This window comes from Mastacembelus armatus, chromosome 13 (genome assembly GCF_900324485.2).
Source record: "Mastacembelus armatus chromosome 13, fMasArm1.2, whole genome shotgun sequence".
NCBI classification, from domain to species: Eukaryota; Metazoa; Chordata; class Actinopteri; order Synbranchiformes; family Mastacembelidae; genus Mastacembelus; species Mastacembelus armatus.
Window position 1 is genome coordinate 25,356,665 of NC_046645.1, and position 72,089 is coordinate 25,428,753.

Below are 72,089 nucleotides of genomic sequence, written 5' to 3' on the forward strand. Positions count from 1 at the left end.
ATTTAACGTGATGTTATTAGAAAAAACAGAATATATATTCATGAAGATGTTGTCATTAGTGTGTAATTATAGGAAAATACCAGCCGTTGCAATATTTTAATCTTAGAATGAGTCTTTTACATCTAATGTTTTACATGTTTCTACGGTAGCCCAGAATGGACACACCAAACACTGGCTCTGGACAGGAAATCACGTTTGGTTATAAAAATGATGGTCACCGTACCCTTCCTCACACCTGGAAATGGGGCGTTGGGGTTCGAGGGGAGCTCAGAAAGTTTTAATCTGCAGTATCACCACTAGGTGCTGCAAAATCTTTCACATTTTACACTTTGCACCTTTAACCCACCTGTTGTCTTCGGGTTTGACCCATTTTCAATTAATATGTGATAACTTTGGTTTTCTTCCATATAATGAACTAAAAATGACATGGATGGTTCCCTACTATAAGTGTAAAATATATGTTAATATGTTGGAAACAAGTTCACTAAAAAAGTGAAACAAAAAAATTAATGATCATTTTATACCTCATGCTTTATAAACAGTCAAAACAGAATGGGTCAATCTGACCCGGCAGGACAAAAGGTGTGTCGTATTGTCTTCATATTTACTACACACCTTTTGTCCTCCCGGGTCAAACTGACCCATTCTGTTTTGACTGCTTATAAAGACAGTCAATGTGAGTTTCAACGTTAGATTTATTGCAGGAAACTCACATTGAGTTTTAATGTGAGTTTTAATGTTAATGTTTTAATGTGGCGTTCACATGCATCAGAACAGCAGGTGAACTGATGATCAGAATTGAATCATTTATGTACTAAGCCTAATTGCTGGGTTACTGCAGCACTAGTTCACAAAGCATTTGACCTCTGGCAGCACTTTGCAGAGACCTTGAACTTGACAAGTGGACAAAACCCTAAAAAACAGTTTGTAGCAGTGGAACCTGCAGCAGTTTGTTGTGTCGTGCTGCTCTGCAAGCGATAAGCGCTGGACTATTGGTCTGTGCCTGCTTATTGTTTGTTATTGTTTGGTGTGTTGGCTTAGATTGAGTTAAGATTTAAATCCCAGACACTGAGCCACAGGTTGCAGCGTCACTGCCTCCACTGTTCGCTGCCCTCATCCTAGGTTCAGACCGACAGTCCCGCACTAAACAGGCTGTAATGGACGTTAGTTTGGAACCAATCCCCGTCCACGATGTAACACAGGTCACAAATATCCAGAATGGAGTTTTCAGAGAAGCAGGTGAAGGTGTGATGACTTCCTTGTGTTTCTGTTTGAGTGTGTAACTCTGGTACCACCACAACGTAGAACAACACATAGAAACTAAACTTCTCATGGAAAATCCAAAGTTTGGTATTTTAAAACCTATCATGAGTTACGTTCTGTCTTTCTGCTGAATGTTGACTTTTCTCAACTCTACTTTATTTGAATATCACTCAATGAGACTAGGTCAACCAAAGATTAGACAAGGCAAATTGAACAGAAGTGTCAACCGTAACCAGACAAGGCCTTTTTAAAAAATCCGTTTTAATTTTTGATTTAAAAAGTGTAGGATCTGAAACATACTAATACTAATGAAGCTGATAATCAGCTCTTACTCTGTGGGATGAACATCAGAAACATGAACTCTGTACAACTGAAGGTGCAGTCGGACCAAAATCCACTTCCTGTTGATTCACATTCACTTCCTGATGTCTCAGTTGTGCCTGGTGTAAAATCAAGAACTGGATGGGAAATAACGTCCAGTTGAACAATACCAAATCAGAAACAATTATAATTTACAGCTTCTGACTCCACTAGCAGCATTTTTAGATCTCATCTGGTCTGCATGGCTTTTCTAATAGTGCTGTAAAAACAGGCTGAAACCTGTTATTGTCCTTCAGTCAGGGAACTAAAGCTGTGAGTCCTAAACTAGATCAGGTCCTTCCTTTCCTCCGCAGATCTAGAAGAGATGCTCCATGTTCGTTTTCCAGACTGGACATTCCCTTATGTTTATGACATGAGTGAATTTTATCAGGTGAATTTTGATCTGACTGCACACGTTCATGAGAATCCCACACCAGACGCAGCTGAACAACATGCAGCTGAAAACCTGCTGAATAAACTCCTCACCTGGTGATGGAGTAACACGCTCACTCGTGTCTTTAGCCTCAGTCTTTGTGTCTCTGCAGGACAACAGCATCACAGCTGAAAACCGCCTGGAGACGGGGTCAGAGAGAAGGCCGTGTAGTGGGCGGGACTTCCTCTAAAGAGGAAAAATGCTGCTGTCTTCCTGCTCCGCCCCCAGTAGCTACACCTGGCTCTGGTACATAAAAAATAAAACACACCTTTATGTTTGTCATCACCATTGTATCGTCAAAGTCCTCAGGTCCTAAACCAGTGGTAAAAAATACTCAGTACAGTACAATAATCTGAAGTACTTGCACTTTACTTGAGTATTTTCTTTCAAGCAACTTTCCACTGCTCCTCTATTTAACTGCAGCTGTAGTTCCTTTGTAAAATCAAATATTTGAATACAAAACATGAAGAATTTCTAGTAAATATAACAGTAATTAGCAGAACTGAAACAGCTGACTCTTAGATATTTTACTGAAACATATTTGAATCATATTCGTTTGTAATTTTTAATGTAAAAACCCTCTATGGTTTCAGAAGGACAGGGCAAAGTCTCCACTCTGTTTTCTCTTAATTGTTTCCTATTTAGTTGTTTTAGTATGAACATGTGATTAGTGATGAGTCTGTTGGTCCAGGTCATAAAATAACATCACCCACCTGTCTGTTTCCTCACTAGGTGCCTCCTGATGATCCCAGTAGCTCTCGGGGTGAGTGTGTATTCTCACATTTAAAGGAACAAACCATTCATTTTGCATCTTTATACCAGATAACTACAAGCATCTAGTGCCTATCACTTCCCAGCAGCTGCTGCTTCCTTATATCAACCCATCTCTGAAATTATTAAGGTGTATTCACACCAGAAAAGTCCATTGGTTTGGTCCGGACCAAACGTGGACTTTATTTTTTTGTTTTGGTTTAGTTCACTTTCATATTGCACTTTTTGCAAGTGAACCATACTTTGTAAACAAAACCACACGTGTTGTTGCAAGCATTGGACAGAGAAGATATGGGCGGGGCAAAGCAAAAATGCAGATGTAAATGAAAACAAACAGAGGTTTTGCTCTTCTTGTCGGCATATTTATGTTCTAACAGCTGAAAATGTGGGACCACCTCTTGGCATGGGTCTCAGTCCGCTTGTTTGGTCCAGACTAGAGTTCACATGTTTGTATTTACACCTGCACAAAAGGTCCGGACCGAGGGGGTAAATGAACTGTGGTCCACTTTAACTGGACCACAGAGAGCAGGTGTGGTAGTCTCATTGGCACAAATATGGTATTCACCCAGTCCAACATCCACAATAAATGATCAACAATGCTCCAGTATCCCAGTACAAGGCAAAGCTGCACCTGATGCAGCAACAACAGTCAGTGTGGACTAAAGATGATAACAAAACTGGTTCGTCAGCAGTGCAGACACAGGTAGGCCATCACATTTGGTAGTTCTTCAGGAGGTGCATCTTCACAAAAATGAACCTTAATATACTATATGATAATATACTATATTACATTATTTATACTGATAAATCTAATAGATAGAATATTGTTTCGATGCTGACATTTGCACACAGATGGCAAAATGTACATCACACAGATCTAAGAAGCATAAATTAGCCTTAAAATGTGGAAACATGGATGGAGGACACATGGAAGTCAACTGTTCCACGACAAGCAGATGATGCTGATCTTTGGTCGAGGTCGTCAGGTTCAATTTGAGATTAGCACTGTCATCGTCCAATCAGCTGCTCCACCTGTTCAGCCAATCAGTGGCAGCATATATGGAGGGGTAGTGGAATGAGGCTAAATGGATGATAGCGAGAGCTGGTTTGTGTATGCAGTTGGAGTGAAGGTGGAACGAGGATGGAGGATGAATGGATGAAGGACAGAGAGAGGATGGGTGGATGATGGATGGGTGGAGGATGAGTGGATGAAGGAAAGATAATAATAATCCATTTTGTTTGAAGCGCCTTTCAAAAAACTCATGGTCGCTTTACAAAGACAATAAGAAACAATGATAAAACACGATAAAACAATAAAAGAACAGTAAACATGGAGCAGTGCAGTTACAGGGAATATGATATTTTGAACAGGTGAGTTCTGAGTCTGGATTTGAACAATGGAAAAGAGTCGATGTCGCGGATTTCCAAAGGTAGTGAGTTCCAGAGTTTGGGAGCAGAGCCATGGTGCTGAGGTGAGCAGAGGGCACGGTGAGGTGGATGGAGGAGGAGAATCTAAGGGAGCGGGAGGACGTGGTGATATGGAGGAGGTCAGACAGATAAGGGGGGGCGAGGTTATGATGGCCTTGAATGTATGGAGGAGGAAATTGAACTGAACTGAATTTGACCGGTAGCCAGTGCAGATCTTGTAGGACGGGGGTGATATAGTGAAAAGAGGGGGTTTTGGTGACGATACGAGTGGCTGAGTTCTGGACAAGTTGAAGCTTATGGAGGGATTTGTGAGGGAGACCATAGAGGAGAGAATTACAATAATTTATACGGGACATAACAAGGCTGTGCACAAGGATAGAGGTGGAATGGACGGTGAGGGAGGGGAGGAGATGATTAATGTTTCTAAGGTGGAAGTATGCAGACCGAGTTATATTATTGATATGTGACTGAAATGATAATGAGCTGTCAAGGATGACACCCAGACTCTTAACGTGAGAGGAGCGGGAAACTGAGGAGCTGTTGATATTGATGGAAAAGCTGTCAACTTTAGAAAGTGTAGATTTAGTGCCAACAAGAAGAATTTCTGTCTTATCAGTGATTAATTTTAGGAGGTTTGAAGTGAACCAGGAATTTATTTCGGATAGGCAGTTGGTGAGAGAGGAGGGTGGAAGTGTGGAACTGTGTCTGCTGGATAGGTAGAGCTGGGTGTCATCCACAAAGCAGTGGAAATGGATGTTGAATTTGCAGAGAATTACCAAGAGAATTACCAAGTGGTAAGAGGTAGATGATGAAGAGAAGGGGCCCCAGGACTGAACCCTGGGGAACACCTGTGGTGACGGGGGAGGGCTGGGATCGGAAAGTTTTGAGTTGGATGAACTGAGTAAGACCTGAAAGATGTGAGTGAAACCAGTCGAGGGGGTTGTGAGTGATGCCGATGGAAGATAATTTGATGAGAAGAATGGAGTGAGAAATATTGTCGAAGGCTGCACTCAGATCAAGGAAAATGAGGATAGTGACTAAACCGGAAACCGGACTGGAATTGTTCATAGAGGTTGTTTTGAGTTAAATGGGAGTGGAGTTGAGTGGCGACTATTTTTTCTAGTATTTTGGAAATGAAAGGTAGATTAGAGATGGGGCAGAGGTTATTGTAATTGTTGGGATCCAAACCATTTTTTTTTTCAGAATTGGGGTGACAACTGTAGATTTGAAATGTGAGGGAACAATTCCAGCGGTGAGAGAGGCATGAGATGGCAGATATGAGTGGGAGCAGAGAGCAGATGCAGGATTTGACCAAGGCCGTGGGGAGGGGATCGAGGTGACGTGGAGGGCTTGGATTGATGAATGAGGTCTGCAATCGCTGAGGCATCAGGAAGTTGAAAACTGGAAAACGGCTGACAGTGCACAGGTTGTTCAGAGTGGGGGAGAGGCGGGGAAACAGGTCTTAGATATTGTGAATTTTCTCAATGAAAAACTGCATTAGGGAATTACAAGTGTACTGTATTGTGTACTTGTGTTGTGATTTGGCGCTATACAAATAAAATTGAATTGAATTGAATTAAACTGTAGCAATGAGCGTGGGAGTGGGCCCAGGCACACACTAAACATTCAAATTAACCGTAGGCAGGCACGGACAATGGCAGGACTTTCCACTTCTCGTGGTAAATTATCACGAGACCTCTTCCACGGGGTTGACAATCCCAGGAGGTGTAGAGTCATTGAGTTGTGAAAAGTCACAGGGCTGTTGCCACTTTTCATTTAAACACAGAAAGTCAAACTTACGATCCGTGAGTAGATCCTGGATAAGATGACCCTTGCTCATAAGTGAGTGAATGTTGAGGAGACAAAGTTTGACCGAGGTGTCATGTTTGTCAGTAGTATTAGCCGACCTAGCTAGGCTGGCTAACACGCTGTGATCAACGGCCCATCCAGTGCTTCTGGGGGTGCGAGGAGTAGTGGACCAAAACGGACTGATTGCTTTGGAGTTGTCATGGTGGAAGGTACGACGAGACCCATGATGGATGTATTTCCGGTGAGGCAGGAGAGCAATGTCCAGGTGGAGGTGGAGCGCTGCTAGTGGAGGCACAGACAGTTGACCACGGAGTCGAAGGAGCTCAGCAGCCGTGTATTGTATACCTGTCATGGGTTGATGGACGAGTGACAGGAGAGACCAGGCTAGTGCAGACAGATATGGAAGTTGCTGGTCCACATTGTGAGCTGTGGCGGCCGAGAAGGTGTCGTGAAGTCAGGTAGTGTCACAGGCCAGTAGGCTAATGGTGTCTGTTATGGATTGGTTTAAGCTTGAATATACACCGAGGCACAAGGTGGCAGCTAAAACAACGATATACCGATGGAAGATGAAAGATTAAAATCCCACTTGAACACGGTCCCACAACTGCACAGTCCGTATGGTCGTAGATCATTAAAAAACGTTAAAAGTTGTGAGTAGCGGCAGCCAATTGCGCCAGCGTCCACCCACATCCGGGATGGAAGGATAGATGATGGATGGATGGAGGATATATGGAGGATGACTGGATGGATGACTGAATGGATGGATGAATGGATGGATGGATGAATGGGTGGGTGGATGAATGGATGGATGCATGTCAGACAGATGGTGGATGGGTGGATGAATGGATGGATGGATAGATGACGGATAGATGAATGGGTGGATGGATGGATAGATGGAGGACGATGGATGGATGGAGGTGGTGACAACAGACAGCCATGATGGAGGAAAATCGAGGGCGGATGGTGTGAGCGCAGACTGAGAACAAAGTCGTGACAGCAGATAGAGTACATTCCTGCTGCTGATAGCCACGCCTGACTGAAAACCTCGTTTACACAACGCCGAAGGAATGTGGCTGCTAGACAAACATTGCTGCATGCTGGGAAACTCACTGTCTGGGGCCCACAGAAAAAACACACTCAGTATATGAACAGGGACACTCGGTGTGGGATTTATAACAGGGGACAGGTGCTTTTTAATGAGTCATATTAATGTGGATTTATTACTTTATTATTTGAAGCACACTGACCTAAAAGCTGTTGAATCGTAATAATAGCTGATCATTTCAAGCACCAATTAGATACTTCACTGCTATTTGGACAAATCCATTCACCCAAGGGATGGATCGATTTACAACACTGTTGGATGAGCAATAAAGGGAGTGCAGACAGACTGTCTTTTTCAGATTATATTTCTTACAAGAAAAGGAGCAAGCCAGAATAGAACACAATCGATCAGAGTCTTCTTCAGTTGTTCCCCAGTTGCTCAGCTCCTATTAGGCTGAGGCCGCTACTTATACAGACATGCAAAGTAAATGCAAATAATCGTTCACATAATCAGATAAATAAGTCTGTACTTCCCTATTGTTCTACAAAGCGATTCCCTAATAAAGCTATATTCTAAAACTCTATATTCTCATTCGACAGTCAACCATCCATCCTGGGTGTGCTCTCTTATACTTGTCCCTTCCTCACACCTGGTGTCCTAAGGAACCTTTCTCCCAGATACTTCTCACCAACATCCTTGAGAACACTGTGTCCCTTAGTGTCAGACTATACTAGGTCAGGAAGAACATGAACATCAGATATGATTATGAAAAACACATGAGCCTTGGTGAACTCTGTGAATCAACCTGTAAATGAAAACCTGTGAAACCTGCAAAAACCAAGAATACAGTAAGAAACAATATAAATCATAATCAGTAATAATCAATCATTGAAACTCATTTTTCCATTACAAACACAATTTGTTTTCTGCTGAGCATAATAACGTGGATGGATTTTCTCAGATCCAATCCAATTGCTTTTCTTTTTTTCAACAAACGTTTTCATTCATTTTCACTTCAACAAATAACAGGTGCAAAACAGAACATTCACAGTAAGGCTCATCCTAAATATGTTACATCTGACAGCGAATACATTAATAATATTTGCTGACAGTTTACAGTCAGGGTGAGCATACCTCCAATTGCTTTTCTGTTGATGAATTGATTAGTCAGTTATCTGCAGAGTTAGCTGTGTAAGTAATTTATTAATGTGGCTGTAGGATAGCTAACCTAATCAGTGATCAATCAAATTATTTTCCTGCTAATCACTAACATCTAGTCTATAGAGAAGTAATTACTGACTGTAAACACATATTAACAAATATGTTTTGTTATATAGCTAACACTAACATACTACTACTACTACTATACAGTGCAGAGCAACAAACACGTACTTACCCATGTGGTAAATGAGCTTATACTCGTAGAGCACTCAAAGCGTTTTTTACCAACACTTGCCCATTTCTCTGACACCATACTACAGTAGAACAACTGGTGTTTCAGTGTCTTGCCCAGTGACACTTCAACATATGGACCAGTGAGGAGGATCAAACCACCAACCCTCTGGTTCATGGTCGACCTGCTCTACCACCTGAGGCACAGCCACTCAATTGGTGGTGTTTATGTTTTTGTTAGTTGTGTTAATGTTCTGGTGGACCCATCACATTATTGTTTTTTTGGATCAACACAGCAATAACAGTTTATGTAAACAGTAAACAGATGTTTACTTTACGTTACTTCCGTATGTGAACGTATGGAACGCGATGCAGGTGTACTGTGTCTTCCTGTCCATCCACATATTGTTTCTATTTGCTACAACCTAAAATGAAGATCATGGCAAGTGGACTTCTAGTTTTTAGGTAGAAATGTTTCACTAATGTAAATAGACCCTGAGTTGGACTGTTGGTCTAACGACTCTCACCCCATTTGCATAATGAGCCTATTTGGGCTACGGATGGAATGAAACCAACCTGAAGGACACACTTGAGTTTCCATACCAGCTTTCTCTGAGACGGATGAAGCTACTTGGATGAGTTTCGACCTAAAAAATAGCCCTGACTCAACCTCTGGACTGAGAATCTTCACAGACAAACTACGTCAATAAAGAATTTTAGGAATATTCAGACAGTGTAAATTTTAGGAATTTTAGGAATATATTTCGCTTGTACACACACACACACACATAAACAAAGACACACTACAGATAGAAGACTCAAACATACAGCACATTGTACATAGGCACAGCACCACATACTTCAGGCTGTACAGCTCTGGGTTGAGCGGAAGAGGCATCCGCCTCCTGAATCCTCCTTATGATGGCTGCAAAAGCTGGGGTTCTTGGGAGATGCTGGAGTCCTTATCTTGCTGCTGTAGCTTGTCCACATTGTCCACCCCCATTTTGTGGCATTATAATCCATTATAGTTTGTTACTTATGAGTACCATATTTTTGCCTTTCTTTGGCATATAGAACAGTAGTCAATAGCTGAGGTGCGAGCTCTGTTCTGAGGTTGCTGATGGTCAGTCTCCTCCTTCTCTTTAAACTCAGACTCTGAAATTATAGTAATGTGACCTTTATATTCTGAGAACTCTTCCTCTTCATCATATTCCAAAGCTTCTTTCTCTTTTTGAGAAGATCATTTATAAGGCTGTCTGACCAGAGAATCATTTTTGACTTCTGGACCAAATGTGACAAGGAGCCACTCAGGCAAAGCATACACACCCTGACAAAAGTCTTGTCGCCTATCCAAGTTGTAGGAACAACAAATAATAACTTGACTTCTAGTTGATCATTTGGAATCAGAAGTGGCTTATATGGAAGGCAAAGGCCTCTAGATTACGCTTATTTTACCAAAATAAAATCTTATCATGCCTTGATTTTTAATTATTTAATTAAGACAGAAAGGTCAGACTTTGCTTAGACAAAAGTCTTGTCACATCTTTAAAGGATTCAACCAATCACAGATTAGAGCGTCACCTGTGACAAACACTGTCATTAACACATTCCCAGGTGTGTAGAAGAAGAACCCCAGCACACCCAACCTTCATTTGAAATGCATCCTGACCTGACAGCATGCCAAAGATTCAACCACACACCAAAGTGCTGATCATCAAGAGCCTGAATACCAAGTCTCCTGCTGAGGTGGCAGACATCTTTAATGTATCTAAACATCAAGTGGAGAGGATAAGAAAAAGATTTGAAGAAACTGGTGATGTTCATGACAGGCCCAGGTCAGGCAGACCCCGTAAGACAACTGTTTGACAGGACCGTTTGTTGGTTCGACAGTCCAGGGCCAGCTCTTCTTCAACTGCAGCAGAGCTACATAACAACAGGTCACCAGAAACCTCTGTATCTACAAGAACAGTTTGTCGAATTCTCTCACACAGTGGTCTACATGGCCGAATTAGTGCTCAGAAACCAGCATTAAACAGAAGACAACTAAAAAATTGTGTTGCATTTGCCAAGGCCCACAGCTTGCAGGAAGGATGGACTGTGGAAAAGTGGCAGAAGGTTGATTTTTCCAATGAATCATCTATTGAACTGCATCCCAGTCATCGCAAATACTGCAGAAGACCTATTGGAACCCGCATGGACCCAAGATTCACACAGGTGGAGGAAAAATCATGGTTTGGGGTTACATTCAGTATGGGGGCGTGCGAGAGATCTTCAGAGTGGATGGCAACATCAACAGCCTGAGGTATCAAGACATTCTTGCTGCCCATTACATTCCAAATCACAGGAGAGGGCAAATTCTTCAGCAGGATGGCGCTCCTTTTCATACTTCAGCCTCTACATCAAAGTTCCTGAAAGCAAAGAAGGTCAAGGTGCTCCAGGATTGGCCAGCTCAGTCACCAGACATGAACATTATTGAGCATGTCTGGGGTAAGATGAAGGAGGAGGCATTGAAGATGAAACCAAAGAATCTTGATGAACTCTGGGAGTCCTGCAAGAATGCTGTCTTTGCCATTCCAGATTACTTTATTAATAAGCTATTTGAGTCATTGCCGAGACGTATAGATGCAGTCCTCAGTCATACACAATATTAATTCTTTTTCCACTGCACCATGACTTTATGTTCTGTACTGTACATTATTTCTGTTAATTGACAAGACTTTGGTCAAAGCAAAGTCTGACCTTTCTGTCTTAATTAAATAATTAAAAATCAAGGCATGATAAGATTTTATTTTGGTAAAATAAGTGTAATCTAGAGGCCTTTGCCTTCCATATAAGCCACTTCTGATTCCAAATGATCAACTAGAAGTCAAGTTATTATTTGTTGTTCCTACAACTTGGATAGGCGACAAGACCTTTGTCAGGGTGTGTATGTTGTGTCCCAGCCCCAATGGGACAGAATGGGTCCTATAAAACAAGAGGGTAAAATGTGCAGAGGTGCCAGAAATGTACCAATGTTGCAACTTTATGTGGGAATAGCAGGCACAGAAACACAAATTCACACACTCATGCACACACACGCACACGTAACACACACACACACACACCAAGAAGACCCAGGTAAGAGGAGGACAGAGTGAAGGTACAGAGCACCCACGTTTTCAACCCAGTGTACCCAAATTAAAGGAGCCAAGACCAGAGTCTGGGGTTGAAAAAATAATTAACAGTGTAATTTTTCTTTCAGCAAACTTTGAAAACAGGTCCCCCAGACCCAAACACTACACAGGGGTTCTAGTTTGTTAAGTGACATGTTAACAAATGTGTTTTTTTATTTGTAAGTAACAGTAACAATCATGCAGCAGTGGAAGAAGTACTTAGGTCCTTTACTGCAGTAACAATATAAAAGACCACAGTTTAAAAGTCCTGCATTCAAATGCTACTGCAGTAAAAGCCCAAAAGTACCATCATCCAAATATACTTGAAGTATCCAAAGTAAAAGTAGTCATTGTGCAGAATGGCCCATTTCACATGAATGTATCTGATATTATTGGATTCTAATTATTGATGGATTATTGTGTTGATCACTTTAATGTTGGAGCTGGTAAAGATGGAGCTGATGTTAACTACCTTATATACTTCTAATTTGAAGTACTTTATATACTGCTGGGTAGCTGACGTTAACTACCTTATATACTTCTAATTTGAAGTACTTTATATACCGCTGGGTAGCTGACGTTAACTACCTTATATACTTCTAATTTGAAGTACTTTATATACTGCTGGGAAGCTGATGTTAACTACCTTATATACTTCTAATTTGAAGTACTTTATATACTGCTGGGTAGCTGATGTTAACTACCTTATCATACTTCTAATTTGAAGTACTTTATATACTGCTGGGTAGCTGATGTTAACTACCTTAAATACTTCTAATTTGAAGTACTTTATATACTGCTTTGTAGCTGACGTTAACTACCTTATATACTTCTAATTTGAAGTACTTTATGTATTGCTGGGAAGCTGATGTTAATTACCTTATATACTTCTAATTTGAAGTACTTTATGTATTGCTGGGAAGCTGATGTTAATTACCTTATATACTTCTAATTTGAAGTACTTTATATACCGCTGGGTAGCTGATGTTAACTACCTTATCATACTTCTAATTTGAAGTACTTTATATACTGCTGGGTAGCTGACGTTAACTACCTTATATACTTCTAATTTGAAGTACTTTATATACCGCTGGGTAGATGATGTTAACTACCTTATATACTTCTAATTTGAAGTACTTTATATACTGCTGGGAAGCTGATGTTAACTACCTTATATACTTCTAATTTGAAGTACTTTATATACTGCTGGGTAGCTGATGTTAACTACCTTATCATACTTCTAATTTGAAGTACTTTATATACTGCTGGGTAGCTGATGTTAACTACCTTAAATACTTCTAATTTGAAGTACTTTATATACTGCTTTGTAGCTGACGTTAACTACCTTATATACTTCTAATTTGAAGTACTTTATATACTGCTGGGAAGCTGATGTTAACTACCTTATATACTTCTAATTTGAAGTACTTTATATACTGCTGGGAAGCTGATGTTAACTACCTTATATACTTCTAATTTGAAGTACTTTATATACTGCTGGGAAGCTGATGTTAACTACCTTATCATACTTCTAATTTGAAGTACTTTATATACTGCTGGGTAGCTGATGTTAACTACCTTAAATACTTCTAATTTGAAGTACTTTATATACTGCTTTGTAGCTGACGTTAACTACCTTATATACTTCTAATTTGAAGTACTTTATATACCGCTGGGTAGCTGACGTTAACTACCTTATATACTTCTAATTTGAAGTACTTTATATACCGCTGGGTAGCTGACGTTAACTACCTTATATACTTCTAATATGAAGTACTTTATATACCGCTGGGTAGCTAATGTTTACCTTATATACTTATATATAAAGTTATCAGATAAATGTAGAGCGGGAAAAAGTACAAGGTTTGGCTCTGACATGTAGTGAAGTCCAAGGATGTAGTAGCACAACATGGAAATACTCAGGTAAAGTACAAATACCTCAGAATTAGCGGTACTTGGTAAATGTACTTACTTTCCACCACACCACCATTAACAAACCTGAGTCTTACTACACAGTGTACACTAATGTGTATTCTCTCAAATAAATGTTTTTTATTGTATTGCAAACAGCAACAAACACGTTTGGTGAAATGCGAACATAATCACGTGGTTTGGCCTCGGCTGCAACAGCAGTCAGTGTTTTGTGTGGAACAGAGTTAAAGGTCTGATTGAGTCATATCTGATGAACAGAGGCTGCTTCACATGTGACCTCATTCAAATGGTTCAAAAAAGTGTGTGGGTCAGAAAAATGGTGCATGATTGTGACTGAATTATCTGATAAACACACACACCTACACGTCTGTCTGCTTCCTGAGAATCTCAGAGATGCTTGTCTGTTCCAGCAGTGTGTTTACATTCCTCACCGTCTGAAAACAGAAAGTACATCATAAAACACAACGAACTGCTGCAGTCTGAACATACATGTCTACATCTTTGGATGCTTCTAAAGGTTCTCCCACAGTACAAGATACTCATAGTCATAAACCACCACAAGTCCACAAAACGTGTAGACCAGTTGGACAAACTCCTACCATGCCTGTAGTATCACTGCAGACTAGTCCTCTTGGATCTGAGGTTGTCATGATTCCCCTTTGGGACTTCCTGCCAGAGGACTCTTGTTTTGTAATGACTTCCTGTTTTCCCCCCGTTCGGGTCTCTGGCAGCTTTGTGTAATTATGTTCATGAGTTTCACCTGTCCCCGTTATGTTCACCTGTGTTTCGATTACCTTATGTGTTCCCCTATTTATACCTCCCTTGTTCCTGTGTTCCTCGCTGGATCATTGCGTGCATTGCGTTGATTGTTCTGAACAGAGTGAGTTACTAGTTGCACGGAATGAACGAGTTGAGTTTTGTGAGTATTGTTACTTACCTGTGTGTGAGTGTCTGGTGTCCGCCCGTGCCGGCCTGCCCGCCGTGTGGCGGAGAATATTAGTTGCTGCCTCAAGTTTGGGAAATAAAGCCTTTGTTGTCCTGCACCTGGGTCCTCACCTCTCCTCCTTCACACCACACGACCCGCAACACGTGACAGAGGTATCTGGCCCACTTTTTAAAATACTTGTTACCCATAATCCCAATCTGAACTCAAACTCCCTGGGTTCTTCCTCATTTTAAGTCACCTCACTCTGTAGATACCTCAGAAATTGTTTCTGGTCCATGATGAAGGATGTCTCACTTCCCTTATTGCTGTTTGAAAAAGTGAGGAGCAAGGACTCAAGACTATCCTTCACTGACGTCTTTCATGAACAGACATGCCCCTTTAACAGAAATAATTTGGCGATGATGGATCAGAAGAAATAAACATGATTCCTCAGTTTTGCATCTTGTGTTTTGTCTTTGCATCTTCTGTGTGTGACAAAATGAGGAAGGATTTAAGATGATGGGATAAGTCCATCTAAAGCACTACACAGGGTCAACAAGAATCTCATCCTCAACTGGGGCTGTGCACTTGTGTCACTATCAAGTGTGGTATCTACCAACAAGATGCACTGTCCCTGCTGCCGTTCTGCAAATGTCTGAACCCCCTCAGAGAAATCATCACCAACAGTGGTTACAGATAGCAGCTAGGGAATGGAGCAACCATCAGCCACCTCCTGTACATGGATGACATCAAGCTGTAGGCCAGGAGTGAACAAGACTGATCCATACCACTAGGATCTACAGCAACAACATTGGAATGTCATTCGGACTGGATAACTGTGGTCAGATGGTAACAATAAGAGGGAAGGTAGTCAGATAGTCAGTAGATTGTACTACCAGAAGGCAACATAGTGGATGTTGAGGACAGCTACTGTCGTAGAAATTTCTGTAAGTTGAGAGTTGCTAATTCTCAGGAACAAACACAAGTGTGATGAATCATCTCAGGTTTAATCTCATGCGCATGGAGAGAAGATATCTCTAAGCATTCTCTGACTTTGTGTTACAGTACTCAGGTTTATATATGTTTGACAAGAAAGGGGTGGACTAATCTTGAACAGACCCCACATGTTTGTTCAGGTATCTATCTTCAGCCTTCTTACCATCAAAGAAACAAATTGTTGGCAGTTATTTACAACCCTCTACCCTAAAATATTAACCCAATAAAACAAACAAAACTACATACAACAAATAGTACATACAACAAATGGTTTAACCCCCACACTACAAGTACCTTGGAATCCCACAAGCAAATGGGAACCATGAAGAGGCCGCAAGGAGAGCAGCAACTGCCAAATCCCTACAAAGAGTAAGGAAAGTCCTGAGAAGTCAGCTCAATGGGAAGAACAAAGTCTGGACACCAGACAGTCAACACCTATGCCCTGCTGATCATCAGAAAACCTGCTGCTATAATAACCCTACCAAAAGAAGAGGTCGAGGCCAAGAAGCAAAGAAGCTCTTCACAATTGCATGGAGGGTTTCACCCCCAATCTAGCATTTTGAGACTGTACACTAAGAGGAAGGGAAGAGGCTGAGGACTAGTGAGCATCAAAACCACTGAAATGGAAAGATCCATGATCAGGAAGATGGTGATGATGTGCTAAGTGAATATCTCAGGCAGCAGAAACCCCAAGAGATGGAAAAAGAAGAGCAAGAACAATCATGGCAGGACAAACCCTGCATGGCATGTACCACCAGCAGATAGAAGAAGTGGCTGATACTGAAAAGTCCTACCAGTGGCTGGAAAAAGTTGGACTGAAAGACAGCACAGAGGCACTAATCATGGCACCACAGGAACCCTAAACCCTAAGTGAAAGTGAGTGACTCATATGGCCAAGTATGGTGACCCATACTCGGAATTTGTGCTCTGCATTTAATCATCACAAAGTGCACACACACAGTAGTGAACACACACACACACACACACACACACACACACACCATGCACACACACCCAGGAGCAGTGGACAGCCAATGCTCCGGTGCCCAGGGAATAGTTGGGGGTCCGGTGCCTTGCTCAAGGGTCTCACCTCAGTCGTGGTATTGAAGGTGGACAGAGCACTGGCTATTCACTCTGCGCCACCGACAATTCCTGCCGGACCTGAGACTTGAACCTGCAATAGGCTGGGGTCTATCACACCAGGTAGGACCCCAGATGCAGGCTGTGCAAAGATGCCCCTGAGACAATCCAGCACATAAGAGCAGGTTCTAAGATGCTAGCAGGCAGGTTATACATGGAACACCATAACCAAGTGGCTGGCATAGTGTACAGGAACACCTGTGCCGAGTATGGGCTGGAAGATACAGACTAAAAAATTGATGATGGCTAACCGACCAGACATAGTGGTGGTGGAGAAATAGCAGTAGGCCACAGATGTAACAATCCCAAGTGATAGCACCATCAGAAAGAAGGAACATGAGAAACTCGAGAAATACCAGGGGCTGAAAGAAGAGCTAGAAAAGATGTGGAATATGAAGGCAACAGTGGTCCCTGTGGTATTCAGTGGTAGCTGCTCGAACAGATCCCAGGACCAACATCTGAGACCTCTGTCCAAAAGAGATACTATGCAGGACACTCACAGGGGCAAGTGGGGAATTTATATATATATATATATATATATATATATATATATAGGGTAATACGAAGGCTGAGTGGTTAGCACTGTTGTCTCTATGTGGCCCTGTGATGGACTGGTGACCTGTCCAGGGTGTACCCCTGCCTTTCACCCAAAGAGAGCTGGGATAGGCTCCAGCAGATCCCTGTGACCCTGGTTAGGAATAAGGGGATATAATAATGTGTGTATATATGTATAAGACTGGTACTGTATGTACTTGTATTAGATACGTTATAGATACTGTATGTATATATAGAGTATATACTGGTACTGTATGTATATATATATATATATATATATATATACATACAGGTACAGTACCAGTATATACTGTATATATACCACCATCAATGGAAAGTGTGTCCAAACTTACAATATATGTATATATACAATATATATATATTTCTGTACATAAATCTTCAATTTTAAATTTCATTGTCATCTTCCTATACCTGTATACAACACTTGTAAATAATGTTTTTTCCTTGCATTTCTGAGTAGAGGTTAATTGCATTTCATTGGCTTCTGGCTGTACCTGGCACAGTGACAATAAAGGTGAATCTAATCTAATCTGGGTAAGGTAGTTTACATGTGTGGTTGCAGGTCTGTAAAGGTTCTGAATTTGCTTGCAGTCAGATGCCTCACCTCAGACTAGGTGGATAGAGAAGAGATATTTGACATCAGCACTGCAGACTCATGGGGGTGTGAAAATCCTCCAGCACTTGCAGGTGGTGCAGAGGCTAAATACACGCTGCTTCTCTGCTGATCATGGACAGTATACTTTTTATTGTTGGCAAAAGAGATGTCAGATTTCTGAGGTGATGGGTTGAGGCGTTGTAGTGACGATGTCGCTGCAATCATTTGCTGTGATGCTGATGTCATGGTGATGTTCTCTCTTTGTTTCTAGGGTGACCAGATGGAGCCATGTGCTGGTCAGGACTGCTCCACCTGTCAGTGTTTTGCAGCCAAAGGAGCAAGGGTAAGACTCCACCCACTCAAATAGCAGCCAATCAGAACCCAGCTGTGGCATGATATCATCACAGCTGCAGAATCTTGTGACACCCTGAAAGTCAGTTTTTTAAACCACAGACCATGACGAGACACACCACAAACCACACAAACACACACACACACTCTAATAATGAACTACTTGATGGATGAGTGTTAGTGAAGGAATCTGTTGGAGTTAAGTAAGCAGCTGTTTAATTTAAATTGAGTCAGCAGATTCTTCACACACACACACACACACACACACACAGAGTTGATGTCATAGCTTTACTCTTCTTCATGTCTGAGCTTCTGTTTCCAGAAACATCTTTTAGATTATGTTAAAAGATAAAAACAAAACGACCCAATAACAGCCAATAAAGTTGTCATAGCAACAGGGTTACTAGTTGCAGTGTGAACCAGCTGTTTCTGTCCAGTTTCAGTGCGGTCCACAAAATTGTAGTCCAGAGGTTTCTGGGCATGTTAAAAACCATAGTGGACCTTATGTTCATTCACACCATCACAGCGTGGTCTACATGTTTCTGTACACACCGCTTTGGTTAATTGGTTATTTCAGAAACCAATCGAACGGCTCATAAACCATCTCATGGCGGTCTGCTGTCTACAGCTGATCAAGTAAACAACAGCTTGTATAGGTCACCCTGTCGTCCAGGCCACAAACTGAGACTGGCCTCCAGTCTATGTATGAGTTTTGAGGTGTGTGTTAGTGTGTGTATATGTGTGTGTGTGTGTGTGTGTGTGTGTTTGTACAGCTGGGGGCAGCAGAGAGGCAGAGAGGATTGTGGGAAGGCGTCTGTCCCAGTGATTTTACAGTTCGGTGGTTTCAGAGAAAGAAGGACAGGGAGAGGCCTAACAGAGATCACAGCTGTCACATCTCATCACACACACACACACATACATATTACTGCTTCACACTCACCGATTCACACACTAACACACACAGCACCAGAGCCTGACTTGAACATCCACCCGTTCTTATTGATCACTATTGATTTATGGCTCCAGCGAGTAAGTTGCAGATATCCTTCACAATCAGCACAGGGACAGTTGATACACCGTTTGTAACACACCATTATGTAGTTGTGAAATCATTTTTAACACTCACAGCTCTAACACTAACACAGCTCCATGTTTCTGTCAGACGATTTCTGACCTGTGCCATAAAATCCTTATTTGTATTCCTCTGTGAATGAAACTTACCCAGAAAATGGAGCACCAGGGAAAACTTTACTTATAAGGTGATGTTCAGGGTCATGTATAGGTTGCACCCACTAGGCTGAAACAAGCAATTTATGACAAGCCTGTGCAGAGAAAAGAGTTTGGTGAATAAGAGCCTGTTTATGAGAAGCTGTTTTGCATGATGCCCAATGTGTAAAATTAAAACACCATCAGATCATTTTTGTCGAACAAAGAGCCTTCTTCCTTGTTTCTGGAAAATCTGGACATCTGGAAAATTATACCCTCATTGTGTTCGTGTGATTCTAATCTGATGTCTGCTGATGTAAAGGAAAAATTCTTTTGATTTAACATCCTGTCTGTTCAAACACTCCTCTATGTGTAGTGCTGCTGTGTCACACTGCCCTCCTGTGGTCAGAAACATCTACTAAGAACCCCTGTGTCACTGTGTAAAGAACACTCTCTCAAGAACCCCATGTCAGCCCCAGTCGGTTTATTAGGAACCCCCGTGTCTGACCCAGTTGGTTCATTTGGAACTTCTGTGTCTGACCCAGTCAGTTTATTAGGAACCCCTGTGTCAGACCCGGGCTGACTAGAAAAAACCCGTATCTATTCTATCAGGTTTCATCATTCTGTCAGGTTCTGACATGTACCGTAACCGTAACCCATCGAAGGCCAAATGGTTCATACGTTCTGACACAAGCACTGGCTGCAAAACGTTCTCTGCTGGTGTATGAGCAGAGGTGCCTTTTAGGTTTAACATGTTCTACACTTTCTACAATGTGTTTTCAGACTGTTTACTACACTGGTGCTAATGGCTTCTAACAAAACAGAACAGTTTCCCTAATGTTCTATTAGGTTCCAACACTTTATGTAAGGTGATGTCAGATTCTGGTGCTACCAGGTTCTAACAGCTTCTGATCATATTTTATCAGGTTAACATGTTTCACTTTGACAGGATTTACCAGTTTATATCTGGTTCTTTCCAGTTCCAACAATGTTTTTGTTTCCCCCAGGGCCTTCCTGGTCCGCTGGGTCGGCAGGGCCCTGAAGGCATCTCAGGTGCCCCAGGCCCCTGGGGTCCTCAAGGTGAGAAAGGCCAGAGAGGAGATGAAGGGCCAACAGGAGCTGAAGGACCAAAAGGAGATATGGTGAATAAACAAAGAATTAACATGGTTCTGGTTCCGTTTGATTGGTTTGTTGAAGATCAAATGGCCAACACGCTGATCTGTAGTGATGACATCTCTGTTCACGTTGAAGAGTAAAAATTTGCAAAACCTGTTGTTTTGTTGGTTAGTTTGTCTGACAAATCAAAGGCCTTGCAGACTTCACATGGTCTCTAACGCCACCACCCTGGCTTAGAACCCAAACTGCACTTAACTCTGTTTGGTGTTTAGGGACCTTTCGGCCATCCTGGATTTCCCGGCTTAGGAGGAGTTCCGGTAAGAAGTTTCATCTCTATCAGCTCCTCTGATTGGTCCAGCTGTAATGACATCAGACTGTCAGCATGTATTTGTTTACTCAGGGTCACCCGGGTCCTGCTGGAGGTCCTGGTTTTCCAGGTCTGGATGGATGTAATGGGACCAGAGGAGATAAAGGAAATCCTGGACTCCCTGGAGAACAAGGACGTATTGGAGAACTGGTCAGGAATATTAATATACATTCAATCAAAAATAGAAGAAACATGTACTAACAGCATACAGCGTACTGTGGTATTCTGTAATCACCATATTAACCGTTTTGTTCTCCAGGGTTTTCCAGGACTGAAGGGATTTCCAGGAGAACAATCAGTCCACTACATTCAGTACCCTGGAATACCTGTAAGTATTTTGTCCTCTGATCTGATTAGATCATTAATGATTAATAAGGTGGAGCTGCCCCCAGGTCGGGTGCCTCCTCAGAGCCACCAGATTTCTTTCTTCTCCCATTGAGAAGAAAGAAAAAATGCAGTTGTATTTCACGGATCTTAATTATGTGTTGTTCTTTTCAAAGATAAATTTAACGCAGTAAAAAGTACCACATTTCTCTCTAGAAGGCAGTAGTGTAGAAGTATTAATTGGTACAACATATAAATAGTGAAGTAGAATACAAATACCTCAAAACCTGATCTTTAGATGTTTTATTTTGTCCGACAAACAGTCCAGAACTCAGATTAAGTTTCACTGTGACAGAGAAAAGCAGAAAATAAGAAAGTGAATCTATTGGACATTTTTATTTTAAAATGACTTAATCGATTGATTATTAAATGTTGCAAATTTGCTGTTTCCAGTACAATGGCAGATTATGGGATGTTCAGATGCTCTGTCAATGATGACCTTCCTGCTAATTGATTGTTTCCCCGTGTGACATGAAAAACTAATGTACTCTGTCTGACAGGGGGACCCTGGGCCCTGTGGACTTCCTGGTCGGCAGGTGAGTAAAACACGTAACGTGATTTGTTTTGAAAACTGGGTAGAAAATGTGTTGGATTAGGTTCAAACACCTTATTTGAGTGACACGCTTTAATTCAAAGTCTGAAAAATGGTTTCTGATGCAGCGAAAACATCTATCCAGCGTGGTTTGTGGACTCTGTGGGAGAAATAAGTGCACATGAAATTAAGACCAGACGATGACATCAGCTCAATAAGGCAACAGAGCTAAAGAAAACATCATGTCCCTGAAACAGAACATCATACTGGGCCCATACTGGGCCCAGGAAACTGTTTCAACACAGTAAAAAAAAAAAAAAAAACTGAACCAGGTGATTTCACAGATGTGCTAATCACAATTAGCTCAGTTACACAGATATTGACTGGATTCAGGAGTGCAACAGGGGGACTTCTGGCCTCAGTGACCCATTTACAGTCCAGGTAACTGAGGTGTGAAGAAGTGGATTGCGATTTAAGTGTCACTCAGATTTGTGTTGGCGTCTGTTGTGGCTGCAGGGTGAAAATGGTCGCCCTGGTCCAATGGGATTCATGGGTCCTGCAGGACCGGACGGAACCTATGTGAGTCACAACCAACTAGAAACACATCTGATTGTGATCATTCTCATTCTAATGTAGTTTACCTGTTCCTAAATCACATTTTTAACTAACACATCACTGTAGCATGCAGGCAGCTGAACTGTTCATACAAGCTCATATGTACACACAGTACACACCGTATGTATGTTCCCTCAATATCAGCCTCTCTGTGCAGGGTCTGCCTGGTCAGTCTGGTTCCAGGGGTCCACCTGTAAGTACTATATATACACTGTATGTATGTGTACGTGTACACACATACATATACACACAATACTATACAATAATACACGTGATACAAATACAAACACCATGTATTATGTTTTACGACAAACAGGTTCCCTTATGAAATTATATAGTGTCCTTGTTGTTTTCTGATTGGCTCCTGTCCTGTGACATTATTGAGTAATGGTTCTAGTAGTAATAAGTGTAAATGTCACATCTGGTGCTGATGTAACAGGTGCTGATGGGTTTGTGTTTCAGGGAGAAAATGGTCGGCCTCTGCCTGGATTTAAAGGAGACGAGGTACAAATATTCCCACTTAAGAACGGTTGTATTCTGTCCCCGCCCACTCAGTGACATCACTGCAACTGTTTCTCTGACAGCTGGGAAACACCTGCAGTGACATCAATGCATTGCAGTGATTTTAAAATACTACTACTTCATTACATCACAATCTGTAGTACTACTACTCTGTGCTGTATGCTGTATGGCCAGCAGTAGTCACAGCAATACTGTTATATCCACAGGGGGAACAGGGGCGTCAGGGGGAGTCGGGGCCATTTGAGTACGTCAACCCTCCAGATGATCTGTACATCAAAGGAGAAAAGGTGGGCAGAGATCATCATGTTACAGCCAATTACAGCACAGCTTTGTACTGTCTGTCTTGCTGCAGATCTGCTGTTCTCTGAAGTTGTACTGTAGTTATACTATGTCTTACTGCAGTCCTATTACTGTCTTATGGGCATTCTACTGCAATTTTACTATACAGTAGGTCTAGTTCTAATACAGTTTTAGTGTGTTCTACTGTAGTTCTACTGTAAATAACTTGTTCTATCACACCATCTGTGTGTATCCTGCATGTTCTATGGCAATTTCATGTTTCCACCGACTCAATTTGGTTCTGCTGGTTCTACTGTTTGGTTCTGGGTATAACGTTTGGTTCTGCTGGTTATAATGCTGGGTTCTAATGTTTGGTTCTGTTGGTTATGATGCTTGGTTCTGCTGGTTCTAATATTTGGTCCTATTGTGTATAATGTTTGAGTCTGCTGATTCTAATGTTGGGTTCTGTTGGTTCCTTAGGGTTCTAAGGGGACTACAGGACTCCGTGGAGTGCAGGGACTGCACGTAAGTTCAAACCTCTGAAACAGAATCTGGATATTTCTGGGTTCATACAGTTTTTTTCTTGATAAAAGGTTCTACATTTGGACATAATTTAATCAGTTTGCCAACAGATCAGAACAGATAATTATTGATCAGGTTTTGATTTTTGGAATGTTTGATGTGTGTGTGTGTTTTAGGGTATCAATGGTTTTCCAGGAATCAAAGGAGAGAAAGGAATTCTGGGATTACCTGGACCTAGGGTAAGTAACCATCTTTACATTATTGTGTTACTCAGTAAGAACACAAACTTTTATTTCTGATCCGTAACTCCCGCTTTCGCCATTCACGCAGGCAGAACAACAACTGATTAACTTTTTTCCCTCCCACACTGGCCACATCCGGTGCTATCAAAATAAAAGTTCTAGCTTCCTTCTAATACACAATAAAAGATATTTGACTAACTGAACACATATAGAACAGAATAGCATACTGTAAGTCAACAATTGATCTGCAGTGATCAGTTCTCGTCGACTCCATGTGGCCTGGAAAACCTGGAAAGTGTCAGAGCAGCAGAGTGAAACTAAATCCATGTGCACAGTGTGAAGAACTGAATTAGAAACGGGTGGAATTTGTCCTTTCACAGAAAAAGTCGATCAGATCATGACGTGTTTCCAAGAATTCTCATATCCAGATCACCAGTGAATCATCAGTGTCCATATAAATATGCATGAATGCATCTGTGTGTTTCAGGGATTTCCTGGTAACAGTGGCCTGCCTGGACAGAAAGGACCCAAGGTGACTGACCTAAACAGAAACCTCCACTTTGTAAAATATAAAAAAGTCCTGAACAGCTGTATTAATAGATGACAGTGAAACCTAACATCTGTCACCTGTTGACACACCTGATTGCCCTTTGTTTAGAGAAGCTGCGTTTTAACTGATGATGTTTTGTGCTGTTGAATAAAAACATGTTTCTGAGCAGTAAACTTATCAGACCCATTTAACAGAGCGTCTTTGTGCTTAATGTTAGTTAACGATTATTAGTTATTTAAACACTTTTGCTAAAGCAGCAGAAATTTTTACTTTAAATATTGATTACTTCATTCATACCAAAAAATATGATAAACATTTTTACAGTTCTGTCAATGTGAAAGATTCTGGTTTATTAATAGTATAAGTACTTCAAGTTCTAAATGTCTATACTAGCAAGAAACCTGGTTTTTATGAACAATCCACAAACAGGGCATGCAGTGAACAATGATAAATTTCACCTCACCACCACACACAGGAACAGCCCCAGAATGCCAAATATGGTCAAACAGGCTCCTCTGATAATAATGAGAAGAATAAAGCTAAAAACATCACATGAAAACAATCCTTTAGCATCACACGCATCGCGTGGTGTAGGCAGGACACTGTGCACTCATGGCTGATAAAAGGAGGTCACAGGTCTGGTTTTGATTTTGTATTTGAAAGAGCAGTGGTCAGATGATGATGAAATGTAACTCTTGTGAGAAGCCAGAGCTGGAGAAATCAGAATTAATGAAGACAGTCACCTGATAAACTCCCATCAGCCAATCACCAAACAGGATTTGACATGATTTAAAGAGGTGTGTTTGTGTTTTCAGGGATTTCCGGGAAGTCCAGGTCTCCCAGGGCTGATTGGACAAAACGGTCCAAAGGTCAGTAAGTGGGTCGTGTGTGTATGTGTAAGGGTTTTACATGTGTCTGCTGTGTAACACCATCAGCTCTGTGCTGACCAATCACAGGCAGGTGAATCCAGACACCTGAGCTGTTTGACTGCAGTGATTTCAGTCTGCTCTGTCTGTTCCCAGGGTATGACAGGAGCTCCAGGTCTGAAAGGTTTCCCTGAGGAGACATACATCATACACAGAGGTACCGATCAGCTGATGAATGATCAAATGTCAAATTCTGTCCGTCTGCTTCGTATGATTATCATCACTGTTGCTAACTACATCATGTTTTCCAGGTTATGATGGTAACCCTGGAGCCCCTGGATTGAGAGGCCCTCCAGGACACATAGGTTCAATGGGAGTGTGTGGCCTCCCAGGAGTCCCTGGCAGATCCATACCTGGTCAGTACCTGCAGCCCATGAGCAAGGCAGCCTCACAGGTCCTGATGTCCTGTTTATATTTTCACTTTATAAACAGATTTAAGGCAGAATGAGATGGAGAGACAGAAGTTCTCTGTTGTTCCTTCTCAGGAGCACCAGGTGTTGTGGGTCCAAAGGGAGTTCCAGGAATCAAAGGGGACAGGGGAGATCCGGGTCAGGTGTCAAGTGACAAACCTATACCTGGAGAACCTGGAAAACCAGGATATCCTGGATGCAAAGGGCCTAAAGGAGAACCAGGGAGTCCAGGTACCAATGAACATAATCTAAAGTTATTTCAAATACAGAGGATATGTTCATGTTTTCATAATAATGCAACCCTTTTACGGCTGGTTATAATGAGGTAACACTATTTAGTATAAGACCCCTTTACTTCAATTAACATTATGGTAAAAGAGACATTCTAATGTATAAAATCTCTGTCTAGGGTAAAAGTATGACTTCCACCTTTAAATAAATAATGAAAGGCTTCTCTGAAATAATATGAACCAATCAAACACAACGTGTACTTAAATATAAATTACCTTGAAATGATTATTTTGCAGTGAGTCTTACAGTACAAAAATCAAACATACACAATAAATGCGAGTTTTTGTATTAATTAAATGCAAAACTGGTTAACAGAAATTTATACTCCAAAAAGTATTTTCACCCCCAGGGAAAAGTTTAGATGTTAATGTTCTGTCTGCGAGTGCACTCTTAGTTTGTTTTATATGCAAGCTTGCAACTAACGTTGGCGCGCGTTGGAGCTCACATCCATTAGGAATTAATCATCGGTAGTCCTACAAATCTAGAAAGAAAAAACGAATCCCTCACAGTCCAAGGAACAAAGAAAAAATTGGTATACAGAATCCACTTCCCTTACTGACTTCTTCAGCGCAGGTGAGTTCAGAATCTCCAGCAGCCACACCGTCTCTCCTCCCGCTTGGCTCCGCCGTAATTAATACAGACACGGCGATGCTAACATTAGCTTAGCTCTTTCAGCTTCATCCTCGGAAACAGTTCAAACTCACAATCTCGCAACGCAAGTCGTCCACGAGTCCTCCACTGTCCTCCGGAGCAAGGGGAAACAGTCCAGACTAACTTAATCCCGGCTCTAAACACTTTTTAATTCCCTCAGCGTGCACTAGGCTTCAGCGAGCATCACCATTTTCCAGTTCACTCTCTTTTCGCTTACTTCTCTTCTTCTACGCGTACAGTACGTTTCTGCGTCCTTACGTTACACACAGTTTTTTTTTTAAATGAATTTGTTTATTTATTTAATTTAACAGTTTTTAACACTATGCAAATGCATATTTTAACTTTTTAATAAAAACAAATTATTTAAATCAAAATGAAATACCATAAATGCCTTTATGCACTATCATAACGAAATAATATACATTCTTGTGAATATATCAAACACAAAATATCCTGATATGCTCAATATTCAGGTTATTACAATAATAATTATCATTACAAATCACTTAATGTCCTGCTGTTTCTCTCAGGTGTTTACTGTCTTCCTGGGCCCCCAGGACAGACTGGAGACAAGGGCCATCAGGGATTCCCAGGGTCTCATGGTTTAGCTGGGATTAAAGGTCAGTGTCTGTAGTCTGACTGAAATCTTGACTGACTGATCCGGGTAAGCGAATCACTTTTGTCTTGCAGGCGTGTCGTGTTGTGTGTGTTGTGTGGTTCGTCTGCAGACTGGCGGCAGACTAGCTGTGGTTTGGCACACCTGGGAACCGGCTAGACTTTGAACGGTTCACTGGCTGCTGCATTCCGGTGCTGGTCGGGTACCTTTCTGTTTTGACCGGTGTTTGTTGCTATTTCCTGACTTAGCGCTCGTTGGCCTACCGGTTAGCTTAGCTAGCTAGTTAGCTTGCTAACATGGCCTCTCCCTCTCTCTCTCTTTCTTGCTCGGTGTGCCACATGTTTAGTTATTCCTCTACCTCCTTTAGCGATAATGATACCTGTATTAAGTGTAAGGTTCTGTTAGCCTTGGAGGCGAGGATCACTGATTTGGAAGCGCGGCTCCGCACCTTCGAACAAAAGCCAGCTAGCCTAGCCCCGTTAGCTGGTGTGGAGCCACCGAGCTCAGGGTCTGTTAGCGGTCCAAGGGCAGCTCCGGAGCAGCCCGGAGAATTAGCCTGGGTGACGGTCCGAAGGAAACATACTCCTAAGCAGAAGCCCACGGCTCATCACCTGCCTGTTCACGTTTCTAATAGATTTTCCCCGCTCAGCGACACACCCGCTGAGAAACCGACTCTGATAATTGGCGATTCCATAGTCAGGAACGTGAAAATAGAGACACCAGCGACCATAGTCAAATGTATTCCTGGGGCCAGAGCGGGCGACATCGAGTCAAATCTGAAGCTGCTGGCTAAGGCTAATCGTAAATATGGGAAAATTGTTATTCACGTCGGCAGCAATGACACCCGATTACGCCAATCGGAGGTCACTAAAATTAATGTTGAGTCGGTGTGTAACTTTGCTAAATTAATGTCGGACTCCGTAGTTTTCTCTGGACCCCTCCCCAATCTGACCAGCGATGACATGTTTAGCCGCATGTCGTCGTTCCGTCGCTGGCTGTCTAGGTGGTGTCCAGCAAACGATGTGGGCTTCATAGACAATTGGGCCACTTTCTGGGGAAAACCCGGTCTGATAGCGAGAGATGGCATCCATCCCACTTTGAATGGTGCAGCTCTCATCTCTAGGAATTTGGCCGAGTTTCTTAGCCGACCTAAAGCCTGACAATCCAGGGTGGGGACCGGGATGCAGAGACTCAGTCTAAAACGCTTCTCTGCAGTTTCCTTAGAGCCGCCGCCCCCTTCAAACCACATAGAGACTGTGTCTGCCCCTCGAACATATAAATCAAACAAATCAGAAGTTAACAGAAGAGGAGTTATTCATAAAAACTTAATAAAAATTAAGACCACTCCTCTTATTGAACAGAAAAACAGAACTGTCAAATGTGGATTATTAAATATTAGGTCCCTTTCTTCTAAATCTCTGTTAGTAACTGATTTGATAACTGATCACCAAATTGACCTACTTTATCTTACTGAAACCTGGTTACAGCAGGATGAATATGTCAGTCTGAATGAATCAACCCCCCTCAGTCATAGAAATTATCATGTTCCTCGAAGCACAGGTCGAGGTGGAGGAGTAGCTGCAATCTTCCAGTCAAACTTATTATTAAACTTTCATCCTCAGAACAGTTATAACTCATTTGAGAGCCTCACTCTTAGTCTCTCACATACAAACTGGAAAACACAAAAACCAGTTCTACTTGTCATTTTGTACCGTCCACCTGTTCCTTACTCAGAGTTTTTAACTGAATTCCCTGACTTCCTGTCTGATTTAGTGCTTAGATCAGATAAAGTCATTATAGTGGGAGATTTTAACATTCATGTAGATGTTGAAAATAACAGCCTCAGCATTGCATTTAATTCTATATTAGATTCAATTGGTTTCATTCAAAACGTTAATAAACCCACCCACTGTTTCAATCACACCCTTGATCTTGTTCTGACCTATGGCATCGAAATTGAACATCTAATAATTTTCCCCCCAAATCCTGTTTTGTCAGATCATTCTTTAATAACTTTCGAATTTAAAATGATGGATCATGCAGCGTCTGGAAGAAACTTCCACTACAGCAGATGTTTATCCGACAACGCTGTTAATAAATTTAAGAAAATGATTCCATCTTTATTTGCATCTATGCCAAGTATAAACATAATGGAGGGCAGCTGCCTTAATCCTACTCCCTACCAAATTGATCATGTTGTTGACAGCGCTGTAACCTCACTGCGTGAAACGCTTGATTCTGTAGCCCCTCTGAAAAAGAAGTTAGTGATTCAGAGAAGACTAGCCCCATGGTATAATTTACATGTTCGTACCTTAAAGCAGGCATCACGAAGGCTGGAAAGGAAGTGGCGTTCCACAAACTTAGAGGAAATTTTTCTAGCCTGGAAAAACAGTCTACTAACATATAAAAAAGCTCTCCGTAAAGCCAGAACTGCATACTATTCATCACTAATAGAGGAAAATAAGAACAATCCCAGGTTTCTTTTCAGCACTGTAGCCAGGCTGACAAAAAGTCACAGCTCCGTTGAGCCCAGTGTTCCCTTAGCTCTCAGCAGTGATGAATTTATGAGTTTCTTTACAAATAAAATCACAACTATTAGAGATAAAATTCAGCAGATGCTTCCTATACCTGCAATAAATGAATCTTTTACTACAGTAGCTCTTGAATCATCTGTAGGACCTCAGTTATGTTTAGACTGCTTCTCTCCTATAGATCTCTCTGAATTTACATCAGTAGTTGCTTCATCGAAATCATCAACGTGTCTCTTGGACCCCATCCCGACTAGACTGCTTAAAGACACCCTGCCATTAATGAACTCATCTTTATTGGACTTGGTAAATTTATCTCTAGTATCAGGCTACGTACCACAGGCCTTTAAGACTGCAGTAATCAAACCTTTACTCAAAAAGCCTAGTCTTGATCCAGGAGTCTTGGCTAATTATAGACCAATATCTAACCTGCCATTTATTTCTAAAATCCTAGAAAAAGCTGTTGCTAAGCAGCTATCAGACCACTTACACAGGAATGAACTATTTGAAGATTTCCAATCAGGATTTAGAGCACATCATAGTACAGAAACAGCACTGTTGAAAGTTACCAACGATCTTCTCTTAGCCTCAGATAATGGACTTGTTTCGATACTTGTCCTCCTAGACCTTAGTGCAGCATTCGACACCATTGACCACAACATCTTATTACAGAGACTGGAGCATGTGATTGGTATCAGAGGAACAGCGTTAAAGTGGTTCCAATCCTATTTATCGGACAGATTCCAGTTTGTTCATGTCCATGATGAACCTTCCACACGAACAAAAGTTAGTTATGGAGTTCCACAAGGTTCTGTGCTAGGACCGATTCTGTTCACCCTGTACATGCTTCCTTTAGGATATATCATTAGGAAGCACTCTATTAATTACCACTGCTATGCGGATGACACTCAGTTATATCTATCTATTAAACCTGTTAACACAAACCAGTTAACCAGACTTCAAGCCTGTCTAACTGACATAAAGGCTTGGATGACCAGTAACTTTTTACTTTTAAACTCGGAGAAAACAGAAGTCATTATATTTGGGCCTAAAAATCTCAGAAATAACTTTTCTAAAATTATAGCTACTCTAGATGGCATAGCCCTGGCCTCCAGCACTACTGTAAAAAACCTTGGAGTTATTTTTGACCAGGACATGTCCTTTAACTCACACATAAAACAAATTTCTAGAACTGCATTCTTTCACCTGCGCAACATTTCCAAAATTAGGAACATCCTGTCTCAAAATGATGCAGAAAAACTAGTCCATGCGTTTGTTTTCTCAAGGCTAGATTACTGTAACTCATTACTATCTGGATGTCCTAATATCTTAATAAAAAGCCTCCAATTAATCCAGAATGCCGCAGCCAGAGTCCTGACAGGAACTAGCAAGAGAGATCATATTTCTCATATATTGGCTTCTCTTCATTGGCTCCCTGTAAAATATAGAATAGAATTTAAAATCCTTCTTCTCACATACAAATCCCTTCATAATCAAGCTCCTTCATACCTTAAAGACCTCATAGTACCATATTATCCCAATAGACCACTTCGCTCTCAGAGTGCTGGCCTACTTGTGGTTCCCAGAGTTCTCAAAAGCAGAATGGGAGGCAGAGCCTTTAGCTATCAAGCTCCTCTCCTGTGGAACCAGCTCTCAGCCTGGGTTCAGGAGGCAGACACTCTCTGTACTTTTAAGGCTAGACTTAAAACCTTCCTCTTTGACAAAGCATATAGTTAGGGCTGGCTTCAGGCAACCCTGAACCATCCCTTAGTTAGTTATGCTGCTATAGGCCTAGACTGCCCGAGGACCATCGGTGCACTGAGCTCCCCTACCCTACCCTACCCCCCCCCCCCCCCCCTTCTCTCCCACCTCATGTATATTCCACCATTGAATGTTACTAACCTTGTGCTCTCTCTCTCCCCTAGTTTGTGCTCTCTCCCTCCCTCTCTCTCTCTCTCTCTCTGTACCTTCTGCAGGTGTCCCTGGTCCTGGAGCTGTTTATCGCTGATGTGCAGTTACTGGCCCCACCAACTTGCAGTGTCTATTTGTTGTTTATTTTTGCTGTTCTTTTCTCTCTGCTCTATCCACTCACCCCAACCGGTCGAGGCAGATGGCCGCCCAAACTGAGCCCGGTTCTGCTGGAGGTTTTTTTTCTTCCGTTAAAGGGAGTTTTTTTCCTCTCCACTGTCGCCAAGTGCTTGCTCATAAGGGAATTGTTGGGTTTTTAGTTTTAGTTTTTGTAAAGTGCCTTGAGATGATTTGTATTGTGATTTGGCGCTATACAAATAAAATTGAATTGAATTGAATTGAATTGAACTGATGGACAATGTGGACCAGTGAAAACCAGTGAAGACTGGGTGTCTGTGGTGTCACAACAGGATGACATTCATGGAGGAATCTTCTCTATTTGATATTAAGTGCAGGGTTTCCTTTGTGTTTTTAAAGAACATTTATAAACTTTATAAAGCACTGCCTCCTTTAGTTTTTTGTCCTCAGAACAAAACAACAAACCCTGATCACAGAGACCTGTGGCAGTTGTCCTGGAAAAAAGCACTTGGAGGCAAATCTCAGGTTATAGGATTGCAAGTTTAATAGGCAAAACAACAGAGCATACGATCCTCAGAACGGGTCAATACCGATTGACCCCAAACACAGAAAATGATCAGCTTTTATATCCGTTCAGCAGCATTAATTTATACATGACAATCACTCACAGGTAAATCATGCCGGCAGGATGGCATACGTAATATAATTATTGTGTCTATGACTTTTTGTCTGCTTCCTAATGAATACAAATACAAATACAAAGCTGTGTCAAAAGTCCTTGTTGAATTCACACAGGTCACACAGGGAGCTAGCAGACATTGTCTGTTACATCCACACAGCCATGAAGTCTGTCAAGGTGTAAATTTCCCTCACAGCAGTGAATTAATGGGGTCATTTAATGGGGTGTTTGGTGTCTCATTATGCCTTTCTGAAGACCTAGTCAAAAGTTTACTGGCAGAATATTGGACCACTTGAACATGATCCAGGTTTTGGTTTCTGCTCTACTCTGACAGGTGATGGAAGAGTTACAAGCACATTTGCAGTATAATTTGGAGGTTCTCTCAAATGGTAAAAATTTGCAATGGAAACAGGTATACACACCTGAAGGATTTTACAGATGAGTGGAAGGAATCAACACCTTCCTGTACTAGAGGCACAAGAGTGACAGAAACATTAGTCAGCCATATAATAGAGATATTATGTTACCTTTTGACAGTCCGTAGAGATGTAGGATCAAATATCACCTGCATACGATAAGATACAACAGCTTATTTAGGAAACCTATTCTAAGACAACAGAATAGGACCATACTGCTTACATCTCCTGCTTTTCTTTCTTTTCATGTCATTGTTTTATTCTATCATTCAATTATTTATTGCTTTGTACAGCACCTTGGACAACAGCTGTTGTATTAATGTGTGCTTTATAAATAAAACAAACAAGTCAATTCATTAGGACATTGTGGTTTATGGTGTCAAAAGCTCCAATAAAATGCAACAGTACCAAAGCCAAAGTACCAAAACAGGCCTCAATAGACCTATTAGAATGGAAGAAGGATGCAAGCCATTCCCTTTGGAGCTCCACAAACTGATTTTACATTTGTTTTTAAATCCACCTGTGTGTTTCAGGTACTTGTGGTGACTGTGTTTGTGGCCCTCCTGCTATACTCAAGGGCCACATGGGAGCTCCAGGAGACCCGGGGGATCCAGGATTTCCAGGAGGCACAGGGGCCCCGGGGGCAAGAGGAGAGGAAGGTTTACCTGGGGACCATGGCGAGAAGGGACAGCAGGTGGGTAATTAACTACAGATCAGAGGTCAGCGGCCTGAGGTTCATGGTTTGTTGCTTCAGTTTTGTGTTGTTTTTTGTCTTACTGATTATTTTGAATGCAGGGTCAGAGTGGATTTCCAGGTCACCAAGGGTGTAAAGGGCATAAGGGAGATTTCACAGTGGTGGATATTGTAGGTGAGTTCATCAGCTGTTTGTATACGTACTTCATCTGTCCTGAACTCCATACAGCAGCCAGTACAATATGTCAGGTCAAACCTCAGTTTCTTTTTTAAGTCTCATGTTTATTGACCATTAGCCATTCGCTGATTTGAAAATGTAAACAATTCATGCAGCAAATATTAATTTTGGTTGTTTATGTAATTTATGTGTTTAATTATATACTCCCAAATGTGTGTAAATCACAATAAATTCATCTTGTTGCAGCTGCACCATAATTGATTCATGCTCAGCTCCATATTAGGACTGACGCAGAGATTGTGACTAACGTGGACAAAAGAAACTGAGATGCTTCTGATCAGGCAGAAATGTATACAGGTCAGGTCAGTCTATCAGTGGTTCTGGTCGGATTTCTGCCTCCAGGTGAAAAAGGAGACCAGGGCCAGCAGGGTCTGGTTGGCAGGCGAGGATTCCTAGGAAGAAGTGGAAGCACAGGGCTCCCTGGTGCCCCCGGAAACCCTGGACCCCAGGTCAGTCAGACACTTCAGGTGTGCTCAATAGGTGTAAACCTGCATCCATGCCACATCCACACAGAAGCAGAATGGGACAGTACAATGTACATAGGGTTACATGAGAAACAAAACCGGTACTGATCATGAGGTATGTCAGTCCTGGGTGACTGCGGCTCAGTAAGTCGAGTCGCTTGTTTGCTAGCCGAAGGGTCAACTGCTCCAGTTTCCAGTCAGCTTGACAGAAAGTTGGATTTTTTTTTTTACTCACACAGTAAATCTAAGCTAGACTGCTATGCGTCTAACAAAAGTTCCTGATCTTATTCCTTTAGATATGAATGACTCCAGGAATATTTCTCCAGACCACTGGTTTTCCTCACTGGTGTAATGTGTACAATTAAATTATATTCCTCTTCAGTGTAATCTGAACACACAGATTTTGGGGTTTTTGCCTCTATTCCCCAGTGGATCGAGGAGAGGTGGACAGCACATGGAGGATGTAGAGAGATGACATGCGACAAATGTTGGCACAATGTGTTTGTGTATATGGTTCTGAAGTGCTGAAGTGTCAGCCTGCTGTAACACTACCCTCGGCATGAATCTAAGATCAGAGGATATGTTTGTACTGCTCCTGTTATGAACTCTACAGCCTCCAGGGGACGTTGGCAGCGCTTTACGCTGCTCCTGCTCAATGTTGTTCCTGGTCCTGCTGTTGCATCCTCGTCTTTAAATCTGTTCCTTTTCAGGGTGAGAGTTTCCCCAGCTGTCCTGGAGAAAGAGGCTTCCCTGGACTTGAAGGGTCAAAAGGATTCATAGGACCTTCAGGGCCCCCAGGACTAGGAATAGTTGGAGCCATAGGACAGCGTGGGAGCCCTGGAGACCCAGGACCTCCAGGATTCCCTGGTCCCCAAGGGCAGAACGGGCCAAAAGGTAAGACCTGAAGTCATCGTTAAATTAATACTCTAAAATCAGCAAAAACAACTTTAACAACACATTTTATTTCCTGTACACTCCTTTAAATTCTCAATAACTTCACCCATTTCACAATGGACCGCTCCGCCTTCCTGTAGGTGATACACCACCCTGTGTACCCAGAACTACTGGTCCCCCCGGAGAGAAAGGAGACACTGGAAGCTCAGGTAAAAAGCATCTCTAATATCTGCTTGACTTCCTGTCCACCTGTCTGTCTGACTTAACCTTCACCTGTTGGCTCACCCGACTGTCTGACTGTCCAGGTTACACAGGAACCCCAGGTCCTGCAGGTTTTCGTGGCATCACTGGACCTGATGGAGCTAAGGGAGACAAAGGACATGCTGGACTTCCTGGACTTCCTGGACTTCAAGGTTCCAGCGCATACGTGTCAGATCTGTATCACACCTGTCCTTTACAGAAAAAAAAATAAACATCTTTCCATGTATCTTCTCTTCCTGCAGGACCTCAAGGTTCTGTTGGAGACACTGGAGAAGAAGGGGCAGAAGGCTTTAGTTATGGTGGAGATCCAGGTACACTCACCTGTGACTGTGTGACGGTTTGACACATTATCCAAAGGTTCAGGTGACACTAAAACTGTCCATTTTGAGTTGTTTCAATGAAGCACGGATTCATACAAACCCAGTATGTTTGGTTCAGGGAAAGCTGAAACTCCAGTGTTTTTACCTTAATGTAAAATGGACGTAACATTCCTGCAGGCCCCCAAAACCTCTGAAGAAGCTGGAGGCAAAAAAAGCTTTTGTTAGTGTTTTGGTTCACTTAAATTTTAGGGAATCACCATGGAACAGAACAAAAAAAAACAATGATCAGTATTTGAAAACTGTGTAAAGGGGCGTGTCAGTCTGTAACAGACCAATGTATCCTGGGTTAAAGCTCCTCAGTCGTCGCTCCTCACAGCAGAAATAAGAGTTTTGAGACGTCCTTCATCATGGTGGACTGGGACAACTTCCAAGTCAACCATGGACCAAGGAGTGATAAAATAAGACAGTTGAGATTCAGCCCATGTTTTCTGTATCCTGTTAACTAATGACACACCTGAGATTTTGTCTCCTGGCTACTATTATGAAGATATGGATGAAGAGCAACTCCAGGTACTCCGATTTCCTCCAACAGTCCAAAAACATGTATATCAGGTTGATTGGTGACTCTAAATTGCCCATAGGAGTGAGTGTGAGTGTGAGTGTGTGAGGTTGTTTGTCTCTATGTGGCCCTGTGATGGACTGGTGATCTGTCCAGGGTGTACCCCTGACTTTCACCCAAAGAGAGCTGGGATAGGCTCCAGCAGATCCCTGTGACCCTGGTTAGGAATAAGGGGGTATAGATGATGGATGGATGGATGGATGGATGGATGGATGGATGGAGAGCGGAGCAAAATATCCTGCACTGAAACTGCTCTGTAAATAGTGAACTTCCACAATTAGTTGGTAACAAGACAGTTCCTGTCTGAGAAAATAACTAAAGTACAAACATGACAACACTGGTTTGGTCTTCATCAGCCTTGTTTAAAACATGTTTGACTGTGTGCACCAGGCTCTCCAGGGCTCCCAGGTTCTTCTGGACTCAGGGGCACTGCAGGGGACTCTGCTGTTGGCGATTCGGGACCAATTGGCTTTAAAGGATCACAAGGCTTTCATGGACCTAAAGGAGTCCCTGGCCCCCTTGGCAAGAATGGACAACAAGGTGAATTACTGCATCTGAAATGTACAGTGGAGTTCATAATAAAATGTATAGCAAAGACTCTTCCATCATTTCATCTCTTAGTTTGGTGTACATAATGGTGAGTCGTTAAGATTTGAGAAAATATTTTTTCTGTAGTGGAGCCATGCTTTGACCAATATAAACTGATTTCTACAGTGTGATGACAGAAATTTCTTCAAGTTGATTTTTAAGAGAAACTCAGCTGCCCAAACATGGCTTTACAGAGACAGTAATGTTTCAATTTGTAGAAACCTCACAGGAAAATCCTCTGACAGCCTCCAGTTTCATGCCTTTAACCATCTGGAAAATGTGTCAAAACATTCATTATATTCCAAAGATCAAGTGTTTCACAAGAAAGATGTGTTGAAAAAAGCCAAAGAAAAACAAAAGAAAGGATTCATGTCAGAATATGTCGCTCTGTGTTGAAGCAGAAATCAGATTCACAGTGTAAAAACACAAATTCTTTTTTCTTTCTCCAGGAGTCCCAGGTTTGACTGGGGTCCCTGGAGCAAAGGGCCAAAGAGGACAAGATGGGAGACCAGGTATACCTGGTTGCAGAGGCCCCTCAAACAATCTCTGTGATAGAGCTAAACCCGGTTGCAGGGGCCCCTTTGGTCCTCCAGGACCTAAAGGATGCACAGGTTTGGCTCCTACATTTCTCCATGTTGTGTTACACAGTTACAGTCACGTACAGTCATGGCCAAAAATATTGGCATGCCTGAATTTCTGTCAGAAAACAAACCACTTGTTCCAGAAAACTGTATGTGTATTTATTTTGTTTCGTTTAGATTGCCCCTGCTTTTCCACAATTTTGTTTGTTTTTTCTCCATGCTCACTGTGTACACACTGACACACAATACAAAGGCTGACACGACCATACCCGACTGTAATTTCTGCATTGAGTTTAATTACAAATTAAAAGGGCATCACATGCTTCAAATACAATTATTTCTGAAAATATTTTGTCCTGCCCATTTTTTGAGTTGTCTTTAGAAAGTGTCAGATTTGGTTTTCTCTGATTTTTTTTGTTTGCAGCAGTTTCCTGGGAGAAGTAGTGCGTTATCTGACAGGAATGCAGTGGTGCCAATATTTTTGACCATGACCGTATGTGAGAGAACATCATAATAGCTTTTCTGTGATCTCATTCTGTTTCTATACAGGTTGTCAGGGACAGAAAGGTGATACTGGGGAGATGGGTCCTCCAGGTTTTGGTCCTAAAGGACCTGTTGGTAAACCAGGCCCTCCAGGCTTCCCAGGGTACCCAGGTCCTCAGGGTCCCCCTGGCCTCAGTGGAGACACAGGACTGTGTGCACCTGAAGGTCAGAAAGGTGAGCCCCTCTGTCAGACACACCTGTGCTTAAATGTTTCCTGGGGACAGTTTCACTGACGTTTTGTCTGTATGCTTCAGGTGTGGCAGGATCCCAAGGCAGAGATGGAGAACGAGGGCCCTCAGGAAAGACTGGAGTCCCTGGAGCCCCAGGGAAGACAGGGGAGAGGGGATTCAATGGACGAGATGGATTTCAGGGATATGATGGGCAGAGAGGAGAAAAAGGTAAACACTAAGTGAGTACTACTGCAGTATAATCTCTCTTGCAGTACTAGTCCAAAATAATTATGTACCATTGTAACAGGATGCCAGGTTAAGGGTTTAATGTTAAATCTATTCATACGGAACAAAAACCTGATGAGACAACGGAATGGGTAATAATAATAATAATATAATTTCCACCTTAAATCACTTTAAAAACTCCCCCGTGTCCACTACAGGCTTTAAAGGATTCCCGGGGCCTCCAGGAGACACCATACCTATCCCCATCAAAGGGGAGAAAGGAAAACCAGGAACCTGTGGTATCAAAGGCTTCACTGGATCACGAGGTTAGAGTGACATCATGACTCTGTTTTGTTACCTCAGAGACCAGTGTCAGGCTGTGATGTCACACAGGAAGGGTCACAACCCTTTTAAATTAGAGGTTTGGTGTTGCATTCAGGTAGAGTTGGAAACATGCCTGACACTGCATATCAATCCCAGAGGTTTAGACTCCTGAACTGAGAAAACTTTAACAGTGTGTCTGTAAACCTGTCTCTGAAAACAGTTCTAAGTAAATATCAAAAAGCTCCCGGAAAGAAAAGTATATCAAAATGCTATTAGTGGAGCGAGGAGTCCAGGTCAGATGTTGAGGCGATCTAAGACAAGTCAAGTTGAGAAAAGATGAGCTGAGACGGGGTGGGGCAAGAACAAGACAAGTATATCCTAAGGGGAGAAAAGATCAGTCACGACATTTGCTGGCTAAACATGTGCTGACTCCGTTTGAAGTTGAGAAGGAGGATGAGGGTGAGTGCAAGGCTGTGGGTAGGCAGTATGTACCAGTGGTACAAAACATTATTTTGCTTAATTGTTTGCCAGTACTACAAATTGCCAACCAAAGCCAGCAATGACACATTGTCAATGCAGAATTCCCATGATGCTCTGGAGGTCTTTGAGCACTAACATCAGACTAATTCTCCTTTTCGACATCAAAAACTCACTCTCTACAGGGAGTAAAGGTGTGCAAGGACCTACAGGTAACCCAGGGTATCCAGGCATCCATGGGTTCCCTGGTGTCGCAGGGCCCCAAGGGCCCACCGGGCCATTTGGCAAACCAGGAGCCCCAGCACCACCTGGATGTCAAGGACCTCCAGGATTCATTGGCTTCCCTGGAAAAACGGGCGATCAAGTAAGATGAGTAAACGACTTCATGTGTTAGGACAGAGAAAGTACATATGCTTTACCTGAGACTAGATACGAAGTACAGCTGCTTGTCACACCTGTACAGGTTGGACATTCCAACTGTAAGTGGACATAGTTGTTACTTTAAAATCCAACTTTTAAAGGTCTCCAGCATCTACAAGCAGAGGACCAGACAACTCGATTGTTATCCTTCATTTGAAGCTAAATATTCAAGAATATTGATCTGCTGTTGTTTGTGGTTGCAGGGAGACCCAGGATATCCAGGTAAATCTGGTCAACCTGGCCACCCAGGATGTAATGGACCAAAAGGTAAATTCACATTTCAGTCATGAAACACAAAGACAAACTGATTTGTACTGTGCAGGATACTGTGTAAGGTTTGTTTTGTCTTTCAGGCGATAAAGGAGACTCTGTTGGTTGTCCTGGTCTACCTGGAAACAAGGGGCCTCATGGAGATTCCGGGCCTCCAGGTGATGATTTAGTTCTGGTTTTACAGCAGTGGGGCAGTCTGGCCCTTTGATCATTTTGGAGCACCATGGTTTGTAAACCACTACTGAAAACCAGTTTCTGTATAAAACAACTGTTTTTCTTTGCTTTCTCTCTCAGGATATCCTGGACCTCAGGGAGCTCCTGGAGGACCCGGTTCCAATGGGGCTCAAGGACAGAAAGGATGCAAAGGAGATCTAGGCTACGGTGGAGACCCAGGTGAACCAGGTAAAGAGACCCACCTTTGTTTGACATTTACTTTGTAACAAGAGATGAGTCACGTGACTCCCAACCAAAACCACAAAAGACCAGCAGCTGTTCAGTCAGTCTGGGAGCAGAAGGGGAGGTAAACAGGACTCTGAAGTGAGATGGCCATGTATAGGCAAGGCAAGCACAATTATATAGCACAATTCATACACAGAGTAATTCAAAGTGCTTTACAGAAATTAAAAACTATTTAAAAATACAAAAGCAAAAATCAAAATGGGAAACAGCAAATAGTGATGAGCCATGTTTGTAGGCATGCCACCGCTTTGTCACCATATTTGCCCCTCATGATTTCAACTATCGGACCACGCTGACCCATATTTGTGGGTCCCCTACTTTCAGTTTGTCCCATCCCTGATGGACTAAAAGTACCTCAACACAGACTATCTGCGGAGAGGATCCTGAGTCCCGGACTCTTACGTCTAGGATCGAGTAGACTAGAGCCGGAAGTTCCGAACCCTTTATTTAAGTCTATGGCTGTTTAGACCCGTATTCTAAGGATAACACTAAAGCGCCTGGGTTCCTAACCCCTGAGTCCCTGACCCAATTGGCTTTAGATAGAAGGTTCCTAACCTAATCAACTTAGAGTAAACCACAGTTGTCTTACCACAGATCAGAGCATGGCAAAGAAGAAACTGGAATTATTTAGATGCAGAAAAACAGTATTTTTGCTTAAAGCACGTGGTTTGAGCAGAGTTTAGTGTGACATAAGCCCACACCTTCTGAAACATCTATTTGGTACCTGGCCTTTATTTGTTCATGCCAACCATGCCCCATTATCTGCAGAGTTTGTATGTTTCTGTGTTAATAAACTGCAGTTTGAAATAAAACAAGCTGTTTACCCTAATCTGCTCTGTCTGGCTTATTCCAGGCGTAATCGGCCCCCCAGGTCCCAGAGGTTGTCCAGGTCATCCAGGTGCTGCTGGTAAGGCAGGTCCTGATGGTCCTCCAGGTTTGCAAGGCTGTCAAGGACTCAAAGGTCAGAACTCAAATCCAGATGTGTTTGAACTCAGTGAGAAGCAAAATGTGTCTAGCAAAGAGAAAAAAGTTAACTAAGCATTTTCTTTAAGGGAGGAAGAGCTACAACTTCATTTTGCTTTGAGCATAAACCCCATCTTCAGGTAGCTATCTGATCAGGGTCAAGAAAAACTCATTGGTAGTGGTCCCTCAGGAGTATCTTGTATCATTTCCTGTGTCTTTTCCCTGCCACCATATGATCTCTTGCCCTGCCCCGTGTTTCATTTACACGTATGTAACCCCCTTTACCACACGGCTCGTTAGAATGAAGTAATCCTATGCAATATGGGACCCCTTTACTTCATTAACTCTATGGTAAGAGAGACATTCAAAAAAAACAAATCTGTCTAGGGTAACTGTATAATTTCCAATCTTAATTAATGTAAAGCTTCTTGGAGTAATATGAACCAATACATATAACAGGATACAAATTTACCTTGGAATGATCCTCTTCCAATGTGGGTCTTACAGGAAAAAAAAAAAAATCAACCATACACAGTGATGGCGTTTTAAGGTGTTTTTTTTTCCTCTTTTCTTTTTATATTATCCAAATGCAAAATTAATTAACAGAATTTTATACTCAACAAAAAAAACAGTTCTACACCCATGGGAATTGTAAATTCATAGTTTGTCTGCGGGTGCACTCTTAAGTTATTGTGTATGCAAGCTTGCAATTAGCGTTGGCGCGCGCTGAAGATCACGTCCATTTTGGGGTCCAACCTTCCGTACTCTACTTCCCTCGGCGCAGGTGAATGCAGAGTGTCTGGCGGCCCCACCGTCGTCTCTTCTGCTGGCTCCGTGGTAACCACTGTAGACACGCGATGCTAGTGCTATCTTAGCTCCATCAGCGTCGACCTCGGAATGGTGCAGCCACTCACAACCTCACGGCGCGAGTCGTCCCCGAAACATCCGCGGTCCCTCGGAGCAAGAAGAACTGAACAGCTGACCTAAGTTGTGTCCCTAAACGTGTCCCTAAACACCTTGTCCTTCCCCTAGGGTGTGCTTGCTCCCAGCGAGCGTCGCCATCTCCAACAACTGTCTCCCGTTTTTTTTCTTCCGTGTCCGCCCCCTGCGTCTTCACGTCACACGCCAACACAATAATACAAAGAAAATATACATCTGGGTGGTTTCCTCCTTTACTGAAATCTCTATACTCATACCAGTTTCCGTTTTTTCATTATGTAATTGCATGTTTTAACTCTTTAGGAAAAAGCATCAAATTATTTTAAATCAAAATGAAATACACTAAATGCCTTATGCACTATCATAACGAAGTAAAAAAAAAAACCATTCTTGTGAATAGATCAAACACAACATACCCTCATAGGCTCAATATTCAGGTTATTACACGTATGTTATTACACGTCTTTATTATTCTACTGCTGCGCTGGCAGCTATTCCTCGAGCCGCTATATTCCACAGCTGCTCAGCCGTCTATCACTGGCAGCTGCCCGGCCAACACCTGACATCACCTGCCTGCAGAGGCCTCCCCAGTTCCATTTCTTTGATTACCCAGGAGCAGTTGCCCACAGGTGGGGCCTCTCCTCTGCCAACACATACAACAGACTCCCTCGAGAGTTTCACCTGCTTCGTCCCCTCTGGCACTTTTCCGCCACCAGTTTTCTGACACTGATCCGGTCGATTGATTTTTTTTTTGTACAGATGCATGAGTTTGTCACAATAAGTTTACATTTGGCTTTTTAACAATCTTTTATTGCATCAGGTCCTCCAGGACCACCTGGTCTTCATGGACTGGATGGACTGAAAGGAGTGAAGGGGGACATGGGCTCTAGAGGTATGATTCTTATGTATTTGTTGTAACAAGATAGCTATTGGTCCACAGCAGATATTTGGTCAAAGTAGAGTTCAGCACCCTGACTTTAACCCAACTGGTCCCAACAGCACATTGTTCAGACTGTTTTATTGCAGAAAACTTTGGCTTTGGTTATTTTCAATTTTTTTGGGGAATTTATTAGTTTATTACATCACTGGGACTCTGGGAACTGGGAAATCAAATTTCCTCTAAATGTCTGTCTCTCTGTTCAGGTCTGGGTGTGCCTGGTCATCCAGGTTTTGATGGTATTCCTGGGAGTAAGGGTCCCTCTGGTCCGCCAGGTCACAGCGGTCTGTCTCAGGATGGCCCACCAGGACCCAAAGGCCCCCAAGGACCCAAAGGTGCAGTAACATAAACACACAGATCCATCCATAGATCAGAAATGCTGTGTGTTTCTTGGTGAGTAACATGTATGTATTCGTTGTTGTAGGACCTCCAGGTGGTTGTGGACCTCCAGGTAAACCTGGACCCGACTGTCAGGATCCAGTCAGAGGCCCAGTTGGAGACCCTGGTTGTCCTGGACCAGATGGAGAGCCAGGTCAGACTTTAACATTTATGTTTAATAAACTTTAACAGATTAATCACACTGAATGGCTTCTGAAGTGGGTTTGGTGATTCAGGTTTTATTGGCGAGGTGGGGGATCCAGGTCCAAACCTTCCAATGGCTGGGGATGATGGGGACAATGGGGATCCAGGTTGCCAGGGGCCCATAGGTTCAAAGGGGCAGCCAGGGTACTCAGGACATCCAGGCATCACTGGACCTACTGGAGCCAAAGGTCAGACTCTCCATATATCTGAGAGATATGTTTATATGAAGATACCTGACAGAACTGAACTCTAACTACAGGTGTACTGTAGTTACACCTGTGCGTGATGTAACTGTGATTCAGTCTGAATGTGGTGGGTTTTTTATTAGAAGTTCCTTTCCCTTCAAATGGTGGATTCTTAAAGACCTGGTAGAGGCCTTGAGTCTTCTTTTTTCTTAGGCAGTGTCTACAGAGGCCAAAGTGAGAATGTGACTTTTTAAAATGTATTTATGCTCCATCATAAAGCATTACAAAATATGTTAACCTGTTAGCCCCATAACCAGCAGAAACCATCATCATCCTCAAACCCAATTTTAGGAAAACTAAACACAATTTAAATAGCCACATATTGAAACCAAGCTGAAGGTACAAGACCTAAAATATGTTGTGAAAAATCCCATAAAACACATGCTAATGCGACATGCACCATTTGAAAGCTAACACTAAGCAGATTCCAACAATACAAGTCCAGTTTCTCTACCACCAAAACTCACTGAAAGACCAGCTCAGGAACTGCAGAAATAAATATCAAGTTATGAAGCGATGATAATGAATTTTGTCTCACCTTTGTTGTTTTCTGTACACAAGTTGTTTTTATGTAAACAAAGATTTTGGTTATGTCATTTTTGAGCAGTAGTCTTAAAAATGGCCCAAGGCCTAAGAGGTTAAAAGTGTGGAGTCCAGTTTTGTCCAGTCCTTAATGAGACAGTGGTGATAATGAAGTAGAGGTCGACTGATACTGGTTTTTCCATAATAATCGATAATGATTCGACAATAATCAGGTCAGCCTATGGCCAATATGTGATGCAGATTATTGTAGGTCAATATAGAACTGGATCCAGGTATTTTACCAACTTGGCACTGGTTATTTGAACCCATCCCTAAGTCTTGGTGTGTGAATTCAGCTTCTACGACTGTATTTTTGTGAGGATGCCTTAACATTTACTGTCACTTACATACTGGTGATAAAGTCTGTATGTGTGTTTCTGTCTATATCAGGTGAGAAAGGGTGTCAAGGGATTATGGGACAACCTGGTAATCGGGGCCCTACGGGTAATTACGGTACCACGGGGCCTCCAGGACCAAAAGGACCTAAAGGACTGGAGGGACCAAAGGGAGAAAAGGGAGGAGTCCTGCAGTGCTCCCGTTACCCTCCAACCCCACTTGGCAGCCCAGGTCCACCTGGCCCCCCTGGTGCACCTGGAGCTATTGGCCTCCAGGGAGAAATTGGCCAAAAGGGATTCAAAGGTGAGAAACAGGAGGTGGACCAGCTCCTAATCAGACAGTAATTGGTCTTTTCTCAAATTTCACAGCAAACATCATAATAAAATTCACAACTAGTTCACTTAATTTTATTGCCTGCCTTTTACCCAGCAGACAGTGGGTAAAAGGCAGGTCCCCGCTGGACAGATCAGCAGCCAATCACAGGGAGGATACACTGAGACAGACACACTCACATTCATACCTACAGGCAATTTAGAGGCACCAACCAACCTAACCTGCATGTGTTTGGACTGTGGAAGGAGAAAACCCACACAGACACAGGGACAACATGCAGACTCCACACAGAAGGCCCCGGGTCCACCGGAGTTCAACCCCACAACCTGCTGCTGGGAGGAGACAGTGCAATATGAATATACTAACATCAGTTTCAGTGTCTGAGTAGCTGATTATGTTGGTTGATGTGTTTTAGGTATGAGGGGGGACAGTGGGGATGTAGGACTATTAGGTTCTGTGGGGTCCCCAGGCCCAGTCGGAGACCGAGGAGAACCAGGGCCGCAGGGGGAGACTGGAGTAGGTGGAGCCAAAGGTGAGATCTCCATCTATCTGTCTGTGCCTGTGTGACAGTCAGACACTTATTAATATTCATTTGATTCCATTTTTTGTTAGCTTCACATTGTTTGTTTGGTTAATGTGAATTGCAACTGACAAACAGTCCAATAAACTGAAATAAATACAAGTTACTCGAACCAAATCGGTGAACTTCATCTTGTTGTGTTATGTTATACTGACTGTAGCTGCAACACTGTCAGGAACACAATGTTGTGCATCTTGCATAGGTCAAAACATTTGTGTTCCCCTACAGATGTGGATCATGTTTGGAGCCGCTGTGCAGCTGTTCTTTGTATCATTGGTGTAGATTTGTTTTATTGATTTTTGATGAACTTTCTGTTTTGGTCTTTGTGTCTCAGGTGATCGTGGTCAAATAGGTGACCCTGGTCCTCCGGGACCATCCAGAATAGTTAACTCAGGCTTCCTGTTGGTGAAGCACAGCCAATCAATGACAGTTCCCACCTGTCCATCAAACATGAGGGTCCTATGGAGTGGATACAGCCTACTGTACCTGGAGGGTCAGGAGAAGGCTCACACTCAGGACCTGGGTATGTGTCGGAGAAATGAATGAGTCTTCCAGACAGTGTTCCTGATTTGCTCACACCCACATCTGCACACAAAAACTAACAATTGTGTTAAGGGAGCGGCTGGATATATTTGCCACTAAGTTCGGTTCTGTTTTGATTTGCAGGTCATGCGGGTTCGTGTATGCATGTCTTTTCCACCATGCCATTCTCCTCCTGTAACACGGCAGCATGCTCTTACGCCAGTCGTAACGATAAATCGTACTGGCTTTCGACGACGGCAGCAGTGCCCGCTAAGCCCATGGATGGACACGCCATCGAAGCGCACATTAGCCGCTGTGTGGTGTGTGAAGCTCCTTCCTCACCTGTCGCACTGCACAGCCAGACCTCCTACCCACCAGAATGCCCCCCCAACTGGAAGAGCCTATGGACCGGATACTCCTTCCTCATGGTGGGTACTGCAATACTACCTCTACTGCTAAAGTCAGTTCTAATACTTATATACAATACTATTGAAAATGAAGTAGTGCTAGTACCACGTCGATTGTACTGCTGCTACAACTGTCAATACAAAAAACTTTAAAGATAAAAAAGATTTAACTAAACTCAAGTCTGAAATAAATGTTTTAGTTTAAAGCTCTAAATTAAAATGAACTTCAAGTTGAAACTAAACTAGACTAACTAAAATAAAATAAGTGAGAGCACCGAGTCCCTGTTCTCAGCTGAAACACGATGTCTGTCTGAAGGAAGTGAGTCCAATGCCTGATGATATCATTTCCTGCGTGTGTTGCAGCATACGGGTGCAGGTGACGAGGGTGGTGGTCAGTCTCTGACATCAACAGGGAGCTGTCTGACGGACTTCAGGACCCAGCCCTTTGTGGAGTGCCAGGGGCCCCGAGGAACCTGTCACTACTTCTCCAACATCTACAGTTTCTGGCTGACCAGAGTGGAAACGTTCAGTTCCACCTCCAACAACCCCTCCACCACGATGGTTGAAGCTTTGCAGCAGAGGGAGAACATCGGGAGGTGCAACATTTGCATGAGGGAGTGAGGGAAAGGAGCACCACCTCCTCCCACTGCATGAGGAAGTCGGGAGCCACTTCACCTCCTCCTGCTGCACAAGGGAATGAGAAGTTTCACCTCCTGGATGGAGGACTGAGGAGACTCTCCACCTCCTCAGTCGTGAATGAGGAACTCCTTCTCCACCGAGGGGGAACAAGACTTATCTGCTTTTGTCTGTCTCTGTGAGGAGAGACTGTCATGTTTGAGAAATTGCTGGTCAGCAGGAGAGAAAACCAAACGTCTCAGATCCTGAACTGACGTTTTTAATCTTAGGTTTTCTAACAGTCAGGATATGAGGCCTGTTTCAGAAAACCTGAATTTACCTGTGATTCGGTGATCCAGTCCACTTCAGACCAGGCTCACACACAGGCCTGATTAATCCTGGATCAGCAGTCACAGTTTAGTAACCACTGTGTTTTGTCCAGTTACTCCATCTAATGTGGCAGTAATGGTTTCAGTTATATTGTGTTTATGAAGATTGCCCCTCATATTGTTGGAGACATTTGATGAATATATATATACGCATCGTTCCCTTTCATAGACAACCTCACAGATTTTCATAAGAGCAGTTGTCTGACAGGACAGGTCAGACATCACTACGATACAAGCGATACAGGGAGCCGTGTGCTGAAAGCCCCACAGATGGTCTGGATCAGGCTATGTTTTTAAATTTGCAGCAGGAGCTGAAGATCAGAGCACAGCTGCTGTTTAGACAGGTGCATTTGGCACCTGGTCTATATTACGTTCCTTGGTCACAGGAGAAGAATTCTATGAAATTAGCAGGAACATAAATCACCAAAACACGTGTCAGTCTCCCACAGTATCAGTGTTGAGGTACAGTCACAGTGAGTTGTGGTTACTGTCAGCCAACTACACCTCCTCAACCTGGGTCAGCCAGCATGAAACGTGTAATGTGAGGTGGACTCTAGCCACACTTTTTCCAGTTATCCTGGATTTTGGAATTCAGCTTTTGTGAAACAGGCCTCTAATAAACAAACGGTTCATCTGAAAAAAAAAAGCAGATGGGCCTGAAAAATTCCTTTTGTAACTTATTCACTTTAATGTCAAAGAAACTGAAGCAGCTGCTGACCTGTAGCTGTGTAATGATATAGGCTGATGTTTATGATTATTGATCAGCCTTTAGCTGTATTAGTGCCGACCTGTTGGACACATGTTGTTTTCACAATATTGTTATTTATTGATCATTTTAACCAAACGTTAATTTAGCCACAGCCCTGTTTGTAGATTCATCTGTTATCTCAGTCATAACCTGGTCGTTACTCCATTACCAATAATGATTAACTCACTTCCTGTGATGTCACATCCTCTAACAGCTGATTGGTTGGTGGCATGACATTCTCTCCTCATCGCAGAATGACAACAAATTCCTAGCCAAACTTTAGCCCCGCCTCCAGCCCTGAACAGAGCCCAGCCAGAACTGCACTATATTCTGATTGGTCAGCTAAAAATACATTCTGATTGGTCAGCTGGGAGGCAGTGACTGCATGTCATTGGTCAGTCAGTATTTTGTTAATAAGTAGGGAAAGTATTGCATGAGAAGCTGTGAATATTTCTGAAATTTGGACACATTTTTGTTCCAGTTTCCTTTCAGACTAGACGTGTTGGGAGCTCCTTTTTTAAATGTTTTTAAAGTTTCAGTGTAAAAACTAAACGCAGTGCTGACGTCTGCACTTAGATTTCAACCAAAATGATTTCAACTCAAGGCTCTTTTAACCAGGTGGGTAGTGACAGTCACGTTACTGAGTCCAGTATCTGAACAGGACGACCTGCAGCACAGAACCAGAACCAGGACAGAACCCAAAGCTGATCTTCCACATTCATCTTAGAAAAGTTCCTGCTTGTCCTTCACTCACTTTATTCAGTTACTGTTCCTTTGTTATAAACATCACTTCATCTGTCTGACTAAGGTCTACAGTTTCTGTCACATACAAAATTATGAGCATTTTCAAAATCAACAGAACAAACTGATGGAAAAAGTCACTGCTTGTTTTGAAATTTAGTGTGAAATCTTGAGTGGAGATTTGGTGCATTCTGTCTGGTTTCAGTTCAGTCTTTATTTAGGTCCTGGTCCTGGTCCTCCATTATCTGTGTGATTTGTAAATATGTTTGAACTCAATCGTTTTTATAGTTTTACTGTAAATGTATTTATTTAGCCTGAAATTTCTGTTGGTGCTATTTGATGTTTCATTTGTTTTTATTTGTATTTTATTTTGGCAAGTAATAATTCAGTGAAGCCCCGCCCCTCTCCATCCTCTACCAAAATAAAATGACAAAACTATGTGTATCCATGTGATAAAAAATGGACAGATGTTTCATTTTAATTGTTTATTTGTATTTGTATGAATTTATCAAGATTTAAGATGAAGTTGTCGGTAATAGTCACACCTTTAAATGCTAATTTCCCCGCCCCTTGGTGGGAGGTATGTATGACATCATATATGGTCAGTTTCTTTTCTCAGATTTGATTAAAGTTGCAACTTGTTTCTGATGTTTTTTGTGAATACTGGGACTTTTACAGGTAAATCAAATGTCCAGTTTCACCCTTTACATGGCAGTACAGTTGGTTAACCCATTACAGTGGCCAATTAACTACATTTCCCATGATGCTTTAATACAAAACACTGGCCTATGTTTTTTCAAATGTTGAACTCAGCAGATGAGTAAATCCTTATTAATCTGAGACTAACAGCTTCAGGAAGGATTTAAAAATATCAGGATGACGAGGGGAAGTGTCACTACGTCTTCATTGTGTTTTTACTGTATTTAAATGGGTCGGTGATATTTTAATCTGTAAGATGAATCTTCTCACTAACATTTGTGAAACATTTTACTCTGTGGACAGAAAACTCTTCAATAAATCACATCAGATTTTGATTCAAAGTGTTGATTTTACTGTTTGATCTCTATCATTTCATGACACGTCCTGGTAACTTTCCCTCAGAAGAAATTATGATGGTTTCTATCAAAATAAGACCTTTAGTGTCAGATCAGCCATGAGAGATTTTAAAATTGAACTAGATAACCGTGAGAAAAAAATTAAGTAAAATTTTCAATAATTATTTGTAAACTATCCATAAAAAACACAGATTGTTAGTAAGTAGCATAAGAGAGGTGCCTTTGTGTGTGTGAGGTGTGAAATGCATGTGCGTGCGCATGGCCACAAATGTGTGCGTGCACATCTGTGCACGTAGTGGGTGTGTCGAGTATGTTCAGTGGGTGGTTCCTAGAGTCCTAGGTGTGTGTCCTGGCTGTGGTCCGCATCTACGGGTCCTGCGGGGTGTGATGTGGGCTGGACTACTGGTGGATAAAAGGGTGTTGAAGTTTCTCAGAATTTTCACTAAAGAGCTACATCGTCTATCGAGTATCTGTCAGTCATGGACCGCAGTGAGCGCGCCGCCCATCTCGAAACCGTGAATAACATAGGTATGTCTGGAACTGCTGTGAGGGGTACCACTACTGTGCACCACCACAAGGCCAGACATGTTGAGACCGAATTAGCACTTAGCAATAGTGTTCATGGGCACAGGTGGGTCTGTGTACACGATTTAGTGTGTCACAGTGGTGGAGTGAAACAAGTCCTGAGCTGTACAGTGTTCTAGCAGATCGTTTCTCCAGGCGTTCAAAGAACTTTATTTTTCTGAGTGTTTGTGAAGACAGGGAGACCATAATAATGGAGTTTGCACTCGTACCCCATCTCTCATAGAGAATGCAAGTTGTGGTTTAAAGCCTATGTTTTTCTTCAGTGGTGTGACTGGAAGACTATGCAGCAACTGTTTAGCGATACTAACAAGTGCTGTCAATCCAGGCTCACACATAGGCCTGATTAATCCTGGATCAGCTGTCACAGTTTAGTAACCACTGTGTTTTATCCAGTTACTCCATCTAATGGGGCAGTAATGGTTTCAGTTATATTGTGTTTATGAAGATTGCCCCTCATATTGTTGGAGACATTTGATGAATATATTATTGCAGCTGTTTAGAAACAGCTGATGAAGTTACTATTGTGTTTCCAGTTAAGTCTGGGTAATATATAATGTCCTATAACGTGTTTCTGACGCATCGTTCCCTTTCGTAGACAACCTCACAGATTTTCATAAGAGCAGTTGTCTGACAGGACAGGTCAGACATCACTACGATACAAGCGATACAGGGAGCCGTGTGCTGAAAGCCCCACAGATGGTCTGGATCAGGCTATGTTTTTAAATTTGCAGCAGGAGCTGAAGATCAGAGCACAGCTGCTGTTTAGACAGGTGCATTTGGCACCTGGTCTATATTACGTTCCTTGGTCACAGGAGAAGAATTCTATGAAATTAGCAGGAACATAAATCACCAAAACACGTGTCAGTCTCCCACAGTATCAGTATCAGTATCACAGCTGATTGGTTGGTGGCATGACATTCTCTCCTCATCGCAGAATGACAACAAATTCCTAGCCAAACTTTAGCCCTGCCTCCAGCCCTGAACAGAGCCCAGCCAGAACTGCACTATATTCTGATTGGTCAGCTAAAAATACATTCTGATTGGTCAGCTGGGAGGCAGTGACTGCATGTCATTGGTCAGTCAGTATTTTGTTAATAAGTAGGGAAAGTATTGCATGAGAAGCTGTGAATATTTCTGAAATTTGGACACATTTTTGTTCCAGTTTCCTTTCAGACTAGACGTGTTGGGAGCTCCTTTTTTAAATGTTTTTAAAGTTTCAGTGTAAAAACTAAACGCAGTGCTGACGTCTGCACTTAGATTTCAACCAAAATGATTTCAACTCAAGGCTCTTTTAACCAGGTGGGTAGTGACAGTCACGTTACTGAGTCCAGTATCTGAACAGGACGACCTGCAGCACAGAACCAGAACCAGGACAGAACCCAAAGCTGATCTTCCACATTCATCTTAGAAAAGTTCCTGCTTGTCCTTCACTCACTTTATTCAGTTACTGTTCCTTTGTTATAAACATCACTTCATCTGTCTGACTAAGGTCTACAGTTTCTGTCACATACAAAATTATGAGCATTTTCAAAATCAACAGAACAAACTGATGGAAAAAGTCACTGCTTGTTTTGAAATTTAGTGTGAAATCTTGAGTGGAGATTTGGTGCATTCTGTCTGGTTTCAGTTCAGTCTTTATTTAGGTCCTGGTCCTGGTCCTCCATTATCTGTGTGATTTGTAAATATGTTTGAACTCAATCGTTTTTATAGTTTTACTGTAAATGTATTTATTTAGCCTGAAATTTCTGTTGGTGCTATTTGATGTTTCATTTGTGTCAGGCAGTCCCAAGTGCTATGCATACCTCATACATCATGGAAAAAGACAGGTCAACATGTAAAGCCGTCACACTGAATGCAGTCTTAACTGTGCCATTAGCACAGTTAAGACTCATGAGTCTTTGTTAGGGCTGGTGAAGTAATTTGTTGCTGATCAGAGATCAGCCAATTCTGAGACCATCAAGCGTGATAAAAAGAAGTTGCATCTGAAGAATGACACAGTTGTGAAGAAAGTCACTGTTGTTTGCAACAAGCGCAAGGTAGTGTAGGACTACACAATGCTGTCTCCATCCATCCATCCATCTTCTTCTGCTTATCTGGGGCCGGGTCGTGGGGGCAGTAGCCTAAGCACAGAGCCCAGAATTCCTTTTCCCTGGACACTTCCTCCAGCTCATCCGGGAGGACACCAATGTGTTCCAGCCTAGCTGAGAGACATAGTCCCTACAGCGTGTCCTGGGTCTTCCCTGTGGCCTCCTCCCGGTGGGACATGCCCAATACACCTCCCCAAGGATGCGCCCAGGGCACCTCCTGAATAGATACCTCAGCTGGTTCCTCTTGATATGGAAGAGCAGCGGCTCTACTCCGAACTCCTCACCTTATTTCTAAGGGAGCAACCAGCCACCCTGCAAAGGAAGCTCATTTCAGCCACATGTATCTGAGATCTTGTCCTTTCAGTCATGACCCAAAGCTCATGACCATAGGTGAGAGTAGGACTGGTAAATTGAGAGCTTCGCCTTTTGGCTCAGCTCCTTCTTCACCACAACAGACCAATACATCAACCATATGGCTGCTGCTGATGCACCAATCCGTCTGTCAAACTCACGTTCTGTCCTTCCCGCACTCGTGAACAAGATCCCAAGATACTTAAACTCCTCCACATGAGGCAGGATCTCTCCCCTGACCTGGAGATGGCAAGCCACCTTTTTCTGGTTGAGAACCATGGCCTCAGACTCGGAGGTACTGATTCTTATCCCAGCTGATTTGCACTCGGTTGCAAACCGGCCCAGTGAACGCTGATGTTCCTGGCTCGATGGAACACTCCATCATCTGCAAAAACCAGTGATGAAATCCTGTGGTCCCCAACCTGGACCCCCTCTGGCCCCTGACTGCACCTAGAAATGATGGGCGAATCAGCCTCCGACTCCTCAGCCTCTGCTTCCTTTATGGAAGACGCATCGGCGGGGTTGAAGAGATCCTCAAAGTATTCTTTCCACCATCTGACAATATCCCCAGTCGATGTGCAGAGCACATTTTGTCAGATTTGGTCAGAGCAACGGGTGGGGTTATTATTAACAATTGGCCAATCAGAGGCTTGCACTTTTGCGTTTGATTAAAAGCATTGTAGTTTGTAGTAGTAAAAATTGTAGTTTTTCACTAACCATGCATAAACACTGTTTTCTCAAAGACACAATCATGTATGAACATGCTGCTCACATTATTGTAGCCCAGTTTGTGCTGATTACAGTGTTATCAGACTTTAGACATTAATATGTTTAAATACAAATGAAAAAAGCGCAAATGTCAGGACATGTCAAAACTTGTCCAGGGCCACCCTCATACCCCAGAGGGTTAATGGTTCTGTGATGTGAGTAACCTGAGCCAGTAATTCAATTCAATTCAATTCAATTCAATTTTATTTGTATAGCGCCAAATCACAACACAAATCATCTCAAGGCACTTTACAAAACTAAAACTAAAAACCCAACAATTCCCTTATGAGCAGCACTTGGTGACAGTGGAGAGGAAAAACTCCCTTTAACGGAAGAAAAAACCTCCAGCAGAACCAGGCTCAGTTTGGGCGGCCATCTGCCTCGACCGGTTGGGGTGAGTGGATAGAGGAGAGAGAAAAGAACAGCAACAATAAACAACAAATAGACACTGCAGGTTGGTGGGACCAGTAACTGCACATCAGTGATATACAGCTCCAGGACCAGGGACACCTGCAGAAGGTACAGAGAGAGAGAACAGGGAGAGAGGGAGAGAGCACAAACTAGGGGAGAGAGAGAGCACAAGGTTAGTGACATTCAATGGTGGAATATACATGAGGTGGGAGGAGAGAAGAGAGGGGAGGGGAAGGGAAAGGGAGGGGGGTTAGGGTAGGGAAGCTCAGTGCACCAATGGTCCTCGGGCAGTCTAGGCCTAAAGCAGCATAACTAAGGGATGGTTCAGGGTTGCCTTTACCATGAACAAGCTTTGCATAGAGATGGAGATAAGCTTTAGGTAAACAAGGTTTGTTGTCAGGGCCAAGCCATATCCCTTTTTTGTAATTTTGCGCCAGAGTTTCTCCACAAATTTTTTTATGATATACTTGCTAGTGACTGCATGGTTGACAAGTCAGCCTGTAGGTTGAGTTCCTGTGAAAGAGAAAGTTGAGTGAGGTGAAACATCTGAACCATCGTGGCTGCAGCTTTGCAGTGGCGTCTGCTGCTGAGTTTCCTGTAGAAATGGGATCTTTTTTGTTAGTGTGAGCTTCACACTTCATAACTGAGATCTGTTTAGGCAACAGGATGACATCTAACAGAGCTGAAACAAGAGCATGATGTGCAATGGGTGTTCCAGCTGATGTGAGGAAGCCCCTCCGTCTCCACAGACAAGCATAATCATGGACAACACCAAAAGCATACCGTGAGTCTGTAAAAAGCAACCGCGGGACCCACCTGCGAAAAGAAGACGTTTCGTTAAGCTGTTGCTTTTCTCTTTGTTTAGAGCTAGGGACTAGACACTACCAGGTAAGTAGACTAGACGATCTGGCAACTGGCTGAGAGAAATCGGGAGCTTTATGGGGTGGTTGAAACCTGGAACGCCCCCTTACTCCTGCTGCACCTGCAAAAAAATTGACAGACGGACAGACACGGAAGGAGAGGGAATGAAAACACGCGAGGAGGGAAAAAGAGACCGAAGGAGGGCACAGCACCCCACCTGACAGGCGGCTGGTACTGCCGCCTCATGACAGCCTTCTCTTCATCTTACTTTCCCTCACCTGTCCTTGTTTTTCTTTCTCTCTTTCTTGGACAAAGACTTGTGTTGCTCTGCACTCTCTCTTCTCTTTTAAGTTTATCTTTTAAACAAAGTTAACTGTTGACTACTCAGACTAAACTCCACAGGAAACCCCAGCTCCCACTAGTTGCTTACAACTTGCGTTGTACTTTTTTCTAATTTCTTCATTTAACAGTGACAATGCAGTTGGTAGACCAAACCCTGGCCAGGCATTAGCTTCTTTCTTAGTACCCAGTACTAAACCCATTACTCTAGTAGCCGTTCTCCCTTGTTATCTTTCCTCGTGGGACCCAGTCCCTTACTGTGTTGCCTACTACAGTAATTAATTACAAAACGGTCTTTATTAAGACAACCGCGGGACCCAGTCCCTTTTGACTCGTACAGTCTACAACAGTAATTACTTACAAAACGGTCTCTGTTAAGACAACCGCAGGACCCAGTCCCTTTTGACTCGTACAGTCTACAACAGTAATTACTTACAAAACGGTCTCTATTAAGACAACCACGGGACCCAGTCCCTTTCGACTCGTACAGTCTACAACAGTAATTAATTACATAACGGTCTCTACTTAAGACAACCGCGGACCCAGTCCTTTACTTGTACAGCATACAACAGTATTTGATAACACAACAGTTCTACTAAGACGACGTCTCGTCAACTACTCAACCACATAGTGAGTCAGCGCTTTTCCTTACCGTAACATTACCGGTCTGTCTGTGTTTCTGCCGCTCTGCCATTGGTCCGTACTTTTGTTTCTTGGGTTGGAGCGGTGGCCCGGGCTCCTTAGGATGAAAGCTATTTACTGTTACTTTCCATCCTTCAGAAAATGATCAGCTTTTGTATCAGTTGAACAGCATTAATTTACACATCAGTCACTCACATGTAAATCATGCCGATAGGATGGCATACATAATATAATTAGCGTCTCTCTGACTTTCCGTCTGCTTCCTTGTGACTACAAAGCCATGTTAAAAGCCTTTGTTGAATTAACATAGGACACACATAGACATTTGTCTGTCAAGGTATAAATTTGGAAATCCCATTGGTGAAGCCGGGGATGGGATGGACAATGATGAGCTTGCAGAGGATGTGGATACAGCTGGGGGGGCCCAGGGCAGTGGAGGGGGCACCATTGAAGGTGCTGTTGAGGGGGGATCCTTGGCTGATGAGGGGTCCGTTGCTGGTGTGGTGTGAGTGTTTACTTCACTCCTCTCTTCTCTCAGAGGAGCCTTTAGCTGTTCAGACGGCCATCCAGACCCAGTCTCAGAGAGTGGAGGAGGTTATCCATTAGCCGTCTCATTCCACTCCTGCTCAAATATGGGCCCTTTCCCTTGAACAGGTCATCACGTTGCCAAAACAGGTTGAAGTTATCAATGAAGTGCACTCCTCTTATCTCACAGGCCTTGGACAGCCATGTGTTCAATGCAAGCAGCCGGCTGAATTTATTAATCCTCCTGTCGATGTTTGGGAGAGGTCCACTGACAAATGACTGGATTTTCAGTTTGTCAAGTTACTCTAATAATTTACAGAAGTCCTCTTTTAAAACCTCTGATTCTCCCTTTCTGGTGTCCACGGCACCCACATGCAGGATCAGCTGTTTGACTCCATGGTGTTTTGAGATGACCTGGGGGAGGAGAGCTGATATATCAGTGACCATGGCACTTGGGTAGCTGCATGTAATAATTCTGCTGTTGTTTATGTCACTAATAGCACCGTCTCCAAGCAGAAGGATATCTCTGTCCTTCACATTTGTCACAGGTTCTTTGTATCTGTTTCTCTGACTGGCTCCATGGCTCCTGTTATTAAAGTTATTGCTTTTTTGGTTTTCTGTCATTGCAGACATTTCTTGCTCAATAAGATTTAGTTCAGACAGTGGTTGAAACCTGTTACTGAGCTGTATGTTTGTTGATGCTACATGTGGTCCTTGGGTGCCATCATTCTTCTTTCTAATTCTGTGACACTTTGGCTTGGCACCAGGTTTATGCCAGGCCACTTCATTTTGATCAATTCCCACTCTTGAAAGTTTTGGGAAAGACACTGTATTGTCCAGGTTCAGAGTAGTGTTTTGGTCAACATAGCACTTATTATTGATAGTAGGTTTTGGCTTCTTACCACTGGGTCTGAACAGAAGCGTGTCGTGAAGTCCTTTTTCAGATTCCAGAGCAATTTGTAACACATTGATTTCCTGAAGATATATCTGGCAGTTTTGGCACAATGTGTTTTCTTTTCCAGACGTGTTGAAATATAAACAATCCATGGCTGTAGTCCCTCAATGGGTCAGATTAGTTGTTAAAAATTTTAGTTGTCTAAAATTCCAAGTGCAGTTAAAAAGGGGTAAAAAATTATATCATAAAATCATTGGGTAAAAATAAATGAAATAAAAAGGAATAAAAGCAAATTAAAGCTGGCAGAAGCAGGAGCAAGCAAAAAGCGTCTGCACTCTTCAGAAGCAGGAAGCACACACAAGGAATCATGCACAGGGTGAACAGAATCGGTCCTAGCACAGAGCCTTGTGGAACTCCATAACTAACTTTTGTTCATGTGGAAGGTTCATCATGGACATGAACAAACTGGAATCTGTCCAATAAATAGGATTGGAACCATTTTAACGCTGTTCCTCTGATACCATGCTCCAGTCTCTGTAATAAGATGTTGTTGTCAATAGTGTCGAATGCAGCACTAAGGTCTAGGAGGACAAGTATAGAAACAAGTCCATTATCTGAGGCTAAGAGAAGATCGTTGGAGACTTTTAACAGTGCTGTTTCTGTACTATGATGTGCTCTAAATCCTGATTGAAAATCTTCAAATAGTTCATTCCTGTGTAAGTGGTCTGATAGTCTTTTTCTAGGATCTTAGAAATAAATGGTAGGTTGGATATTGGTCTATAATTAACCTAGACTCCTGGATCAAGACTAGGCTTTTTGAGTAAGGGTTTGATTACTGCAGTCTTAAAGGCCTGTGGTACGTAGCCTGATACTAGAGATAAATTTACTAAGTCTAATAAAGATGAGTTAATTAATGGCAGGGTGTCTTTAAACAGTCTAGTCAGGATGGGGTCTAAGAGGCACGTTGATGATTTAGATGATGCAACTGCTGATGTAAATTCAGAAAGATCAGAGTAAACAGAAGTTATTGTATTCGGGCCTAAAAACCTCAGAAATAACTTTTCTAAAATTGTAGCTACTCTAGATGGCATAGCCCTGGCCTCCAGCACTACTGTGAAAAACCTTGGAGATATTTTTGACCAGGACAAGTCCTTTAACTCACACATAAAACAAATCTCCAGAACTGCTTTCTTTTACCTGCGCAAAATGATGAAGAAAAACTAGTCCATGCATTTGTTACCTCAAGGCTCTATTACTGTAACTCATTACTATCTGGATGTCCCAGTATCTCCATAAAAAGCCTCCAGTTAGAATTTAAAATCCTTCTTCTCACATTAAAAATCCCTTCATGTTCAAGCTCCTTCATACCTTAAAGACCTCATAGTACCATATTATCCCAATAGAGCACTTCGCTCTCAGAGTGCAGGTCTACTTGTGGTTCCCAGAGTTTCCAAAAGGAGAATGGGAGGCAGAGCCTTTAGCTATCAAGTTCCTCTCCTGTGGAACCAGCTCCCAGCCTGGGTTCAGGAGGCAGACACACTCTGTAATTTTAAGGCTAGACTTAAAACCTTCCTCTTTGTCGAAGCATATAGTTAGGGCTGGCTTCAGGTAACCCTGAACCATCCCTTAGTTATGCTGCTATAGGCCTAGACTGCCCGAGGACCATCGGTGCACTGAGCTCCCCTACCCTAACCCTCCCTTGCCTTGCCCTCTCTTCCTCTCCTCCCCCTTCACATGTATATTCCACCACTGAATGTCACTAACCTTGTGCTCTGTCTCTCTCCCCTAGTTTGTGCTCTCTCCCTCTCTCTCTGTTCTCTCTGTACCTTCTGCAGGTGTCCCTGGTCCTGGAGCTGTATATCGCTGATGTGCAGTTACTGGCCCCACCAACCTGCAGTGTCTATTTGTTGTTTATTGTTGCTGTTCTTTTCTCTCTGCTCTATCCACTCACCCCAACCGGTCGAGGCAGATGGCCGCCCAAACTGAGCCCGGTTCTGCTGGAGGTTTTTTCTTCCGTTAAAGGGAGTTTTTCCTCTCCACTGTCGCCAAGTGCTTGCTCATAAGGGATTTGTTGGGTTTTTAGTTTTTAGTTTTTGTAAAGTGCCTTGAGATGATTTGTATTGTGATTTGGTGCTATACAAATAAAATTGAATTGAATTGAATTGTTTTCTGCAAATCAACAAATATCTCAAAGAAAATCTCAAAATACTGATCAGAAAATCAAGAGAAATTAAAGGCTATACAAACGATACAAACAAGACACTGTATTCAGGCAAAGGAGGAAAGAATATATCAACGCACGCTACAGAAAAGACAGTGGATTTAAAGAAAGACAAAAGCAGTATATGAACATCTGCTACAGTAATGACAGTAAATTTAGAGAAAGATGGAAGAAATATATGAACACCCGCTACAGTAAAGACATTAAATTTAAAGAAAGAACCAGGCTTCAGATTTAAACAGAAACAAGTCATGAAGCATCTAATGTTGGAAAAGTATAGAAGCAACCTTGCATTCAGGATAACACATAACACGAGATGTGCAATGAAAATTAAAAGGAAATACAGATGGATGACTAGACAAACACAGGAGACTGACCACCCTTTGATCAATCAGGCAATATCAGTGTTTTGGTCACAAATAAAGAATGGTCCCACATATGTTTGCACAGTCTGTCACAAAGCACCATTTTCAAACCAGGTCCGACCCTGTATAAGGTCAAATTACACCAAACATCCTGATGTGGTGGAAGCATGCATAACAAGAAAATATGTTCATGTTTGTAATGATGAATGCAGAAATCAACAACAGTGAAAGGTGCCTGATGAGAGAAAGAAAGAGTGGATTTGTTACACCTGCCATAATTACCTTAAAAATGGAGCCATGCCCGCACTTGCTCTTGTAAATAACTTGGAGCTTGTTGAAATTCCACCTGAACTGTCTGACCTCGACATACTGGAGAGACATCTCATAGCAAAGTGAATACCATTTGCTAAGATCATTCCTCTTCCCAAAGGCAGACAGACAGCAATACGTGGTAATGTGGTCTGTGTCCCATCTGAGGTCCAGGAAACAGTGAATGCTCTGCCCAGACTGAGAAGTGACTCACAGGTCATGAGAGTGAAACTGAAAAGACGATTGTGTTACAGAGGTCATCAACTGTTCCAGACTGAAACCTGGTCTCAACTTGTACAGGCTCTGCACAAACTGAAACAGATCCATCCACAGTATGAGTATGTAAGTAGAATTCCTCATCATACTTCCTGATGAGGAAGATGATGATGAGGATGAAACAATGGATGATGATGAATATGGAGAAGATGATCTCATGGAGATAGAGAGATGTGAGCATAGTGCACTACATGAGACAGAAAACAATCCCGAACATGAGCAACAAAACTCTGACAGGCTGCATGATGATGATGAAGCTGAGCAGCAGAGAGATGATGAAGAACAGGAAGGTGACATGCCCAATGGAGGTTTTGCTCTAGACTCATGTCTTCAGCCGCCTGATGTTGCAGAGGAAATATTATGTTTTAGTGAAGGAATCTACTCTGTTGCTCTTGCTGAAAGAAACAACCCAGTCAGCTTTTTCCAAACACCTAAACTGGAGGCCATGGCTTTCCCTGTTCAGTTCCCTACAGGTCAAAACACACTGGATGAACAGAGACGTATTAAATTAATACCCAGTAGTTATTTCAAATCAAGGCTTTTCTGTATCGATGAACGCTTTGCCAGAGACACAAACTACTTGTTCTTTGCTCAGTTTGTGACTGAAATACACTTGGCCACCTCAAGCATGACTATTCAGTTACAGAAAGGAAAACCTGTGACCAGAGATGGACGCAAAATAACCTCAGGTATGTTGCAAGACAAACAAGAGGTTGAGAGACTGGTGAGGAATAAAGATGCAGTCAGATTCACGCAGCCACTGAGAGGAACACCAGCTTATTGGGAGAAAACAACCAGAGATCTTTTTGCCATGATCAGACAGTTGGGAACTCCTACATTCTTCTGTACATTCTCAGCAGCTGAAATGCGTTGGCCTGAAACTGCCTCTTTCAGTTTGCAGCAGCTTCTGGCTCGATGCAATTTAACACTGAGTATGAACAATGCCTCAATGTGATGAACAAATCCAGTGCTGTCATACTGAAATGTGACCCTAAAGACTGTTGGATGAACGGATATAATCCTCATCTGCTGGAAGCCTGGAATGCTAACATTGATGTTAGTTATATTCTCAATACCTATTCTTGCATCATTTACCTGACCTGTTATGACCGGCCTAGGGGTTACCGGTGTGTAACATGATGTGAGTTTCCTTCCGAAACTCTTCCGCTCTCAACAAAACCCTCACGACTACTAACTCTTAAAGAGAAAGATATTTATTTACAAATGAACAAAAACAGAAACTGAAAAGCAACGGCGAAACTGGAAACTACTAACAAAAACGCTATAATAGCCCTACGTTCTCTAATAAAGAAAATCAACAAAAGAAAAATCACAGGGTTTCTTTCCCTGGACTCCTAACCAAAACAAGCAGGAGAAAAAAATGAAAACAAAAACACCTAGACTTCTTCTTACCGGTTAACAAAGAAATAAACAGTGCTCGCTATATACAGGGTGTGGGTTATCAAACATCCTTACCCAAAATAAACTCTACAAACTTTCCACCACGAAATAATTTACAAACGACTTTCAAAATGTTTTCCCCTAACGACGGTTACGACTCTAGCTGGCTTGGGCGCGGTAGAGATCGGAGAAGAGCTCTCTCTTCCGGGACTTGGTCGCAGCTTCTTATCGTCATCTCGGAAGGTTGAACCAATCAGCAACGTCAGGTCCGCTTGACCCGACCAATCACGAACTCCACTGGTCCACGCCCCTTTCCTTTCATACTCACATACGCACCTACACAGACTGGGGAGGAGAGAACTAGCAACCACACATACCACAAATTCACACATAATGACCCCAAGGGTCATAACAGACCAGCTACATAACCAAGAAAGAAGCTGGACTGTCTGAGTATCTCAAAACAGTCATCCAGAACTCTGACAGGGAAAGCGTCAATGAATGTGATGAAATGAGGGCAGTCATGCAGGCGTATTCAAAAAAGAGAGAGATCAGTGCTCAGGAGTGTGTGACTCGTGCATGTGGCATTAACATGAAGAAGTGTTCACGTGGTGTCGTATTCATACCGACAGATGACAATGCAATCCCTCTCGTACCTGGAGAACACAACACCAGAATGTGCAAATGTGTGGATGACGTCTTTGACAAATACAAATGCAGACCTGAAACTCCAGAGTTTGAGTCGATGTGTTTGGCTGATTTTGCCGCTACATGCAGGTTTGTCTATGGCCAACAGACCAAAGGTAAAGATGTTCTGCCCCTGCTGAATGAGATGGGATTTGTTCAGAGGAGAAAAAATGATAAGCCTGCTATCATCAGATTTCACCGCCGCTCACAGGAAAAATATCCTGAGCAATTTTATGGCACATTACTGAAACTCTACCTTCCTTTCCGATCAGAGCAGGAACTTAAAACACATCTTCCCCACATACGAGTCCTTCTATAACAGCTACCAGGGTCTGACCGTCCTGAGAGTGTCAAACAAATTGTCAAACAAAACAAACAAACAAAAACTGAACCAGAAACAAGCCTGTGTGTTCTATACAGTCAGAGACTGGTGCATAAAACGAGTGAAAAGGAGGAATTGTTTAGTAGGTTCTTTAGGATTTCCACAACACCCAGGATGGTGTATCGGTCAGAATACAGAAGAATGGAGAGGCTTGTGATTCTTCTAAATCAGGTCAAACCTGTTGTTTATTGATTGGTTCGTAGTATCAGAATTAGTTCCTGAAACAAATATAACAAATATATATGTATCACTAAATCTGTAGTAAATGGCAAATATCACATCTTCCAAACAAATAAGCCCTGAGTTCACAGACAAAAATGATACTCTCCCAGAATATGCGGTTAACCTGTTCTGAACATTCAAAGAACACCAGTGACCCCCAGTGGTGGAAAAAGGGTAATGCATAATGACACCCGCGACTCTGGACGTTAATGCGGTTTGGTTATTAACTGGACATTACGCATGCACTCCAGCGTAAAGGAAACGATTAATACAACGGTTAACATTACCCTTCATAGTTACATATTTACCACTGGGCACATGCCTTACACACTCACACATGTTACAACTCACCACTCGTATTTACAACAGAACAACGTAACAGACAACATTAACTTACTTCCGTCAATGACTTGACACTCGAACACCACGTGAAACTGATGTACAGTGAGGAAATACACTTAACCAGGTGTCATAACTATCGCCACTCAATTTGTCCGATCGCTATTTCCCAGTCAGACATGCTAACAGCTTACTAGCATCATGTCCGGTGTTACGTCACAGACGTAACCTATCACAATACGGGAGCCTTTTATACAACGAGTTTGTGGCCTAAATCCAGATCAGTGTTTCTTTTACATCAATGATGGAGCTGGAACAGGAAAGTCACATCTCATCAAATGCATCCACTCAGAGGCATCTAAGATACTGAGCAAACTGCCGAGACATGCCAAGGAGGCCGACATATCCAAACCTACTGTCCTGTTAACAGCTTTCACTGGAACTGCAGCCTTTAATTTATCAGGCACAACACTGCACTCTCTGCTCAAGCTGCCGAGAAGCCTCAAGCCTCCATTTCAAGGACTGGGTAACCAACTGGATGAAGTCAGTTCAGAGCTGATAAATGCTGAAATCATTATCATTGATGAAGTGTCCATGGTGTCAAAGGCCCTTTTTGCTTATGTGGATGCCAGACTCAAACAGATCAAAGGCAGCCAGAGACCCTTTGGAGGGATGTCAGTAATAGCTGTTGGAGACTTCTATCAGCTGCCACCAGTCCGACAGACTAAACCTCTGTGTGTACATGACCCATGTGAGACTGACCTGCGGCAGGAACCAGTGTTAATTTTGACAGCAGATTTTAATTTAGTTTTAGTCATAGTCTTTTGACTGAAATGCAATTTTAGTTTTAGTCATATTTTAGTCATCTGCTTTGTTTTAGTTTTAGTCGACTAAATAGCATAAGATTTTAGTCGACTAAATCTACTGTAGATTTAGTCGACTAAAATATATTGGGTTTAATTTAGTAAAACTATTGTAATATACAAAATATTCTAAATTAAAATTAAATGAAAAACAAGTTTCATTAAATATATGAAATATGGCCTTTCCATAAAAGACCAAACATTAGATATGCATCGTTTATAACTTGCATATGACATTCTTCATTCTTTAAAGCAAAAGGTCAACTCCAAAATATTTAAGAGAAAAACTGTATTTAGCAGTAATGCCATTGTATCAAAGATGAAACTGACCCATATATCTTCTCTTTGTTTTCTCCAGCTGTTTCCATTTCATTATAGTTTAAGTCAGACACAAACCCAGTGTAGGCTATGATGATGTCCTGTACTCACGCATCCCACGTCACTAGGTGGATCAGTTACTTTTCATATGTGCGTCTAAGAAGATTAATTCTGATTGGATCTTTTCTAAAAACGTCCCTCACTCACATTTTCATCTCGTGTTTATTAGTCAACGAAAATGTCAATATATTTTTATTTAGTTTTCGTCGTCATCACTTAATTTTTATTTAGTTAACGTCTCGTTTTCATCAGTGAAAACTTGTAGTATTGAAGTATTTTCATTATAATTTTCGTCAACGAAATTAACACTGGCAGGAACACTTTCAGATGATCACTCTGACTGAGATCATGCGTCAGAAAGATGATGTTGCCTTTGCAGAGATGCTGAACAGGATCCGTGTCAAAGACAAGTCAGATGAGTTGTCTGAAGCAGACAGACCTTGGCTGTCACAAGCCGTCACTGAACCACAACTTTGTCCAACTGATGTCCTGCATATTTTTACAACCAATAAACAGGAAGATGCTCACAACTCTGCAACATTAACTCATTTCCATTCTCAGACCATTAACATCGATGCAGACGACCCACGAACTGGCAGAATGACAAGACAAGCCAACCCATTTAAAGGAGGCAGGAATGAGTTACGAGACACACTACAAGTTGCTGAGGGAGCTTGCGTCATGCTCGCCAGAAACCTGGATATTTCTCAGGGCCTAGTCAATGGTTCATTTGCTACTTTAGTCAGAGTAGTCAGCTCTGAACAAAATGGTCACTTTGCTTGGGCTCAGGATGGATAATGAAACATCTGGAAGGAATCGCCATAACAGAGCACCAGGACATCCTGCCAATCTAGTGTACATAGAGAGAACAGAGGAGAATCTGAAACAGAAAGGAGTGGTACGCAGACAGTTCCCCATTAAACTGGCCTTTGCATGTACAATTCATAAGGTTCAGGGTATGACAACCCAATCAGCTGTGGTCTCACTAAAGTCCATTTTTGAACCTGGCATGGCTTGTGTAGATGTCAGCAGAGTGACCTCTCTCAGTGGACTCCACCTACTGGACATGGATGACAGTAAAATATATGCTAACACAGAAATAACTGCAGCCCTGGAGACCATGAGACAAGCCAACATGGACGACACGATGCCTCTTCTTCAGATCACACAAACACTGAACAGACCTGACACTCTGACCATTGTCCACCATAATACAGAAGGGTTGCCTTCTCATGTCAGTGACATCAAGAGCCATCATGAACTGTGTCTGGAAGATGTTCTGTGTCTAACTGAAACTCACCTCCAAGGCTCCTTTGTTGCAGAGAGTCTCCATTTAGAGCAGGGGTATTCAACTAAAATTTAAAGAGGTCCAGTTAGAGAAAATTTCTTGAAGCAAAGGTCTGGAAGATCATAATGTCTAACTAGTTAGTGTGATATGTATTTAAGTAGCCTAGTAGTTTTATCAACATCTGCATGTAATGAATACCTGACTGTCAAATCAAATGAATTCAGTACAATTCAAAAACGTTCTGACAATATTTATTGTCATGTAACACACAACTGAACATATATGTATGGCTGTAGATATGTATAATGTTCTCTCATTAACTAAGTTCTCTCTCTTTCTCCGTCTCACTTTACAGTTTCTCTCCCTTTGTTTTCTACATGTATCGCTCTCTTTCTTTTTCTTTGTACTGTCTTTTCATGTGTAACTTGCCTCTAGCTCTGTTTACACTGTAGAGTCGTAATGTTTACCGCCTGGGATGCACAGACTTGATTGGCTGAGTGGTATCACGTGGGATGGCTCAACTCGCATGCAATTGGTCTGTGCGCTTCCACTACTGTAAAGTCTAAAAAAGCTGCGCCGGTGGAAATAGAAGCGCCCCGATAGGTTTTAAAATCACAATCTTCTGTTTTGGCTGTACGTCCGGGTCCGTATGGGGCGGCTTCTGGGTCCGCACCCGGACCGCGGTCCGCCTGTTAGTGACCTCTGCTTTAGACCAACCACAACATCATGCTGCTACAGCTGCACTGTCACACAACAGCAGACCCATCACTGCTGGACACATGTTTCTCTTGCCAGTGTCCAGGTTTCCTCAGAAAAGACCATAAGGTACTGTTTGTTTTTTTATTACAAACTCACAAATCTGTGCTTATTCATGCATTCATATTGTGTCACTTCGAGTCTGATGACAGGGTTGTTGCTTTTGTCTTTTATTCTACAGGTATATATATTTCAATTACAGTGTTTTCCATGAACTTCTTCCTACAGGAGCTTATTCACTGTGGTTTGTCCACTTCACAGTGAAGACCCTGAGAACTGCACAGCTCTGCAAAACTCCTCTATAAAGTGGCAGTGGATACAAAAGGGTTTATTGCCTTGCAGCAGTGTTGAAGGTAATTAGATTGTGGAAGATTTTACTTTTGAATCTGTTTGTTAATTTTATTGCCTTTAGTTTGTTACAAGATCTTTCTGTTTCTATTGTCAGGATGAGCTCCATATTGCTGTCTTCATCTGTACATCCACTGGTCTAAACAGTTCAGTTCAGTGAATCCTCAGCACGTTGCTGCAGGGAAACACCTGCCCACCAGTAATCACTGTCACCTTCACTGTAACAGTGTTTTCTCTGCAATTTCCTACCTAAATAAATTCAGAAGGTAATAATTTTTGTTTATTGTTTATTTTGATCTTGTCATACAACAGCCATACATCAATCCATTATCAACTGCTTATCCTTCTAGGGTGGCAGGGGGCCTGGAGCCAATCCCAGCATGCTGTGTGTGAGAGATAGGGTCCACTCTGGAGAAGTCTATCACAGGGGCATGTGTGTGGACTGTGGAAAAAGAAAACCCAAGCCAGACTGGGGAGAACAACTTAAAGATCCAATAATATTAACTGGAGGCAATGGTTTTACAGCAACCTGTAATGTCAAAGGTCACAAAACAGTTTACATCTTCAGTAACCTGTTTTCCAATAATGGACAGATTACTAGTGGACAAAATGAAGAACAGGAAACCAATTTAAAGGCACCATATTCAAATAGTTTGCATATTTTGTATTCTATGACATATTTTTCATTATTTTCATTGCACCATTTCATTGATTTTAATTTTATTCTATATATATATACATATATATATATATGTATGTATGTTTCACGGAGACCTGGCTTAATGGAGCCAAACCGGACAGCGCGCTCCATCTACCCGGATTCCAGCTGATCAGAGCGAACCGCAACTCAGACGCAACAGGGAAATCGCGCGGTGGTGGGACATGCTTTTACATCAGTGAGAGGTGGTGTACAGATGTAACAGTGTTGAGGAAAATCTGCTGTCCTGACCTGGAAGCGCTTTTCATTAACTGTAAACCCTTCTACTCGCCGCGGGAGTTTTCCTCGTGCGTTCTGGTCAGTGTTTACATTCCCCCGCAAGCGCGCGTGTGCGACGTGCTGCATCAGCTGGCTGAGGAGATCGCAAACACGGAGCAGCAACACCCGGACTCTGTTTTAATCATCCTCGGAGACTTTATTAAAGCACACTTGATCCACGAACTGCCCAAATTCAAGCTGCACATCAAGTGCCCCACCAGGGAGGGCAATATTCTGGACCACTGCTACACCACAATAAAGGATGCATATCACGCCGTCCCCAGAGCAGCTTTAGGACTCTCTGACCACTGTCTGGTCCACCTCATACCAACATACAGGCAAAAGCTCAAATCTGCTAAGCCTGTAGTGAGAACTGTCAAGAGATGGACCAGGGAAACAGCAGGAGCTACAAGCCTGCTTTGAATGCACTGACTGGAGTGTTTTTGAAGCTGCTGCCACAAACCTGGACGAACTCACGGACTCTGTTACATCTTACATCAGTTTCTGTGAGGACATGTACATTCCCACCCGGACCTTCTTAACATACAACAACGACAAACCGTGGTTCTCTGGAAAACTCAGACAGCTTCGTAAAGCCAAAGGAGATGCCTACAGAAGTGGTGATCGGGTCTTGTATAATCAGGCCAGGAACACACTGAATAAGGAGATCAGAGCAGCTAAGAGGAGCTACTCCAAAAAGCTGCAAAACCAGTTTACAGCTAACGACTCTGCTTCAGTGTGGAGAGGCCTGAGGACAATAACCAACTACAGGACTTCATCCCCCTCCTCAATAGGCAATCAAACCATGGTGAACGATCTGAATGAGTTCTATTGCAGATTCGAATCACCCCCCACCCGCTCTGATTGTCCTCCAGAACAACCTTTAACACCTTTAACACCTTCAACCATTAACCCCCTCACCCCACTCCTATACTTCAGACCAGTGTGGACGATGTGTGTCGGTTCTTCAGGAAGCAGAAGAGAAGGAAAGCACCAGGACCAGATGGGGTTTCACCAACATGCCTCAGAACCTGTGTTGACCAGCTGGCTCCCATCTTCTCTCTGATCTTCAACGGATCACTGGAGCTGTGTGAAGTCCCTGCATGCTTCAAACGCTCCACCATCATTCCCATCCCCAAGAAGCCAAAAATCACAGGACTCAATGACTACAGACTGGTGGCTCTGACATCTGTGGTCATGAAGTCCTTTGAAAGACTGGTGTTGGCCCACCTGAAGAACATCACTGGACACTCCCTGGACCCCCTGCAGTTTGCCTACTGATCCAATCGGTCCGTGGATGATGCAGTCAATGTGGGGCTGCACTACATCCTGCAACATCTGGACAAACCAGGGACTTATGTGAGGATTCTGTTTGACTTCAGCTCGGCGTTCAACACCATCATCCCATCACTCCTCCGGAGTAAACTCTCCCAGCTCTCCGTTCCTGACTCTACCTGTCAGTGGATTACAAGCTTCCTGACGGATAGGCAACAGCTAGTGAGGATGGGGAAATTTACTTCTGGCTCCCGCATCACCAGCACCAGCGCCCCCCAGGGGTGTGTTCTCTCCCCACTGCTCTTCTCCCTCTATACAAACGACAGCACCTCCCATGACTCCTCTGTGAAACTCCTGAAGTTTGCAGATGACACCACTGTCATTGGTCTCATCCAGGACGGTGAAGAGTCTGCATACAGACAGGAGGTGGAGCAGCTGGCTTTCTGGTGCAGTCACAACAACCTGGAGCTAAACACGCTCAAAACAGTGGAGATGGTTGTGGACTTCAGGAGAAATGCACCCACCCACTCCCCTCTCACCATCATGAACAGCACTGTGGCACTAGTGGAGTCATTCAGGTTCCTGGGCACCACCATCTCTTAGGACCTGAAGTGGAACTTCCACATCGACTCCATCATCAAGAAGGCCCAGCAGAGGTTGTACTTCCTGCGCCAGCTGAAGAAGTTCAACCTTCCACAGACGCTCCTGACCCAGTTCTACTCAGCGGTCATCGAGTCTGTCCTGTGCTCCTCCATCACTGTCTGGTTTAGCTCCGCCTCTAAATCAGACATCCGAAGACTTCAGAGGACAGTCCGGACTGCTGAGAAGATCATCGGTGTTCCCCTACCCACCCTCCAAGACCTGTCCATCTCCAAAGTGAGAAAAAGAGCTCTAAAATCACTCTGGATGCCACCCACCCAAGCCACCACCTCTTCCAGCTCTTACCCTCTGGCCGGCGCTTCAGAGCTCCAAACATCAAGACAGCCCGGCACAAAGGAAGCTTCTTCCCTCAGGCCATCCAATTCTTAAACTCATAGCTCTCCACCATTCCCTCCTACCACCTGCACTATGTCACTGGCACCTTTTTGCTCTTTGCACACCAATTAGTTCCCCTTACATTCTGTCTTCAGGTTATCTGTGCATTTTTCTTTAGTTTTTTGCAGCATTTGTTTCTGTAGCATTTATGTTTACTGTTTGATCCTTTGTAGCGTTTGTATTTATGTCTATTTGCACTGGAGTACCCCCTGTACCTAAACAAATTCCTTGTGTGTGTGTGCACACACTTGGCAAAAAAGCTCATTCTGATTCTGATTCTGATATATACACTGCTCAATAAAAAAAAGGGAACACTAAAATAACACATCCTAGATCTGAGTGAATGAAATATTCTTATTATATACTTCGTTCTTTACATAGTTGAATGTGCTGACAACAAAATCACACAAAAATTATCAATGGAAATCAAACTTATTAACCCATGGAGGTCTGGATTTGGAGTCACACTCAAAATTGAAGTGGAAAAACACACTACAGGCTGATCCAATTTTGATGTAATGTCCTTAAAACAAGTCAAAATGAGGCTCAGTAGTGTGTGTGTGGCCTCCACGTGCCTGTATGACCTCCCTACAATGCCTGGGCATGCTCCTGATGAGGTGGCGGATGGTCTCCTGAGGGATCTCCTCCCAGATCTGGACTAAAGCATCCTCCAACTCCTGGACAGTCTGTGGTGCAACGTGGCATTGGTGGATGGAGCGAGACATGATGTCCCAGATGTGCTCAATTGGATTCAGGTCTGGGGAACAGGCGGGCCAGTACATAGCATCAATGCTTTCGTCTTGCAGGAACTGCTGACACACTCCAGCCACATGAGGTTTGTGACCATTGTCTTGCATTAGGAGGAACCCAGAGCCAACCGCACACAAGGGGTCTGAGGATCTCATCTCGGTACCTAAT

The 72,089-nt window shown here is 42.7% G+C and overlaps 1 protein-coding gene across 1 annotated transcript; it reads left to right on the top strand.

Annotated features, from left to right (window-relative positions):
* Positions 1 to 2,264: 2,264 nt before the first annotated feature.
* col4a4 (collagen, type IV, alpha 4) lies at positions 2,265 to 47,659 on the top strand. The gene is made up of 46 exons (XM_033325501.1): positions 2,265 to 2,302; positions 2,789 to 2,819; positions 18,089 to 18,160; positions 20,382 to 20,516; positions 20,763 to 20,807; positions 20,891 to 21,007; positions 21,117 to 21,185; positions 21,742 to 21,777; positions 22,290 to 22,352; positions 22,546 to 22,581; positions 22,851 to 22,892; positions 23,117 to 23,197; positions 23,670 to 23,714; positions 23,888 to 23,950; positions 24,441 to 24,485; positions 25,319 to 25,372; positions 25,526 to 25,586; positions 25,681 to 25,785; positions 25,915 to 26,070; positions 27,312 to 27,401; positions 33,600 to 33,760; positions 33,862 to 33,934; positions 34,340 to 34,446; positions 35,172 to 35,355; positions 35,496 to 35,564; positions 35,661 to 35,768; positions 35,859 to 35,927; positions 36,946 to 37,095; positions 37,593 to 37,754; positions 38,274 to 38,441; positions 38,522 to 38,665; positions 38,881 to 38,988; positions 39,649 to 39,827; positions 40,087 to 40,150; positions 40,237 to 40,311; positions 40,448 to 40,555; positions 41,466 to 41,573; positions 43,335 to 43,406; positions 43,658 to 43,786; positions 43,876 to 43,983; positions 44,066 to 44,221; positions 45,251 to 45,499; positions 45,945 to 46,061; positions 46,444 to 46,632; positions 46,776 to 47,059; positions 47,402 to 47,659. Exons 2-46 carry the CDS (start codon positions 2,799 to 2,801, stop codon positions 47,657 to 47,659), a joined length of 4,935 nt encoding a protein of 1,644 aa, XP_033181392.1. The 5' UTR covers positions 2,265 to 2,302; positions 2,789 to 2,798.
* The last annotated feature ends 24,430 nt before the right edge of the window (positions 47,660 to 72,089 follow it).

Excerpts from the sequence above, each read along its gene's own strand:
- col4a4 (XM_033325501.1), top strand. The coding sequence starts at position 2,799 with ATGATCCCAGTAGCTCTCGGG. Across the intron at positions 38,989-39,648 it reads AGGCTTCACTGGATCACGAG|GGAGTAAAGGTGTGCAAGGA; the intron begins GTTAGAGTGACA and ends CACTCTCTACAG. Across the intron at positions 44,222-45,250 it reads TGGACCTACTGGAGCCAAAG|GTGAGAAAGGGTGTCAAGGG; the intron begins GTCAGACTCTCC and ends TGTCTATATCAG.